This window comes from Chiloscyllium punctatum, chromosome 4 (genome assembly GCF_047496795.1).
Source record: "Chiloscyllium punctatum isolate Juve2018m chromosome 4, sChiPun1.3, whole genome shotgun sequence".
Classification (NCBI taxonomy): Eukaryota; Metazoa; Chordata; class Chondrichthyes; order Orectolobiformes; family Hemiscylliidae; genus Chiloscyllium; species Chiloscyllium punctatum.
The window spans coordinates 92,144,022-92,216,110 of record NC_092742.1 but is presented as its reverse complement, the minus strand read 5'-3'; the positions used below and the strand labels follow the sequence as shown (position 1 = coordinate 92,216,110).

Sequence of the window (72,089 nt, the reverse complement as noted above, 5' to 3'; positions counted from 1 at the left end):
AATCCGCTGGTGTGATCAATACAAGTTCTTCAGGATCCACGGATCATACTGTTCAGTGACTTTTGAATAATTGCTTGCGATTTCTTTTTTTATTCCAGAGGTGTAAACAAGCAGTAGGGGATTGCACGCCAGGAGTGAGTTACCATTAGTCACGCATCTGGCTCCTGTCAAAGGACCAAGTTGGGCAATCACCAAAATTCTGTCAGTTTAATTTATGATGACTTCCAAAAGAAGCATTGCTGCTGCTGCTGCTTTGAAATGACTTAAGTCAATAGTTTGCCATCCACACACCCCTGTACCAATGTTCTTTCCTGCAGGCAATGACTCCTTGCCTTTGGTCCTATTCCAGTGATTCTTCAACCAGTTGGTCATTAGTGCAATGTGAGTGCGCAGTACGTTCTTGAACGTTGACTCTCAGTTCAGCAGCACTTTGAGTTCGCGTTCTCATCATTCAGGGGGCATATGGTGGCTCAGTGGTTAACACTGTTACCTCATATCACCCAGGTTCGGCGGCTGTCTGTGTGGAGTTTGCCCGTTCTCCCCGTGTCAGCGTGGGATTCCTCTGGGTGCTCCAGTTTCCTCCCACAGTCCAAAGATAAGCAGGTTAGGTGGATTGGTTGTGCTAAATTGCCCATAGTGTTCAGCGATGTGCAGGCTAGGTAGATGAGCCATAGGAAATACAAAGTTACAAAGATTTTGGGGTGGTGGATCTGGGTGGGATGCTCTTAGGTAAGGTGGATTGGTCATGCTAAATTGCCAATAGTGTTTAGAGATAGGTTAAGTGCATTAGTCAGGGGTAAATGTAGAGTAATAGGGTAGAGTAGAGATGGGTCAGGGTGGGTTACTCTTCAGAGCATCAGTGTGGACTTATTGGGTCAAGTGGCCTGTTTCTGCGCTGTAGAAATTCTGTGGAGGGTCAGTTTGGACCTGATCATCTGAATGGCCTGCTTCCATGCTATAGAGATCCCATCATCCTATCTATCAGTCTTTTCAAATCTCTTCATGACCTTGCACCACAAATCCCTGCTCCCAATCCCACAGCCATCATGCCTCTCGAAATCTGTTCTTACCTTCAGGCTGATAACCCTCTGAGATTATTCCACTCCTCCTGCAATGATGGCACTTTGCGAACCCATGTTTTCCAAAAGTTCACCATGGGTGGCTGTGCCTTCAGTTCCTTGAACCCCAAGCTCTGGAACGCCCTTTCCTAAGTGTTCTGAGGAAGGGTCACTCTATCCGAAACATTTACTCTGATTTCTCTCCACAGGTGCTGCCAGACCTGCTGAGTTTTTACAGCAACTTCTGTTTTTGCTGTCTATCTCCTTGCTGTAATATCTAAAACCTCAGTTAATAAAGATAAATATCCCTCATGCTGCCTTAACCACCCTGTTACCTTCAAGGATCTAAGGACATGCACAACAAAGTCCTTCTGATCTTCAATACTTCCAAAGATCCTACCATTCATGTACTCCTTTGCCTTGTTAGTCCTCCCATAATACAACCCTCACACTTTTCAGGTTCAAATCCTACCTGCCACTGTTCTGCCCATGAAACCAGTCCGCCCATATCATCCTATAGTCTCAGGCTTTCCTTCTTCGTATTTACTGTACCACATATATTTTCTGCCATCTGCAAACTTACTGAGCAACCTCCTATACTCATGTTGAGATCATTAATCTGCATGACAAACAGCAAGGGATCCTGTCCTGACCCTGTGGTGCACCCCAGTAAACAGCCTTTCAGTTACAAAAACACTCTTTGATCATCACCCTCTGCTTCCTGCTATTAAGCAAATTTTGGATCCAATTTGTCGAATTATCCTGGATCCCTTGGGCTGTTTCTGTCTTGACCATCTCCCATGTGATACCATGTCTAAAGCCTAACTAATGTCTATGTAGACAGCTGTCCAACCGTCATCTATGCACTTCGTCACCCACCTAAAAAAAGAATTTGCCAAATTTGTGAGACATAACTTCATCTGACAAAACGATGCTAATGTTCCAGGGTGAATGCTTGTCTGTCCAAGTCGAAAGAAATTCTGTCCATCAGAACTTTCTTCCAAAAGTTGCCTTGCCATCGTTGTTAGACTCATTGGCCTATAGTTCACTGGTTTGGCCCTACCATCCTTTTTGAAAAGTGGTACCACATTAGCTGTCTTCCAGTCCTCTGGCATCTCTCCTGAGAATAGAGAGAATTAGAAAATTAGTATTAGAACCCCTGCAATCTCCTCCCTTACTTCCCCCTAGCAGCCACGGAATCATCTCATCTGGCTTGGGAAATTATTCAACTTTATGTCATCTGAAACCGCTAACATTTTTGCCCTCTCAACACTAATTTGTCCAAATATATAACGGTCCTCCTACCCAATTTCAAAGTCCACATCATTTTTCCCCACAGTGAAAACAGATGCAATGTACTCATTTAGAACGTTACCGATATCTTTTGGATTTATACACGGTCAAAATGCCACTTTTGTCCTTAATGGGCCTAATATTTCCCTGGCCATTATCTTGATTCCTGAAGAACGCATAATGCCCAAAACGTCGATTCTCCTGCTCCTCGGATGCTGTCTGGCCTGCTGTGTTTTTCCAGCACCACATTTTTCAACTCTGGTCTCCAGCATCTGCAGTCCTCAATTTCTCCTGGCCATTATCTTGCCTGGTATACTTATAAACACACTTTTGGTTTGTAAGTAGCCCCCAGCACTTTCTATACTCTATTCCTTATGTAATCCTGCACGTTCCTCATTGGAACTATTGTCCCCACCTCCACCTACATGTTATGTCATTTGCCTGACTTTGACTGCTGTCTAGGATAAAGGAAACTCATACCAGGTTCATCAATAAACAATAAAAAGCCCATTTGTTGCAAATAAATTTATCCTTTAACAAATAGCAAACAGATTGTTAACTGCTCCTAGAAAAACGTAAACTATATCTCCTTTAAACCGAACATGCACATGTTTACTCATAAATAGTTTGGAAAGCTGAGCAGAAATATCTTACTCGACATAAGCAAAAAGGAAGATGTTTGTGGCTCAGGAGTCCAAACCATAAGGGTGGAAAGAGCATTTTGGTGATCACATCACGTTGTTGACTACAGAGTGATAGAAGACCCTCCATTCAGTTGCTGGTCAGTTGGACCGAGGTCTTTGCTATGTTAGAAGCTCTCCTTTTCAAAGTCTTTGACTTATTTTTCACTCTGGGTTGTATGCGGGTGGCTGTTTCTGTAACTGTAGCATCCCTATTTATCCAGCAGGGTAAAGAATTCTCATTGTGTTACTATAGAGTCCCTATTTGTCCAGCGGGGTAAGGGTTACTATAGAATACCTGTTCCTCCAGCAGGGTCAGGGTCATTCAGCGTGTAATGATAGTGTCCCTGTTTCTCCAGCAGGGTAAGGGTTATTCAGTGTGTTACGATAACGCCCCTGTTTCTCCAGTAGGGTAAGGGTTATTCAGTGTGTAACGATAGTGTCCCTGTTTCTCCAGTAGGGTAAGGGTTATTCAGTGTGTAACGATAGTGTCCCTGTTTCTCCAGCAGGGTAAGGGTTATTCAGTGTGTAACGATAGTGTCCCTGTTTCTCCAGCAGGGTAGAAGTTATTCAGTGTGTAACAATAGTGTCCCTGTTTCTCCAGTAGGGTAAGGGTTATTCAGTGCGTAACGATAGAGTCCCTGTTTCTCCAGTAGGGTAAGGGTTATTCAGTGTGTAACGATAGTGTCCCTGTTTCTCCAGCAGGGTAAGGGTTATTCAGTGCGTAACGATAGTGTCCCTGTTTCTCCAGCAGAGTAAGGGTTATTCAGTGTGTAACGATAACGCCCCTGTTTTTCCAGCAGCGTAGGGTTTATTCAGCGTGTAACGATAAAGTCCCTGTTTCTCCGGCAGCGTCAGGATATTTATGTTTCTATGGAGTACCTTCTCTCTGGCAGCATAAGGGTTACTCATTGTGTAACTGTAGAGTCTTGCTGTCCAGCAGGGTAAGGGTTGCTCAGCGTATAACCTTAGAGTCCCTGCCTCTTCAGCAGACTAAGGGTTACTCACTCTGTAACTGAAGAGTTGCTGTTGTTCCAGGAGTGTAAGGGTTAGTTGTGCTCAATGTACAGGCTATCTGCTTCTGCAGCAAAGTAAGACTTAGTCACTATTAATGTACAGAGTTCCTGTTTCTTCTAACAAAGCTTAAATACCATTTGGGATTGTGTCCAAATATGAGGTCATGCTTTTAACATTGGTTGCAAACAAAATTTGAGGCTCTTATGTTAATTGACTTTTAAAGCTATGAATAGCACTCAGTAAACACTTAATTAATTCAGAGGACAGATAAGGGATATATTGAAAATTGAACATTCACATTCCTGGAGACCAGTCATTAAATAATTATGCAACATCTGCACAATGACTTATGCGCCATGTGTAACAGATTTGGCAGCTTCCAGGCCTTTGCTGAGATGTTCAGTGGAGGCTTACATTTTATCTGGTGACATGGTCATTTGCTGACCCTGGACAGTATGAGAATTTCAACAAAATGCAATGCATATGTATGAACTGGACTTCCAATCGATCACGTCAGCAGTCTGGGCTGTAGAATCAATTCCCAGACCTCACTGGTGTGCATCACCCACGCACCAAATCTCACTGGGATTCCATCATCCACACATTACACCAGTGGAATTTCATCGGAGTATTTTCAGCAATGCACCATTTGAATGTATTCTCCCAGTGCCACAGTTAATATTTATCTTATAACCGATATCTCTAGAACAGCTCACCTAGCCATTTATCGTATTGTCTGTTGGTGGAAGTGTGTGATGATTCATATGTTAGAACAACTACTCCACTTTGGTCAACATTGGTAAAGCACATTGGAATAACCTTGGGTCATGATAAGTAAATGTAAATTTTTAAAAAATCTTTCCTAAGATACAGTACAAATGGTTCTGGCCTCAATGATGAGAATTAGAGGTAGTTGCCATTCCAAATCATTAAACTTGGATCTCTGCCACCTGGTCGTCCCAGGACAGGAACCGGCTCTGCCGTGATCCCCAGTGCACAGGATTATTCTCCCAATACTTGCGATGCTATTCTGTGCCAACAGAGGGCTTTGACCAGTGAGAGTTAGCCAATAGCCCCTCTCCAGGAAGGCCTAGTATTATAGATTGATCAGGCGCTCTACAGGACACCAGTGGGCCTATCCTGCCATCAGAACCCGGGGGACCTGTGCTGGGCATAGGTCCCATCCATTGAAAGTTGATGGCTAGTTAAGAGGCCAGCATTTCTTTTGAATGTTAGAATGATTGATGGGGCAAAAGGGCATCCACCTGCACCTGAAGCCCAGGACTTAGGCTACAGATGAATATTGGGAGGAATGTTGGTGCAAAGGATGCTGTATGGGCATTAGCAGCAGAGGTGTGATACTCACCGAACCCCTTCTCATCCTGAAGCCAGGTTCCTCCTCGAACAGGCACTGAATACCTTTAAACAAATGATAACCTCCAACAATCCACCTCCCACCACCTCTTCCCCCCCCCCACACCCCACACCCCCCACCCCCCACCCCCGCCTGGTAACTAGCAATCAAACATAGAGAGAGAGAGAGAGAGAGAGAAAGCAGAAGTGCAAAGCTCAAGAGTGTCTTATTGAACTTATTGAGTGTCTGACTGACGAATGTTTGTACATCGGAAGCTTGTCAAATGCAAACTGTCACTGTGGTTTCATTGTTCATCTAACCTGCCATCAAGCTGCTTCCCTTGTCATGTGGTTTATATGATAATTATCAGTTTTGATACCTGGGCAAGCAGGATGTGGCTGCAGGAAACCGGTCACGTGTCTGTCAGCATTTTATATCGCACTTACGGGACCTGGGTGGAAGCTGTTAGAGTCTGCAGTGTCTGTTTGGATCATTCAGACAGAACTCTCTGCTTTCTCTGTCTGGGTCAGTCAGACACAACCCAGTGCCTTCGCTGTCTGTGGGTTATTCAGATGGCCCCATGTAGCACACTGCACAGTTTAATTCACCCGGCCCATCCCATTCAGATCTGTATCTCACAAATTGGGTTCCATCTCTGGGTCTAGGTAACATTTGGATTAATGTGGATGACAGGCACTTACATCACACTGTGCTGCACATAGACTGTCAATGACACACTGAATACAAGCATATCATTACTGTTCATGGGACCTCACATTGTCACATTGACTTACAAAACAATGAGTGCACTTAATGGTTTGTAAATCACACAGTGAAATTCAAGAGTTAGTTCTCAGCTACGGGATGAGGTACACTCACAATTTAAATCATGGCTTGCAGTCTGAATGTATCTTTTTTTAGATGCTCACTTTTTCAGTAACTTAGCCTGTCAGGATTTGGAAACGCTGATGTTGGACTGGGGTGGACAAAGCTAAGAATCACACAACACCAGGTTATTGTCCAACAGGTTTATTTGGAAGCACTAGCTTTCGGAGCGCTGCTCCTTCATCAGGTGGTTGTGAGCAGAGCTCCAAAAGCTAATGCTTCCAAATAAACTTGCTGGACTATAACCTGGTGTTGTGTGATTTTTAACTTAGCCTGTCAGGTTACCAATGCCCATCAACTATGCTTCATTTGATAGGACTCTCACCTCTGAATGTAAAGGTCAGAAATTTAAGGTGACACTCCAGTGCAGTGCTGGATTTGTGACAGATTGTCAGAGGCGCATTATCTTTTGTGTGAAACATTAAAATGGAAGACCATCTGACCCTTCAGTTGGATATAAAAGATCTCATCACTCTATGAAAAGAATACAATGAAACATAGAAAATAGGAGCAGGTGTAGGTCATTTGGCCCTTTGAGCCTGCTCCAATATTCAATATAATAATGGCTGATCATCCAACTCAGTTCCCTATTCTTACTTTCTCCCTATACGTTAAATCCCTTTAGTCCTAAGAACTAGATCTAACTCCTTCTTGAAAACACTCAATGATTTAGTCTCAACTACTTTCTGTGTCAGAAGATTTCACAGGCTCACCACTGAAGAAATTCCTCCTCAGCTCGGTCCTAAATGGCTTACCCTGTATCCTTCACCTGTGACTGACCCCTGGTTCTGAACTCTCCTGTTCCCAGGAACATCCTTCCTGCATTTGCCCTTTCCCATCCTGTTAGATTTCTGTGAAACTTCCTCTCATTCTTCTAAGCCCAGTTGAACGTAGGCTTAACTCATCCAGTCTCTATTCATGCGTCAGTCCTGCCAACCCAGGAATGAATCTTCGTTGGACTCCCTCCATAACCAAACCATCCTTCCTCAGATAAAAAAAGATCAAAACTACACACAATATTCTTGGTGTGGTCTTTCAATTGCAGCCCTGTTCCTGTACTCAAATCCTCTCACTATGACGGCTAGCATACCATTTGCCTTCACTGCCTTCTGTACCTCCTGTTACTTTCAGTGACTGGTGTACAAGGACAGGCAGGTCGTATTACACATTCCCATCTCCCAATCTATCGCCGTTCAGTTAATAGTGTAAAGCAGAGAGTTGCCCTCAGTGTTTACCCCACAGAACTGCAACAGGCATGGTGGCTCCATGGTTAGCCACTGGTTTTGATACCACCCTCTGGTAATTGTCTGGAGTTTGCACATACTTCTCATGTCAGCGTGGATTTCCTCTGGGTGCTCCGGTTTCCTCCTAGAATCCAAGGTTAAGTGTATTGGCTATTGTAAATTGCCCATCGTGTCCAAGGACATGCAGGCCGACTGTATTAATTGCAGGGTTACAGGGATTGGATAGGTGGGTGGGTCTGGGTGGGATGCTCTTCAGAGTGTCAGTATGGACTTGATGGGCAAATGGCCTGCTTCCACACTCTAGGGATTCTATCATTCTTAGGTACTGAGTATATCAAAGGCCAAGAGAGTAAATGGATTCCAGAGAAATCAAAGTATATGAGGATCGGGCAAGAAGGTGGAATTAAGATCAAAGATTAGCCATAATCATATGGAATAATTGGGTTGGGATATCTGGTCGGCATGGACAAGTTGGACCGAAGGGTCGTTTCTGTGCTGTACATCTCTATGACTCTAAAAAGAAATTGCTAGAGAAACTCAGCAGATCTGTCAGCATCTGTGGGAGAAAGCAGAGTTAGTGTTTGAGTCCAGTGAGTTATTTTCTTTGAAAGCACTTCTTTGGTTAGGAAATGCACTGGATACCATGAGGCTGTGAAAGGTGTAAGAATTAGAATTAGAATCCCTACAGTGTGGAAACAGGCCCTTCGGCCCAACAAGTCCACACCGACCCTCCGAACAGTAACCCACCCAGACCCATTCCTCTACCCTATTACTCTACATTTCCCCTGACTAATGCCCCTAACCTACACATCCCTGAACACTATGGGCAATTTAGCGTGGCCAATTCACTTCACCAGCACATCTTTGGACTGAGAGAAAACCGGTGCACCCGGAGGAAACCTACGCAGACACGGGGGTGATGTGCAAACTCCACACAGACAGTCACCCGAGGCTGGAATCAAACCCGGGTCCAGATTAATGAACTGCAGCGATTCAAGCAGGCACCTCACCATCACCTGCTCAGGGACAACTAGAGACAGGCAATAAATGCTGGCCCAAAGTGGGCGGCACAGTGGCACAGTGGTTAGCACTGCTGCCTCACAGCGCCAGAGACCCGGGTTCAATTCCCGCCTCAGGCGACTGACTGTGTGGAGTTTGCACATTCTCCCTGTGTCTGCGTGGGTTTCCTCCGGGTGCTCCGGTTTCCTCCCACAGTCCAAAGATGTGCAGGTCAGGTGAATTGGCCATGCTAAATTGCCCATTGTGTTAGGTAAGGGGTAGATGTAGGGGTATGGGTGGGTTGCGCTTTGGCGGGGCGGTGTGGACTTGTTGGGCCGAAGGGCCTGTTTCCACACTGTAATGTAATCTAATCTAATCTAAACAGCAACTCCCACATCCCACAGATGAAATTTTTAAAAATTAGCCCTAAACAGTTCCTCAGACACAGTTCAATCCTGACTCGCTGATTATTTTCTTTCACACTTAATTCCAAAGTGTTTGACTAAAACAGTCACTTTATCAAACGTGTTTGACTCCAGGCATCCCCTTGGGCCTTTAATCATCGTGCTTGGTCAGCTGTTGAGGTTTAGTTTGATTTACTGTGAATTAGCCAATGTCAGATTTGAACATTATTACGGATTAAAGTTGCCTCCAGGTTCTGGGATCGTGCCAGGGAGCAAATCAGTCAGGAATCCTACTTCCAAACATCAACCTCATACCATGTTGGTCAAGATGCAAGCAAACTCGTCCATGGCATTGTACGGAATGGGTTAATCAGACTGATTTCAATTACCATATTTCTCTGGCTAAAAAATGCTGTGGAGCATCAAGAGACTGTGAATACATCATATTAATGCAATGAAAACAGAAACCAGGCCTGGCCTGGCCTGGCAGCTACCACAGAGACAGAAATAAAGTTAACACCTTACATTGGTGAACAGCATCAGAACTCATTGCATCGTTTCAAGTTTATTACCAATGAAGATGATAAATTTTGATGAAATAAGCAGGGAGGAGGACCATAGAGGAAAAACTGTTGAGTTAAATGGCTTTATTCTGTGCTGTTCTAAGTAATTCTGTGGGATGCTACCAATGAATTTTCCCTCTGTCAATTTTAACTTCTAACGTTTCCTCGTTCAGTTGTTGATTCTTAAATTTATGCCATTTTAAGACAGTTAAAAATGTACTTATATTCTAAATTTGTAACCAACTGCTTAATGACAAAGGTCAATAGGTGACACCAGTAGGAAAAGGTTGTTAACTTTATATACAGGCATGGGTCAGGCCTTAACTTGTTTTCTACCAAAGCAAGAAGGAAAGATTTATTTCATTAAAGGAGAGGCCTTGAAATCTTAATTAAGATAAACACCTTGAGAAATAACACAGTTTGGAGATGGAGAGCCAGCATATCTGATTCTTGAAGTCAAGAAAGGGGAGTTAAAGACAAAGGTATCTCGAAGGTTGAATTAAAACAGAAAAATTGCTGGGAAACTTCACCAGGGCAAGTGGCATCTGCACACAGAGAGAATGCTTCAGGTCTGTGACTTTTTCATCCTACCATCTACATCCATAAGCATCCACTCCCTCCACCACAAATGCTCAATCACAGAGCAGTGTGTGCTATCTATAAGAATCACTACAGAAATTCACCCAAGATCCTCAGCCAGTGTCTTCCAAACCCACGATCGCTTCCTCCTCGGGCAGCTGATACATGGGATCACCACCACCTTCGAATTGCCCTCCAGGTCACTCAGCATCCTGACTTGGAAATCTATCGCCGTTCCTTCACTGTCGTTGGGTCAAAATCCTGAAATTCCCTCCTGGAGAACATTGTGGATTAACCTACAGCACATGGACTGCAGCGGTTGAAGAAGTCACCTTCTCAAGAGGCACCTAGGGACAGACAATAAATGCTGGCCCAGCCAGCGATGCTCACATCCCACAAATGAATTTTTTTTTAAATGGTTTGATGAACATTATTTTCACCCATGTACCATAAATTTGGAGTTGCAAGAGCAGAATCTTGTTAAATCAGTGTGGAATTAATTAAAAGAGTATGGGGTGGATGGAATAAACAATTTCCTCTGGTGTGGATTCCAGAACGTAGGGGCACAATCTTAAAATTAGGCCCAGACCAATCAAGGTTGATGTCAGCAGACACTTCTTCACACAAAGGGGAGTGAAAATCTGGAACTTCCTCTCCTAAAAAAACTGGGGGAACAAAAACAAAACATGCTTGTACAGTTATTTGAGATGGGAGCAATCAAGATAAACCAGGAAAATCCAGGCCAGTCATTCTAATCTCAGTGGCAAGGAAAGCATTGGAAGGAATTCTGAGGGACAGAATTAATCTGTCTGGGTTTATTCAAGATCAGTCAGCATGGTTTTTTTTTTAAGGGTAGGTCGAATCTGACCAATTTGCTTGAATTTTTCAAAGAGAAAACAAGTTGTGTAGATGAGGGCGATGTATTCGGCATAGATTACTTGGACATCACCGAGGCTTTTGATAAGGTCCCGCATGGGAGACCAATAGAGAAGCTAAGAGCTCATGGCATCCAAGAAAACTTGGCAAATTGGATGCAGAATTGGCTAAGTGGCAGGAAGCAGAAGATAATGGTTGAGGGTTTTTTTAATGTCTGGAATCCTGTGCCCAGTGGGATTCCACGCGGGTTAGTGCTGAGCCTTTGACTGTTTGTGGTTCATGTAAATGATTTAGGCATGAATGTAGGAGGCGAGATTGTGGTGCTGGAAAAGCACAGCAGGTCAGGCAGCATCCGAGGAGCAGGAGAATCGATATTTCGGGCAAGAGCCCTTCATCAGGAGTAGGCCTAACCAGTACCCTTCCACTGATACCCTCCTTCGACTGACTGAGCTGGTCCTCACTCTGAACAACTTCTCTTTCCAATCCTCCCACTTCCTCCAAACCAAAGGAGTAGCCATGGGCACCCGCATGGGCCCCAGCTATGCCTGCCTCTTCGTAGGATATGTGGAACAGTCCATCTTCCGCAGCTACACTGGCACCACCCCCCACCTTTTCCTCCACTACATCGGTGACTATATCGGCACTGCCTCGTGCTCCCACGAGGAGGTTGAACAGTTCATCCACTTTACTAACACCTTCCACCCTGACCTCAAATTTACCTGGACCGTCTCAGACTCCTCCCTCCCCTTCCTTGACCTCTCCATTTCTATCTCGGGCGACCGAATCAACACGGACATTTACTATAAACCGAATGGCTCCCACAGCTACATAGACTACACCTCCTCCCACCCTTCCCCCTGTAAAAATGCCACCCCATCTCCCCAATTCCTTCGTCTCCGCCGCATCTGCTCCCAGGAGGACCAGTTCCAATACCTAACAACGCAGATGGCCTCCTTCTTCAAAGACCGCAATTTCCCACCAGACGTGGTCGACGATGCTCTCCACCGCATCTCCTCCACTTCCCGCTCCTCCGCCCTTGAGCCCCACCCCTCCAATCGCCACTAGGGCCAGAACCCCACTGGTCCTCACCTACCACCCCACCAACCAGCATATACATCATAGCATCCGTCGTCATTTCCGCCACCTCCAAACGGACCCCACCACCAGGGATATATTTCCCTCCCCTCCCCTATCAGCGTTCTGAAAAGACCACTCCCTCCGTGACTCCCTTGTCAGGTCCACACCCCCCACCAACCCAACCTCCACTCCCGGCACCTTCCCCTGCAACCGCAAGAAATGCAAAACTTGCGCCCACACCTCCCCCCTTACTTCCCTCCAAGGCCCCAAGGGATCCTTCCATATATGCCACAAATTTACCTGCACCTCCACACACATCATCTGTTGCATTCCCTGCACCCGATGTGACCTCCTCTATATTGGGGAGACAGGCCGCCTACTTGCGGAACGTTTCAGAGAACATCTCTGGGACACCCGGACCAACCAACCCAACCACCCCGTGGCTCAACACTTCAACTCCCCCTTCCACTCCACCAAGGACATGCAGGTCCTTGGACTCCTCCATCGCCAGACCATAGCAAAACGATGGCTGGAGGAAGAGTGCCTCATCCTCCGCCTAGGAACCCTCCAATCACAAGGGATGAACTCAGATTTCTCCAGTTTCCCCATTTTCCCTCCCCCCACCTTGTCTCAGTCCCAACCCTCGAACTCAGCACCCCCTTCCTAATCTGCAATCTTCTTCCTGACCTCTCCACGCCCACCCCCACTCCGGCCTATCACCCTCACCTTAACCTCCTTCCACCTATCACATTTCCAAAGCCCCTCCCCCAAGTCCCTCCTCCCTACCTTTTATCTTCGCCTGCTTGGCACACTTTCCTCATTCCTGAAGAAGGGCTCATGCCCGAAACGTCGATTCTCCTGCTCCTTAGATGCTGCCTGACCTGCGCTTTTCCAGCAACACATTTTCAGCTCATATAAGACTGTGGGCCAAGGGCTGGAAAACGGGATGAGAATAGTTGGGTGATTGTTTTTCATTGGTGCAGGTCTCTTTCTCTGCTTTAGCCCTCTCTGACTCTCTGAGAAACTCAGCACTTGTTGGGAGAGAGATAATGTTTCGCGTCCAAAATGACTCTTCAGAAATGTCGGATTCAACTCAAAAGCATTAATTCTGTTTCTCTCACCACACGTACAGCCTGCCCTGCTGAGTTTCTCTCGCACTTGCTGTTTCCACTTCAGATCTCCAGCATCTTCAGTTCTTCGCATTTATTTGAAGATCTCAGAATTAAGTTTATTAGATTTTCATGGACAGGACTATTCAGGGTTACACAATTGAGGTAGAAAAATGGGGGTTGAGATTCAGATTATCCATGTGCTAATTAGATAGTGGGACAGGTTCAAGGGGCTGAATGGCTTCCTTCTTAGCCCAATATCCAATGAATGACAAATGATGAAAGCCACTTCTCAATGTAGTGATGTAGGATAGAAACATGCGAATTGTCAGAATTAAAAATGTCTCATCAGATTTGGAACAGATAAGTGGGGAAAATTTGATTAAGGTGATCAGGTTGTATGCTGAACTTGGAATTGTAAATGTTTTCAATTCTTCAGCTAAATCTCACAAGGTTTTGTCACAAGCTCTTTTGTTAGTGTGTGCGATTATTGTACACTTGATGCATCTGTGACACACAATGCTAAATGTTGCAAACCCCATTGATTCGGGTTTTTGGGTCTTGGATTTGGGTCTTTGTCCCCAGATAAGGGGAGTCTGAAACTGGAGACCATAGGTTTAAGGTGAGAGGGGAAAGATTTAAAAGGGACCTAAGGACCAACTTTTTCACATAGAGGGTGGTACATGGCTATGGAATGAGCTGCCAGAGGAAATGGTGGAGTCTGGGACACTTAAAAGGCATCTGGATGGGTATATGAATAGGAAGGGTTTAGAGGGATATGGGCCAAGTGCTAGCAAATGGGGATAGATTAATTTAGGATATCTGGTCGGCATTGATGAGTTGAGGGTCTGTTTCCTTGCTGTACATCTCTATGACTCTATTTGAGGGGAAAATAATTATAAAAAAAAGCTCATGCACACACACTAACTAAGAGATTAAACCAGTCAGGAGAGTCAAAAGATCGATGCTCTTGAAGAAGGCAAAGGTGTGGGCTGGCTGAGATCTTTGAATTTATGAATGGGTTTGGTAGGGTTGGTTTACAGTAAATGCCTCCACTTATTGGAGAAATCTAAACTGAAGTCATACACATAAGACAGTCACTAATAAATCCAAGATGGAATTCAGGAGGACCTTCTGTGCGTAGCATGTGGAACTCATTACCAGAGTGGTTGAAGTGAATAGCAAGGATGCACTTAAAGGAATCTGAGGAAGTACATTAGGGGGACTGGATTGTGAGTAGAGTGGAAACTTCCAGCCAGTTTTGATACATTCTGGCCAGTCCATAACTCCCCCATAGCAAAAAAAAATGGACCATTCTTTATGGCAGTGTTTACTCTGCTTCCCACTCTGCTTCACTTTAATGCCTATCAATATTATTCCTCTTTTCTGTTCTCCCCTAATGTACTTCCCCAGATTCCATTTAAATTCATCCTTGCTCTTCACCTCAACCACTCTGGTAATGAGTCCCACATTCGGCATACAGAAGGTCCTCCTGAATTCCATATTGGATTTATTAGTGACTGTCATAAGTATATGACTTTAGTTAAGGCTTCCCCAGTAAGTGGTGTTATTTACTGTACATCAAACCCATTCATAATTTTAAAGACCTCAGTCAGTCCACTCCTTAGCTTTCTTAAAGACCCTCCACCTTTTTTTGGGGTTTTTCCCAATTGGTATAATGGTTTCACTGTGTGGTAACGTCCTTGTAAATCTTGTTGCACCCTTTCCAATGCCTCCTTACCATTATTTTTCTCATACACAATTTTGCACAATTCTCGGAGTGAGCGATCAGCTAACAGAGTACAGAATGACAATGTAATCAGTGTGGCTGATTCCTGGACTTAGATGGTTGAAAGCTTCTTCACATCTTTAAGAATATCTAGAAATAATACTATTTGGCAGCCGTACAAAGGCTTTGGTAAATTCAGTCCCTGGCTTAACACTTCTCTCTGTCTCCTATCCAGGCGAAGACCCCCGACCCGGTTCGTCCGCTGAGGGAACAGATCCCGGACTCCAGCCAATTGGAGTCCGGAGCTCGTTTGCATACTGCTCACACTGGGACCTGCCCGGCTTATCCCAGGCCAAGCCCTGACCAGTCCAGGATTGCATGTCAATCCAAAATAGAATTTATCCTATTGCTGGCCTGGATGAAGGAATGTTAATCCTCTCCTGATGATCTTGCGACTGGGACCGCCTGGTGAATGGATAAGCAGTTTGGAAAAGGAAGGTATTATGGACTTGGACATCATGACCCTTGAATTCATGGACTGATGGCATAGAGTATGGGACCTGAAAGCAGGGTAGGGGTTATTCAGTGTGTAACGATAGAGTCCCTGTTTCTTCACCAGGGTAAGGGTTATTCAGTGTAAATATGGAAATGAAGTGAATGCAGCAAGGAGACGTCACCAATGAACTGAGAAGGATTGTTGATGACCTGACTTAAGGCACACCCTTCGCCTGAGTTTTATCTGAGGTTCAGATCATTTGGAGTCAGGGTGTGCAGCTTAAACAAACCCCTAACAAGGTAGCAACCCTCAAAGCTCAAAATGCACCATGCTACGATCAGGAAGGCCCCAGGCTGGATTCCCAGACTGCACAGGGGCACCAACAGAGCTGTTAGATGTGGCTTCACAGCTTTTCAAGATCACAAAGGGCAAAATATTCAGCCAGGACTTTCACTCCAGATCACAGACCAGTAATCCCCTCGGAAACAGCAATTTAGAATGGGCCACTTCCTGAGAAACTCATGGTGAATAACCTGGGGGTAACTCTATCTGTATTCAAGTTGGTCAAATGGGTGAGGTGATGTGTGGGATAGGGAGGTTAAGGTTGAAGAGTCAGAGAGGGCGAGGCCATGTTTGTTGGGTAGCTGGGTAGTGGAGGGGACACAATTAGGGGAGCGGGGTCCGGGATGGAAGTGTTAACAGCACCCAGTGTTTGAAAGAGGAGTTGGAAATAGCATTGCCAATCTTCCTGTCTCCACAATGACGTAAGTCAAGTGACTTTGAACTAATCTTTTGAAAGTGGGTGTGGGGGGAGCACAACCAGCAGCAACCTCTCTCAGAAACACAGGGTCAGCTGGCAAAAACCAGGCAACACTGTCTGCATCTCTTACAGCGCACACTGTAGTCATAACAAGAAAAATACCCATCAGGCCCCTGGATTCAGGGGCGGGGCCAACCACTTTGATAAGCAGCTGACTTCTGAGGTGGAATGAATTGGCCTTTGCCCTTCTGAACCTGTTGAGTGCCCCCTTTACAACTGTCAAATAGCTTTCATCACATATGCTAATACAGAAATAGACCAAGGGGCTCTCCAACATGAGTTAATCCAAAAAGAGTTACTATTCGAACTGAGTCCTGATAACGGGCCTCAAGAGGAGGGGATTTTGTTTTCAACCTCTCTTTGGGCAGCTGAAGGCAACGATGAAGCTATGTTGCAGTATCTGTGGCACCATCACAGCTGGCCAGGAACAGGCCTGGCCTGTACTTCAGTGGCTGCTCCAGGAGGTTTCTTCGTCCGCAAACACAGTCTGGTCAAATTGGTCTTTTTTGCTCCATCTCCAATCTCTCATGTCCAAGAAACACATTATGGGAAGGGAAGGGGCTTTGAAGCCATCATCATTTTCCAGGATAAATATGAGGATTTCGCAACTCCAAACCAGTATTGTCCTTACTCCATGTGACTGTTCTCAGGTGTCTCGAGGGCGACTGTTCACAAACATGCCCCTGAGACCCACTTGTCGTGCCCTGGATACAGCAAAGGCTGTCTGATTGACACGATTGATCGGTGCTATCCCATGACTGCTGTTTTTGTCCAAGACATGCCAATAAAAAGTTAGTTAAAACAAGCATGTTGTACAATTTAATTGGCTGTGCATTGTAGATGGTCTTTTGAAGTTTATACCCACAACAGTTTTGTACAAAGAATTCACACAGCAGGTATTAATGTGGTGTTCACACAGAGCCAGGAGTCAGTGTTCACATTGTATGTGTATACAGAACCGGGAGTCAGTGTTCACACTGTGCATGTACACAACTGTGAGTCTGCATTTACACTATGTGAGTACACTGAAGTCAGCATTTATACTGTGCATATATACAAACCAGGAGTCAGCGTTCACACTCTGTGTACACAATCCTGGGAGTCAGCGTTCACACTGTGTGTACACACAGAACAGGAAGTCAACATTTATAGTGTATGATCACAGATGTTTACAGGGTGTGTATAGACATAGAATGTGTACACATGCTGCATGTATGGAGAGTTAGTGTTCACACTGTAAGTTTAGGCATATAGATCTGGGAATCTGTATTTACTAAGGGTGTGTGTGTGTATACAGAGCTAGGAATCAGTGAATCACTGTTGTGTGCGTGTGTGTGTGTGTATGTATCTGTGTATGTACGTGTATATATCTGTGTACATGTACGGACCAGGGAATCAGGATACTGACTCATTCCCACTTTGAACCGTGCTGTGTCTGACTTGCCATTGGATTATTGATGGGAATGTATGAGTATACTGACTCCTTGATCTATTAAGGGGATCCAGAGTCAAACCTCACATGACCTAGTGGTTTGTCATAACACAGCTGAATGCGTTACTTTAGAAGAACTTTTAAATCAGAACTCTCTCTCTCTCCTGGGGCTCAGAACCCCATCTTAGCCAATGTTCCTACTGATGTCATCAATACCCACTGCTGAATAGCCAGTCTCGAATTAAAAGGCTATGATTTGAGTCAATCTCAGATTGAGATATTGCTATTGGAGTCACTTATAGCAGAGTCTGCAGTACATACTGTCCTGAATCTGATTCAAGTTCCCTCAGCACCAAGCAATAAGAATCCTACAGCGTCTCACACCACAGTGCTTTAAACCATCCTCCCCATCAATATTGAAGGTCAGTCTCTTCATCTGTTTTATTGGTGCTCCACTGAGCAGTACAGACCAGGACGGTACCAAGTTTAAATCTTGTGCTCGGTTAGCTGGTCATCAGCTGAACACTTGAGTTATGATGCTCTCAATATCTCTGAGCTGATGTTGGAATAAGAGCAATGCAGAGTTTGTAGATAAGTGAATTAGCCAGAGTCCTACTCCCAGTCACTATGTAATAACCAATTCCATGGGTTGCTGATCCATGGGCAATGGTTAAGCACAGAGGGCTGTATTCCATGTGCAGTTATCTAGTTCACTTCTGAAAGGTGGGCAGTATGTAGCAGAGAGTTGCTCACTTTCTCCAAGTGTTACAGTCAGTTCTTGTAGGAGAATGTTGGGAAAAGATTGGCACACAGAGGCAGACCAAGGGGCCCTCCAACACTCATGAGTGTGAACGTTGACTCCCGGTTCTGTGGACACGCTCAGTGTACATTATAGACGTTGGCAGGGCAGCCCAGCAAATACTTTGCCTGTTAAATGCGCTCACTATGGGGTCTACAGCCTCACGTCCTATCCTGTGCTTTGCGTCCCAAGGCACCATCATCTAGGTCACTTTCCCCTACCATCTTCCAGCTGAGTTGTTCAGACAGGGCCCTATTTGTCTTTTCAGGTGGAAATGTGACATCTCATGAGGGAGACTTTGGCCTAGTGACATCATTGTTGGACTGCTCATCCAGACACCCATGTAATGTTCTGGAGACCTGGGTTTGAATGCCATGGCAGATAGATTTTTATTGAATTCAAATTCTAGAATTATGAGTTTAATTATGACCATAAATCCATTGTTGATGGTGACTCAGTGGTTAGCTGCCTCACAATGCCAGGGACCCGGGTTCGATTCCACCCTTGGGCAACTGTCTGTGTGGAGTTTGCGTGTTCTCACTGTGTCTGAATGGTTTTCCTCTGGGTGCTCTGGTTTCCTCCCACAGTCCAAAGATGTGCAAGTTAGGTGGATTGGCCATGTAAATTGCCCATAGTGTCCAGTGGTGTGCGGTTTAGATGGATTAGCCATGGGAAATGCAGGCTGCCAGGGATGGGAGGGGCAATGGTGAGTCTGGCTAGGATGTTCTTCAGGTTGGTGTGGACTCAATGGGCTGAATAGTCTGCTTCCACACTGTAGGGATTCTAATAATATTTAAAGAAGACAACAGACATTTTCCTGGAGTCCTAGCCAATACTTATCCCTCAAACAACGTCATTGAAACAGGTCACTGAATAAAGATTTGTGCACTTTGTGTCTTTTCACTGTGTCTCACATCTACACACACACAAAGAAGAAAAAAAAAAAATATATATATATAACCAGGAGAAGGAGCACGCGGTGTCCACCAACACCCTGGAGTTGTGACTGGCCACTTGAAAAAAAAAATTGAAACAGGTCACCTGTCTGGACTTTGCTGTGGGCAAAATGGCTCCCATGTTAAAATGCATTAAAGTGTTTCACAGGCTAAAACGTTTGGAATCCACAATGCCAACATATAAATGCAAACTTTTTTTTCCTTCTGCAGAACAGATGCCTTAGGACTAGCTATGTACAGTACTCCTCCCTCGTTCCACCATCGACCCCATTCTGGAATGTCACCCCCATCTCGTGCCTCATAATTCTCTCTGTACCACAGTGGACTGTTCACCTCCAATCTCCCTGTCCTCTTCCACACCATTGAAGATCCCTCATCTCTCAAAGCTCCTCCAGGGGAACGCTGTGTTTGAATCCCTACAAACAGCTTTTCTGCCCGTCACCAAAATGACTTCTACCAGAGTCACAAGTAACATGCTGTGTAACTGTGACAAAATCTAACTATTCCTCCTCATCCTTCTCGAGCTGTTTGCAGGCTTTGATGCAGTTGAGCACAGTCTTTCTGCTTCCTTTCTTGACCCTTCCCCTGTCCCCAGGCTGTGTTCATCAGTGTCCAGTTCTGAGTGAGTGGAGATTTGCTCCAAGTAAGGCCTCAGTCTTCAGCCCTCATCGCAAACTCTGCTCCCCAACCACTCACTCTATCCTTCTCACTGGCAGAGTCTGAACCAGAATGGTTGCGTATTTAATGTCATGTCACCAAAGGCCACCAGTTTTCATCTTTGTAACAGTGTTGAACTCCATGCCTGCTTCATTCAGTTCATCCGCTGCTGAAACGTTCACCCGTGCCTTTGCTAACTCGGCCACTCTAATCCTGGCTGACTTCCCACATTCTACCCTGCACTAACTTGAGGCCTGCTGCTTGTATCCCATCTCAACTGTAAGTCCTGTTGACCCCTCATCCTCTTCTCACTGCCCTTCTCAAGCTCCCGGTCAAGCACCTCCTAGATTTTATCCAGTCCTCATCCTCGCTTTCAAATCCCGCCGTGGTTTCACACCTCTTTATCTCTGCAATTTCCTCCAGCCCTGCGAATCTCCAAAGATGCCCACACCCCTTCGATTCTGGTGGTCTTTGCAACCCCAATTTTAATTGACCTGGTGTCACGTTTTGGGCAGTAACATTCCCGTGAAGTGTCTTAAGGTGTGTTAGAATGTCAGAAAGGTGAAATGTAAATGTAGTGGTTGCAAAATGTTGCCTCACCTGCGCAGCAAAGGAAGCATGGCCGATTTGTTCCCATCTGATGCTGCCAGAGGATGTGGTGGAGGCTGGTACAATTACCGCATTTAAAAGGCATCTGGATGGGTATATGAATAGGAAGGGTTCAGAGGTATATGGGCCAAGTGCTGGCAAGTGGGACTAGGTTAATTTAGGATATCTGAGTTGGACTAAAGGGTCTGTTTTCTGGAGGGTGCTGTACATCTCTTGACTCTTTGCATCCATTAATTGGTGAGCCGACATCAAATAATGTTGCCTTTAGGTTGGGCGGGAATCCAAGAGCTCCCATCCATTGAATTCCTACAGTGTGCAAGCAGACCATTCAGCCCATCAAGTCCACACCAACCCTCCAAAGGCCATCCCACACACAGGCTTACCACCCCTCCCAGTATTTCCCATCGCCAATCCACCTGACCTGTATACCTTTGGACTGTGTGAGGGAACCAGAGCACCCAGAGGGGACCCTCCACTGACACAGGGAGAATGTGCAAACTCCACACAGTTGCCTGAGCATGGAATCAAACCCTGGTCCCTGGTGCTGTCAGGTAGTAGTGCTGACAACTGAGCCACATGCTACCATACAAACTAAGTACAAGTTAGCTGCTGTAGCTTCCCTACTGTGTCGGTCATGCAGCAAGGTCATAAAGAGGTGGGCATTTGGATAAAACACCTGCACAGAGTAAAAATAAAGTTATAAGGTGTATTGCTTTCAAGTCCACTCTCAAAGGCTGGATCAGAATGGACCGATTGACAGAATGACTTTACATTATTTAAAGTCCTGTGTCAGCCAGCATTTCAGTCAACATGCTACTGACCAGCAGAGGGAGCTCACTGGTCAGCTATGCATCAGGTCAGGACACTGAAGGTCTGGAAAAGGGACCAGGGGGAAGGGGAGATGATGCTTGATGCTTTTCGAGTCATTTACCTTCCAGCTCCTCCATCCAGAGGGGTACATTCTCCTTTGTCGGATGCTACAACTATCCTCAGGGCTTCTCTGTCTAGTAGCCTGGATTTAACCTTGCTTGTGTGTTATTATCTGATGGAGGCATTGATGTCTCTGGTTAGCCATATTCCTGGAGGCTGACAATTCCAATTCTGTAACTCCCTCCCCGACCAAATGATCTCTATGTCCCACCCCCTGTTCCTCTCCAATTATTTTATAATTAAACTTTCTTTATCTCCATGGTTACGACCTGTATTATACAATTCCCACAGTGTGGAAACATTCCCTTCGGCCCAACAAGTCCACACTGACCCTCCGAAGAGTAACCCACCCAGACCCATTCCCTTACCCTATTACTCTACATTTGCTCCTGACTAATGCACCTAACCTACACCTCCCTGAACACTCTTGGCAATTTAGCGTGGCCAATGCACCTGACCTGCACATCTTTGGATTGTGGGAGGAAACTGGAGAACCCAGAGGAAACCCACGCAGACACAGGGAGAATGTGCAAACTCCACACAGACAGTCGCCAGAGGCTGGAATTGAACCCAGATACTTGAGCCACCATGCCACCCGTAACAATGTCATATGTTACAGTCCAAAACACGAGGTGCTTGTGACTGGTGTAAAGTACTGCCTCCTTTACATTTATTTTGTTTAATAAAACTGATTGACCAAATGAAAGTTGACAGCCCCCAATAAGGAACTGGAACAAAAGTCAAAGCACGAATTTATATTGAAGTATGATGATGCACTCCAGCGCCTCCTGCTGGTCGTGTCCTCGTGGACACTCCCACTCCTTGGGCACTTTGGTTCAGACGTGTCCTGAGAAGAGAGGCAGTAGGGTGGGCACAGTGGGCCCCTTGGTGGTCCACTACTTGGCAACGTAGGCCCGACCTGAGTAGGATCCCCCCACCAGAATCTGCTCACCACCCCCAACTCTCACCACATGCAGCCCCTTTTCAATAACCCATGAATGTCTAGCTTATTCACAGACTCCTCGAGGCCCCAGAACCCCATTGGGTGGCACGGTGGCTCAGTGGTTAGCACTACTGCCTCACACCGCCAGGGACCTGGGTTCGATTCCAGCCTCAGGCGATGGTCTACGTGGAGTTTGCACGTTCTCCCTGTGTCTGCATGGATTTCCTCTTGGTGCTCTGGTTTCCTCCCACAGTCCAAGAGATATGGATTAGCTGTGGTAAATTGCCTTGTAATGTCTAGGGGTGTTTAGACTAGGTGGGTGAGCTACGGGAGATGCAGTAGGTTAAGATCAACCAGGAGAAAGTGAGGACTGCAGGTGCTGGAGACCAGAGTTGAAAAGTGTGGCACTGAAAAAGCGCAGCAGGCCAGGCAGCATCCGAGGGGCAGGAGAACCGACGTTTCGGGCATAAGCCTTTCTTCAGGAATGCAGGTACAGGGATGGGGTTGGGGGGACTGGGAGGTCTGGGTGTAATTGTCATCGGGGGAGTGGGGTCGGGTCAGTGTGAACTTGAAGGGCCAAATGGCCTGCTTTTGCACTGTGTATTAACTCACGATTGTATGGCACTGCTGATTACAACTTCCTGCACCCCAGATCATGGTGGGAGAGAGGGAGGACTTTGTTGTAGAGAGCCGCACACCACCCAGAGTTCCATAGCAAGTGCAAGGGTGTGTATGGACAACCAATGCATGTAGGACATAAAGAATGTACCAGAAAACCCTTCTCCCAGACAGAGGAGATTCTCCCCAGAGGTTTCAGGTTGTGGGAAGGAGACCCAGAGGGGTCCGGGACCAAATATAAGCTTCTGTTGGAACCAGGGCTTGGTTTCAGATGGAAGCCCACCCACACTTGAGCCATGTCAATGCCATGAGATTGCTTTAGGACTGAGAGTTATAGTCTCCAGGCTTCCGAGTGGCACTGGCTGAGTCTTGGACACTGACCACTGAGCTGCTGTGGTGACCGTCCGACATGTCCCTGAGTCTGACTACCTGAGCCATCTCCTCCATCAGCTGCTGAAAACCGTGATGGTGGAGGTGCTACTGCGCCTGATGGAGAGCTCTGGCATCAGACAACTGTGGCCCAAAGCCGCTGTGAAAATCCTGTTTCAAAGAGCAGAGAGAGAGAGATCCACAAACAGGAGAGGATGCCATTGAGGACGTGCACCTGACAAGTGAAAGGAGTGACCGGGCCACACCACCAAGGAAGATGGTGAGCATAGAGGTATCGGTGCAGGCCCTGAGAAGAGGACAGGGCCCACCTTGGGGAGCAGAGTCAAACCAGTGCCTGGCCTCCTGAAACAGCAGATTGACTTCCAAAAGTCCCAAAAGCAACCTGTAAGCATCTTCTGTAACCTTGTGATAAAATCCGGAGAGGGGATCAAAGTGACCGGCTGGTACCACAACATGCCGGATGTCGGCTGGTTCATGACCAACGCTGATGTCCCACAGGAGACAGTGGGGGGAGCCCTGTTCTCACCCTCAAAGGTGGACGTTGGCCTCTAGTTCCTGTCTGACCGCCAGCCGGGAGTTCCTCTGACAGGGAGCCCATCGTCATTGAATAGCCACCATCTGAAACATGTTCCCCAGTTGTTCCGGAGCGTATCTTGCAGCACTGTTGTACCCTCCGCAGGTCAGCTGGGTCTGTGGACACGAGGAGCGCGTTATCTGTGTAAGACGAGAGGACCACCCTCCCCCCCCCCCCCCTCCCCCCACCTCCCCCAGCCTGGGTAGACCCAAATCTTACAGTCTCCTCAAGGAGACACAAAGGAATGGCTCCATGCGAATCGTACTCACCGGCCAGACAACAGGCAGCCATAGAGATGTACAGCATGGAAACAGACTCTTCAGTCCAACTAGTCTGTGCCAACCAGACATCTTAAACTAGTCCCATTTGCCAGCACTTGGCCCATATCCCTCTAAACCCTTCCTATTCATGTATCCATCCAGATGCTGTTTAAATGCTGTAATTGTACCAGCCTCCATCACTTCCTCTGGCAGCTCATACACACTCCACCCTCTGCGTGAAAAAGTTTCCCCTTAGGTCCCTTTCATATCTTTCCCCTCTCACCCTAAACCTATGCCCTCTAGTTCTGGACTCCCCTGTCCTGCAAAAAAAAAGACCTTGTGTATTTATCCTATCTATACCTCTCATGATTTTATAAATCTCTATAAAGTCACCCCTCAGCCTCTGATCAGCCAGGGAAAACAGTCCCAGCCTGTTGTTCAAACTCTCCAACCCCCTCAATGGCCCTGTAAATATTTCCTGAACCCTTTCAAGTTTAACAACACCTTTCCAATAAGCAGGGAGACCAGAACTGAATACAGTACATTCAAATGTGGCCGAATCAATGTCCTGTACAGCCGCAACATGACCTCCCAACTCCTATACTCAACGCACTGACCAATAAAGACAAGTGTACCAAACACCACCTTCACTATCCTGTCTACCTGCAACTTCACTTTCAAGGAACTACAAACCTCCACCCAGTCCTGTCACACTCCTCTCACACTGTGAGTGACCCGCTAACTTTAATTTGACACTCTGCAGCACTGAAAAGAGATCAAATCTGGGCGATGAGCTCCTTCCTGAACCCCAAGCATTCACAAAGTCTGCAATAAATGGTCACAACCCATTCTATCAAGCACCTTCCCCTGTCAAGGGAGGGGAAGGCAGCTGACAGAGCACTCCTCTGGGGCAGGTGGGTCATATCCCAGACCAGGTGGATGGTATCATGTCAGGCCCAGCCCAGTGGAGGTGTGGTCATGTGATGTAGGATGGTGTGGTCCATCACTGTGCCAAGGCAGGAATGATGTGGAGGTGTTGGGCTGGACTGGAAGGGAAGCAGGAAGACATCGCGCTGACAAAGGTATTGTAAACCAGCTGAGCTGGGAGACCAGATGCCACGGTGGCTCAGTGGTTAGCACTGCTGCATCACAGCACCAGGGTCCCAGGTTTGATTCCAGCCTCGGGCGACTGCCTGTGTGGAGTTTGCACATTCTCCCCGTGTCTGCGTGGGTTTCCTCCGGGTGCTCCAGTTTCCTCCCACAGTCCCAAGATGTGTGGGTCAGGTGAATTGGCCATGCTAAATTGCCCAGAGTGTTGGGTGCATTAATCAGAGGGAAAATGGGCCTGGGTGGGTTACTCTTTGGAGGGTCGGTGTGGACTTGTTGGACCAAAGGGCCTGTTTCCACACTGTAGGGAATCTAATCTAAGCTGAAGATCATCCCTTTTTGACAGCAAAGCAAGGGGTAGCTTTCCCTTTGTTACAAAATTCCTCTCAAATCGAAGAGTAGTTGTTTCCGAGGCCATCTCTGAACCCTCTGTGGATTTCCATGGTCCAACCCTGCAGGTTTACCCCTTGAGAGCTAGTAGGGTGCAGTTGTGGCTAGTCTGTACTGTGACCCTGTGACAGGTCCTTCCACAAAGCATCCAGATGGGACGGATCAAGAGAGAGCAGAGTGCATTAATAGGTGAGCGTTTGAAACCTGATACTCTGCAAAACAAAGGCAAGGGATCCTTCATCAGCCAAACCCACAGAGACCATAAGATAATAGGAGCAGAATTAGGCCATTCGGCCCATTGAGTTTGCTGTGTCCTTCAATCATGAGCTGAAATGTTTCTCAATCCCACTTTCCTGCCTTCACTCTGTAACCCTTGATCCCCTTACCAGTCAAGAATCTAACTATCATTGTCTTAAAAACAGTCAATGACTTGGCCTCTACAGCGTTCTGTAGCAGTGTGTTCCCACAGATCCACCACCCCCAGCTGTAGAAATTCCTCCTCATCTCTGTTCTAAAGGGTCGCCCCTTCACTCTCAGGCTGTGCCCTCAGGTCCTAGTCTCTCCTATTAGTCGGAGCATCTTCTCCACATCCGCTCTATCCAGGCCTCATGGTTTTCTGTAAATTTCAATCAGGACCCTCCTCATCCTTCTAAACTCCAAGTACACACACCCAGAGTCCTTAATCGCTCCTCATATTACAAGCCCTTTATCCTCAGTATCATTCCCATAAACCACCTCTGTATCCCATCCAATGTCAGCACATCCTTCCTTAGAAACGGGGCCCAAAACTACTCTCAAAACTCCAAATGTGGTCTGACCAGAGCCTTGTACATCCTCAGCAATACATTCCAGCTCTTGTATCCTAGCTCCCTCAAAACCAACGCTAAGATTGTGTTTGCTTTCATAACCACCAACTGATCCTGCATGTTAACGTTAAGAGAATCCTGAACTAGGACGACTCCCTGTTTAGAAAATAGTGTACAACTCTGTTCTTCCTACCAAAGTGCATAACCTCACACTTTCTGCCTCTTCTTTACGCACTCTCCTAACCTGTCCAAGTCCTTCTGCATCCTCCCTGCTACCTCAGCATGACCAGTCCATCCGCCTACTTTGTGTCAACTGCAAACTTAGCAACAGTTCCTTTGTCCACATTGTTAAAGTGTGATGTGAATATTTGTGTGGTCTTAGCACCCAACCCCTGTGGAATCCCATTTGTCACCAGCTGCCACGCTGAAAAAGACCCCTTTTACCCATACTCTCTGCCTTCTGCCAGTTCCCCAATCTTCTATCCATGCCCCTAACATCATGGACTCATCTTACTTAGCAGCCTCCACGTCAAATTCCTTCTGGACTTATATCACATCCACTGTGTAACCTGCTCATTACCTCCTCAAAGAATTCTAGAGAGTTGTCAGGCTTGACGTCCCCCTTGGCCAAGCCATGCTGACTCAGCCCTATTTTACAAGTCCTCCCCAATCTCATCCTTAATAATGGACACTACAATCTTGCCAACAATTGAGGTCAAGTTAACTGGCCTATAACTTTGCATCTTCTGCCTACCTCCCTTCTTAATCGGGGTGTTACATTAGCCATTTTTCAGTCGTCTGTGACTGTTCCTGGCTTCATTGATTATTGAAAGAGACCCTTTTCAAGCTGGCATCAGCAGAGTAGCAGCATTTGGGCCTGGGTCCTGGGCTTGGGGCTGGCCTGCTTCCAACTGCCTTTCTGTGTTCTCTCTCTTTCTTTTACTTCAGCTCTTTATTTTCCCCATAACTCAGCAGGAGCGGTTCCCCCTGGAGTGTGGGCAATGGCAGGAGCAGTCCTTTCCAAGGGTTCAGAGGAGGCAGGTTCCTTTGCTGAAATGGTGTCCCCAGGAGGTGGCAGTGGCAGTGGCAGCGATGTAAGCCAAAACGAGGCACTGTTTGCTTCGTGGTGTGGTGGGCCTAGTATCGGGTTTGGGCCCAGTGCGGACTCACAGTGGTGCTGATGTTGGTGAAGGCAAGATGGCGCCAAGGAGCGGTGACATGCTTCCAACAGCGCATCTTGGGACATGGCTAAGCCCAGTGGAGGCGGTGGAGTTCCGGCTGCAGTGACATATGAAGATTCGGGGCACCTGAGTGTTCACGGATTAAGGGACGGACTTGGTTGTTCTGGTAGAGGTGACTCATGGGGGTGTAATCTGGGTGTTTCCTTTTCTTTTGGCTGTTTCTTTTATTTCTGCTTCTGTTTTTCATGCTGTTTTTTGTTATGAAGATGGCTTCAGGGAATGGCAACTTTGTCCACTTTTCATTGTACTCGAGGACACCTGACAATAAATTCGAAACACAAATCTAAATCTAAATCAATGCCCATACAACCTCCTCAGTTATCGCCTTCAGAACTCTGGGTGGTTTGATTTGATTTATTACTGTCACATGTACCTAGGTACAGTGAAAGGTTTTGTTTTGCGTGCAGTACAGGCAGATGATACCATTCACAGTGCATTAGGGTAATAGAACAGAGCGAGGAATACAATGTTACAGCTGCAGAGAAGGTGCATAAAGGGTGAGATCAACATGAAACTTGAGAGGTCCATTTAGAACTCTAATAACAGCGGGGAAGAAGCTGTTCTTGAATCTGTTGGTACGGTGTTTAAGCTTCTGTATCTTCTGCCCAATGGAAGAGGTTGGAAGAGATTATAACCGGGGTGGGAGGGGCCTTTGATGATATTGCTGCCTTCCTGAGGCAGAGGGAAGTATAGATGGAGTCAGTGGCTGGAAGGTGGGTTTGTGTGATGGACTGAGCTGTATGTACAACTCTCTGTAGTTTCTCACAGGCCTGGGCAGAGCAGTTGCCGTACCAAGCAACTTATTTATCCGGATAGAATGTTTTCTATAGTGCATCTATAAAAATTGGTCAGAGTCCTTAAAGACATGCCAAATTTCCTTAGACTCTGAGGAAGTAGAGACATCGGTGCACTTTCTACACCGTTGCATCAACCTGGATGGACCAGGACAGATTGTTGGTGACCATCACTCCCAAGAATTTGACGCTTTCGACCATCTCCATCTCAGCGGCATCGGCGTGCCCTCTACTCCACTTCCTGAAGTCAATGTCCAGCTCCTTCATTTTGCTGATGTTGGTGGAGAGATTGTTAGTTTTACACTCCGCCACCAAGTGCTCTATCTCTTTCCTGGATTCTGTTCTGTCATAGTTTGAGATCCAGCCTACAACAGTGGTGTCATCAGCGAATCTGTAAATGGAGTTAGGGCAGAATTTGGCCATATAGGCATGAGTGTACAAGGAACTGAGTACGCTGCCTTGCAGGGTGCTGGTGTCGAGGACTATCATGGAAGAGGTGCTGTTGCCTATTCTCACTGATTGCAGTCTGTCGATCTAGTTGCAGAGGGTGGAGCAGAGACCTGAGAGTTTGGAGATGAGTTGGCTTGCAAATATGGTCTTGAAAGTGGAGCTGTCATCAATAAGTCGAAGCTTGATGTAGGTATCACCCAGATATTCCAGGGATGAGTGTTGGGCCAGGGAGATGGTCTCTGCTGTGGGCTGTTGCGTCGGGAAGTGAATTGGAAAGGATCAAGGCAGTTTGGGAGGCTGGAGTTAATGTGAGCCATGACTAACCTCTCGAAGCACTTCATAACTACGGAGGTCGGAGAAGAGAAATTCCACAGACTTGATTCAGCTCAGTGTTAGTAAAATAGTGGCAAAGGGCCAAATAGGGACCAAAATGAAAAGTTGCATGTGCTGTCAAGGGAAATGGTTGAGGTGTTATACAAACACTTTGCAGCTCGTTGATTGTACTTTAACATCAATGTTTAAACAAACTGTGTTTGGCTTAACATTGTGTGGTTTGACCGGTCGGATTACATCTGGAACAGAGACACTTTGCATTTATCTTCAACATTGAGAACAAGTTTGGGTCTAGCCTACCTTCTTAAAATACTTAGAGGGGGTCTGGTTTGGTCCAAAATACCTTGGATGTGCAAGTGGAGGTGGAGGTGCTTGTGGCTGAATGTTTGTCCAATGTTCCCCCAACCACCCACCCACCACCACGCACAACCACGCACTGGCACTCATAGTGGCCCTAGCCACCTTCTCCTCAGCCAGCCTGTCCTTCTGTGAAAGCTGGTGAACAATATTTCTTCCCTCTTTTGACAGCACCAGGCAGAAAGACATGCACACCCCATCCACTGCATGCAGCAATCAATGCTGCCATCCCTGCTGAGTGTGAGGGCCTGTGCAATCAGCACTAGTACAGGGCAGACCTCTGTAGAGTCTGAGCAAGTAAAGGTTCTTGTAAAGATGTACAGCCAGTTATGATAATAATCCGTTGTCATGCGATCTCACGTTACAAGAAAATTGTGCAGTAGCCACGTCATTTAAGCTAATGGGGCCGGAATCACATTATAGCCAATACAGGTAAGGAATGTTGCTGTTCTGCAAATAACTGCCTAAATTCTACAATCGCGTTAAAGCCAATTTGTGTTCAAGAAACACGCCTTATAGCAGAACCGACTGTAGTTTATTACACAACAGCAATAGGTACCAAATTATACCCACTAGTTAGGCATAATTACAGAGACTCTCGGGAACTAGCAGTGACATAAAAACCAAAAGAACAGCAGATGCTGGAAATCGGAAACAAAAGCAGAAATTGCTGGGGAAGCTCGACAGGTCTGGCGGTACCTTCGGAGAGTTAATGTTTCAGGACCAGTGACCCTTCCTCAAAACCGATGGTAGCTAGGAAAATAAGGGTTTTATGCAGATGATAGGGTGTGGGGAGGGAGTAAGGAGTAAATAATAGGTGGAGATAGAGCCCAAAGAGAGAAAAGAACTGTTGGACAGACAAAGAAGTAAGTAATGGTTGCCTAGGAGGGTGAATAGCTATTAAAGAGGACTGTTAGCGTCTAACAATGGGTTGTGTGTAATAGCAGACCATGTGATAATCAAGCCTGTTGTGTGGGGGTTAGGTAAGGACGTGGGAGAAGCTCAAACCCTGTAGCTGTTGAACTCGATATTGAGTCCAGAAGGCTATAGTGTTCCCAAGTGGAAAATGAGGTGCTGTTCTTCTAGCTTGTGCTGGAACGCTGCAGCAGGACTGAGACAGAGATGTTGGCCAGGGAACAGGGTGGGGTGTTAAAGTGGCAGGGAACTGGAAGCTCGGGGTCATTTTTTGTGGACAGAACGTAGACGTTCTGTGAAGCAGTCACCCAGTGTAGAGGAGACCACATTGTGAGTAGTGAATACAGTGAACTAGACTGAGTGAAGTAAGAGTGATGACATGTCTGTCCCCATTGTACCCTTGTGCTGGGCTCCTCTATTTCCGTCCAGGGTTATGCGATATCATTAGGATTGGGTGGAGCTTAATACAATTTCAGTATTAACTCTTTCAGAACCATTACCTCGTATAACACTGGAGGTTAATCTGACTTCATGGAGACTCCAAGGTGATCCTGGGGAGTTGGTTACACTCCCCATTGTGAAGGAAATGGGAGGTCAGCATGATCCCACTCCTGGACATGTGTTTTCGAGTGTAAACTCACATTTCAGTACTAGCTGGGAGCAGAGGTATTTAACAATAACTCCACCGTAGATTATGCCTCAGGTACTGATGGGGAAGGCAGTGAAACTACACAGAAACATTTCACCTCCACACATCCTCAACATTATTTACTGTTAGCAACGGATTCCAGCTTAGAATTGTAAAGGTCAGTAAGCATGGGAGGTTCCTGTCAAAGAAATGGCCTCCTGATCTGAAGGTGTTTTGTACTGAACTGGGAGGAAAAGGTTCATTCAATCCAACAAAGTAACTCAGCAAGTTAAAAGATCAGCCATCTGAAAACCTTTTCAAGACAGAAATTTGAATCAGATTCCATTAAGAGGACAGCTTCTGCATTAGAGACAGTAACTGGTGTGAGAAATTACTGAGTGACAGTGTAAGGGAGCTGGATTAACATCAGGAGCGATACAGTCAGTAACACGGGGTGCTGGGGGAGAGGGGTTACTGAGTGACAGTGTGAGGGAGCTGGATTAACATCAGGAGAGATACAGTCAGTAACACAGGGCACTGGGGGGGAGAGGGGTTACTGAGTGACAGTGTGAGGGAGCTGGATTAACATCAGGAGAGATACAGTCAGTAACACTGTGCTGGGGGAGAGGGGTTACTGAGTGACAGTGTGAGGGAGCTGGATTAACATCAGGAGAGATACAGTCAGTAACACTGTGCTGGGGGAGAGGGGTTACTGAGTGACAGTGTGAGGGAGCTGGATTAACATCAGGAGAGATACAGTCAGTAACACGGGGTGCTGGGGGAGAGGGGTTACTGAGTGACAGTGTGAGGGAGCTGGATTAACATCAGGAGAGATACAGTCAGTAACACGGGGTGCTGGGGGAGAGGGGTTACTGAGTGACAGTGTGAGGGAGCTGGATTAACATCAGGAGAGATACAGTCAGTAACACAGGGTGCTGGGGGAGAGGGGTTACTGAGTGACAGTGTGAGGGAGCTGGATTAACATCAGGAGAGATACAGTCAGTAGCACGGGGTGCTGGGGGAGAGGGGTTACTGAGTGACAGTGTGAGGGAGATGGATTAACATCAATCCAGATACAGTCAGTAACACAGTGTGATGGAGGAGAGGGATTACTGAGTGACAATGCAAGAGAGTTGGATTAACATGAATAGAGACACAGTGTACTGATTGGCTCTTGTACCTTGCATTGTGTGTACAACTCAAAGAATTAGGGATCGCTTGAGGATGAAACTCTTCTTCTGCAATGCAGTGCCTGAATTAGCAAAGAATTTGAACACAATAGGCATTGAGTGTAAAGAATTAATGTGAATATTTAAGTCTGATAGTTTAAATATCAGTGGGTTAAATCACCTGAGTACGTGTTGATGGTTCTCCTTAACAGCTCGTGACAGAGGTGAAGATGTATTTGTAAACAGCACTTATCTATTATGTTTAAATATTTAAAAAAGGTATTGCTCCGAACATCAAAAGACTCCTAATATATTGACTAACCTCTCTCCTGAACCCAGTCATGGTATGAGGAGGCAGCGGTCAGTGGGTAACAGGAACAGTGAAAGGTTACCGTTGAACAGCATATGGAGAGCAGCAACTAATGAAGAGAAAGTAAAGGGGAAGTCATTGCCCTTACCAGAGTGTGTTGGCCAGATTAGAGGCTCAAGTCAGGTTGAACAGTGGCTGAAGGAGCTCCATAGCCCAGCAAGGAGCAGATAGACTCATGTAGCCTGGAAACAGACCCATTGTCCAACGCATCCATGCCAACCAGATACCCGAAATTAATCTAGTCCCGTTTGCCAGTATTTGGCCCATATCCCTCTAAACCCTTCCTATTCATATACCCATTCGGATGCCTTTTAAATGTTGCAATTGTACCAGCCTCCACCACTTCCTCTGGCAGCTCATTCCATACACACACCACCCTCTGGGTGAAAAAGTTGTGCCTTCAGGTCCCTTTTTAATCTTTCCCCTCTCACCTTAAATCTGTGCCCTGTAGTTCTGAACTCCCCCCCGCCTGGCAAAAGGGCATCAGTATTCTCTTGTTTGCGATCTGAGGTGAGAATGTCATGGTAGACGTTTTAAAATCAACCTGGTCAGAATTGTCATTACACACCTCTGGAGTGAGCAGGACTTGAACCTCGGACCTCCTGGGCCACAAGTTGACACTACCACTGCACCACAAGGGTCCTCATAAAAGATGAGAATTGAATTGAATTTATTGTCACGTGTACCGAGACACAGTGAAAAACTTTGTCTTGCGAGCAGTACAGGCAGATCCCAGAGTTAAGTGGCATAGATAAGTAAATAATAGGTAAACAGCAGCAAAAACAAAAACACAGGTACAGATCAGCATGGAAGACACTGCATGTGATAAAGTCATTAAAGTACTCAGTGTGTCTCAGGAAAAATACTCTTGTTGAATGCACCCAGGGACTGGGAGTGAATGTTACTCTGCCTGTTAATGATTTATCCCAGCCCGTGGATAAGTGTGAATATGCAGATTTATAGGAAGTATTGACCTGAGACTGAATTGTTGTAGAGGTCTTCGGTGAAACGCTGTTGGATGCTTTGCAGTCCTGGGATGACTTGACGTTTTTGAATGCTGTCCGGTTGACAAAGCAAGCAGAAGTTTGAAAACAGAACCGTGCAATTACTGTGGGGTCAGGAATGCAGTTTGTTAAACTCTGTAGTGAAAACATAGCTGTACAGACACGGGGGGTGCACAAAGAGAACACAGTAGCTGCCATGATCCAATTTTATCAGAATGACAAGAAAAGGTAGGATCCACACAGCTGTCCCATCAAAACGGCAAAGGACCATTTTTGTAAAAAGATGAGTCATCTTAAAGCAGCACGTCACAGCAAGAGTATAGAAATTTTAGCCAACAGCAAGTTTTAAACTGGCTACTGGGGGTGGAGTTTTAATTCCTTCTGATGCTGAGCTGTGGTTCAAGCAAGATTCTCGTCAGCTGTCGAAAGTAAATGACCCAGGAAGCATTTAAACCCAAAGTCAGGACTGAATGGAGCGGGAGCAGGGTGAGCACGGGCTGAGCCCAGGAACCGAGTCACAGGCTAGAGCCCAGAGCCTGGAGCGGGAGCACAGTGAGCCCAGGCCGGTCGAGGGGACGGGGACTGGAGGCGGGTCCAGGATAGAGGCCAGCACGTGGAGGCAGCAAGGTCTCATGTTCTGAAGCCAGTGGGCACGGATGCAGTGAGAAGGGGACTCGAGCTTGAGCAGTTTAAAAATTCCTTTTATTCTCGTTTGGGACTTCATAAGCTCTCTAATCCCATATTAATCTTTTACCATTTCAATTCTGTAACAACACTTGAAGTATCTGTACCTAGGTACCCTGTACCTAAGATGGCGTCAAGAGGTGACATTACAAACTTGTTACTGCACTCATCAGAACGTACATGACAGTAAAGGCTGTTCTATTCTGAAGTGGGACAGATAACTGCCGTCCATCTATATACAGAGAGGAACATTATATGTATAATCCAGAATCAGAATTGCTCACTTTAAAGTGGAAGAGTTTTACAGCTAATTTTCAAAATGGAAGAATTAGGAAACCAGGGAAAACCGAAAGCTTTTAGCACTACGTTTGTGCAGTCCTTCAAAAGGCATGGGAAGCTGAAAACAGCTCATCACATGACTGTACTTCCTGAAGCAAAGTCTGTGTGTTTGTTTACACTGAAAGAAGTTCCTCATCCAGTCTGGCCGAAGGTGGATTCAAGGTGGATCGAGGTAAAATGTCTGCAGGGTTCTACCTCTGAAACAGATAGAGTCAAAGAGATGCACAGCACGGAAACAGACCCTTTGTTTCAACCTGTCCATGCCAACTCGATATCCCAAACTAATCTAGTACCAATTGCCAGCACTTGGCCCATATCCCTCCAAACCCTTCCTATTCATATACCCATCCAGATGCCTTTCAAATGTTGTAATTGTACCAGCCTCCACCACTTCCTCTGACAGCTCATTCCATACATGTATCAACATCCACGTGAAAAAGTTGCCCCTTAGGTCTCTTTTATATCTTTTCCCTCTCACCCCGAACCTATGCCCTCTAGTCTGGAATCCCCGGCCCCAGGATAAAGTCCTTGTCTATTTACCCTATCCATGCCCCTCATAATTTTATAAAACTCTATAAGGTCACCCCTCAGCCTCCGACGCTCCAGGGAAAACAGCCCCAGCCTGTTAAGCCTCTCCCTGTAGCTGAAGCCCTCCAACCCTGGCAACATCCTTGTAAATCTTTTCTGAACCCTTTCAAGTTTCACAACATCCTTGTGATAGGAAGGAGACCAGAATTGCACACAGTATTCCAAAAGTGGCCTAACCAATGTCCTGTACAGCTACAACATGACCTCCCAACTCCTGTACTCAATACTCTGACCAATAAAGAAAAGCATACCAGATGCCTTCTTCAGTATCCTATCCACCTGCGACTCTACTTCAAGGAACTATGAACCTGTACTCCAAGGTCTCTTTGTTCAGCAACACCACTCCCCAGGACCTTACCATTAAGTGGATAAATCCTGCTGTCAATCAAGTTTGCGAGACATGATTTCCCACGCACAAAGCCATGTTGTCTATCCCTAATCAATCCTTGCCTTTCCAAATACATATACATCCTGTCCCTCAGGATTCCCTCCAAATATCTGCCCATCACCAAGGTCAGGCTCACTGGTCTATAGTTTCCTGGCTTGTCCTTACCATCTTTCTTAAACAGTGGCACCACATTAGCCAACCTCCAGTCTTACGGCACCTCACCTGTGACTATCAATGATACAAATATCTCAGCAAGGGGCCCAGCAATCACTGCCCTAGCTTCTCATAGAGTTCTAGGGAATACCTGATCAGGTCCTGGGGATTTAACCACCAAGACATCCAGCACCACCACCTCTGTAATCCGGGCATTTTTCAAGATGTCACCATCTACTTCCCCACATTCTATATCTTCCATGTCATTCTCCAAAGTAAATACTGGTGCAAAATACTCATTTGGTATCTCCCCATCTCCTGTGACTCCACACATAGGCTGCGTTGCTGATCTTTGAGGGGCCCTAATTACCCTTTTGTCCTTAATGTATTTTTAAAAACCATTTGAATTCTCCTTAACACTATTTGCCAAAGCTATCTCATGTCCTCTTTTTGCCCTTCTTAAGTATACTCCTACTGCCTTCTAAGGATTCACTCGATCTATCCTTCTATACCTGACATATGCTTCCTTCTTTTTCTTAACCAAACCCTCAATTTCTTTAGTCATCCAGTATTCCCTACACCTACCAGCCTTGCCCTGCACCCTAACAGGAACATACTCTCTCTGGATTCTCATTATCTCATTTCTGAAGGCTTCCCATTTTCCAACCGTCCCTTTACCTGCAAACATCTGCCCCCAATCAGCTTTCGAAACTTCTTGCCTAATACCGTCAAAATTAGCCTTCCTCCAGTTTAGAACTTCAGATCCAGTCTATCCTATTTTAACTCTAATAGAATTATGGTCGCTGGCCCCAAAGTGCTCCCCCACTGATACCTCAGTCACCTGCCCTGCCTTATTTCCCAAGAGTAGGTCAAGTTTTGCACCTTCTCTAGTAGGTACATCCACATACTGAATCAGAAAATTATCTTGTACACACTTAACAAATTCCTCTCCATCTAAACCCTTAACACTATGGCAGTCCCAGTCTACGTTTGGAAAGTTAAAATCCCCTACCACAACTACCCTATTATTCTTACTGATAACTGAGATCTCCTTACAAGTTTGTTTCTCAATTTCCCAATGATTATTAGGGGGTCTATAATACAATCCCATTTTCATTCTGGGAAGAGATTTTCACCAAACATGAGATTTCAGTTCTTGTTATTTTGGAAAGAGGCCTGCAATTTGCCTCCCATTGTTTCAATGCGTTAATTGAATCCTACGGGTCTTTTCACATGACTAGTTCACTGAGACAGCCATACGCTATCTCTGAAGCCAAAGGACGATTGAATACAGTAAAAGTTTTTTTTTAAAAAAGCTCATGTATCACTCTCCCCTGTTTCAGGAGGTCTGGATTCATGCAGCCTTTTATGGAGAGGAACCAACATGCTCTACTTTCAATTCTTTCATATGCCATGTTTCACAGAAGCAGATTTGGAAAAGGGAAAGGGAGAAGGGCAATGTGTATCATTGCAGTCGATTCAGATTTACAGTCATTGCCACAGAACGAACTGACTATTGAACCTCTAGGCTGGAGAATCGATGTGGATTTGTGATCAATGTCATCTAGTCCAAACACTTGAGGAAACTCTACCTCCGTGATCCTATCCTGTGGAGGCAGACAGTGTTTGTTTCTGCAAGAATTTGTTTCTGCAAGGAGGTGATGTAATACAGAGTGGACCAGTTCTTCGGGATGCCTGAAGAATGGACCTGTATCATCTAACACTGACTAACAGGTTTGAAAGAATGCATGGAGAGCTCATGTTTCCCAATTCCCTCCGAGATAGCAGAGAACAGGGTTGGGTATTTGTGCCAAACCACCACAGTAGTAATCTCTGTGAATCAGAGATGAACCCAGAGACAGGGAGATATAACATAATGGGTGGTGATCAAGACTTGATGGAGGATTTAGTGTAATATGGAAATAAATTGCTCATATTCTCCTTGGAGACTAATATAAGATTACATAATTACTGGGAGATAGTTCACTCAGCAGCCTCATGGTGGTACTGAAGACTTAACAAGTATGCAGTTAGTCTTTATTAAGTTTGACAAAATTTGCAATGTTTGATCCTACATCATTACAATATGTACAAACTCAGCTCCTGAATGCAGAGACAAGATCATGGTTGATTTCACAGATCAGTGATAGAGATTCCCAATCCCTACATTGGGAGCCTTACTATAAGGTGGATGTTGCAAGAGTATGGGAGTGCATTGACCTTATGCACCACTAGGCTAATAATATCGCAATAATACCTCCCGAAACCTATTCAACTCTGTTTTGGGCATCACCCCTAATATTTCCTGTGTAACCCACGTTTTGTCTGGTAGCATTTCTGTGGGGCCATTAGGGGTGGCACCATGGCTCAGTGGTTAGCACTGCTGCCTCACACACCAGGATCCCAGGTTCGATTCCGGCCTTGGGCGACTGTCTGTGAGGAGTTTGCACATTCTCCCCGTGTCTGCGTGGGTTTCCTCCGGGTGCTCCGGTTTCCTCCCACATTCCAAAGATGTGCAGGTCAGGTGAATTGGTCATGCTAAATTGCCCGTAGTGTTAGGTGCATTAGTCAGAGGGAAATGGGTCTGGGTAGGTTGCTCTTTGGAGGGTTGATGTGGACTTGTTGGGCCAAAGGGCCTGTTTCCACACTGTAGGGAATCTAATTAGGACAGTTCACTATGTTAGAGCATTGAATGCTGTTTAGTAAGCAGTAATTTGTACAGAATTGTGATTGAATATATTTGAAAGATTTGATCTTGAGAAGTCTATTATAATATCTGGATTTTTATGAATCAGGAACATGTTTAAGAGCATTCAAAAGGAGTTCTGAAGAAGATGCATACCAGATATGAGGATTGATGAGGGCAGAGTGGTAGATGCGATCTATATGGCGTTCGACAAAGTTCCCCATGGGAGACTGATTAGTAAGGTTAGATCTCTAGCCATTTGGATACAGAACTGGCTCGAAGGTAGAACTCAGAGGGTGGTGGTGGAGGGTTGTTTTTCGGACTGGAGGCCTGTGACCAGTGGAGTGCCACAAGGATCGGTGCTGGGTCCACAAATTTTCATCATTTATATAAATGATTTGGATGCGAGCATACGAGGTACAGTTAGTAAGTTTGCACATGACACCAAAATTGGAGGTATAGTGGACAGTGAAGAGGGTTACCTCAGATTACAACAGGATCTTGACCAGATGGGCCAAGAAGTGACAAATGGAGTTTAATTCAGATAAATGCGAGGTGCTGCATTTTGGGAAACCAAATCTTAGCAGGACTTATACACTTAATGGTAAGGTTCTAGGGAGTATTGCTGAACAAAGACACCTTGGAGTGCAGGTTCATAGCTCCTTGAAAGTGGAGTCGCAGGTAGATAGGATAGTGAAGAAGGCATTTGGTATGCTTTCATTTATTGGCCAGTATTGAATACAGGAGTTGGGAGGTCATGTTGTGGCTGTACAGGATGTTGGTTTGGCTACTATTGCAATATTAGTGCAATTTTAGTCTCCCCCCTATTGGAAAGATGTTGTGAAACTTGAAAGGGTTCAGAAAGGATTTACAAGTATGTTGCCAGGGTTGGAGGATCTGAGCTATAGGAAGAGGCTGAACAGGCTGGGGCTGTTTTCCCTGGAGCATCGGAGGCTGAGGGGTGACCTTATAGAGGTTTACAAAATTATGAGGGGCATGGATAGGATAAATAGACAAAGTCTTTTCCCTGGGGTCGGGGAGTCCAGAACTAGAGGCCATAGGTTTAGGTTGAGAGGGGAAATATATGAAAGAGACCTAAGGGGCAACTTTTTCACACAGAGGGTGGGACGTGTATGAAATGAGCTACCAGAGGAAGTGGTGGAGGATGGTATAATTGCAACATTTAAGAGGCATTTGGATGGGTACAAATAGGAAGGGTTTAGAGGGATATGGGCCGGGTGCTGGCAGGTGGGACTAGATTGAGTTGGGATATTTGGTCAGCATGGACGGGTTGGACTGAAGGGTCTGTTTCCATGCTGTACATCTCTATGACTCTATGACACAAAACATTAACTCTTTCCACAAATGCTGCCAGACTTGCCGAGTTTCTCCAGCATCTTCTGTGTTTATAAAAGGAGGTTTAGATTTGGTGTGCGGACATAGTAAGTTTTAATGAAATGAGTCATATTGATAATTTCTTGGTGAAAGATCGGGGTCAGCGCTTCAATGAGTTTGTGTCCTTTCTGTCCGGGTAACTGTTTCAATTGGATCTGTGGATGTACCTATGAAATAAATTAATGACTGGTTATAAACCACCCCTCACACTGAGGGGGTGTGCTGTATGCCCAGCAGTACCATCTTACAGGTGACATATTAACCTAAGGGTTTGCCTTTACGATACCTGAACACATGCCTCCACTGTGCAGAATGCTGCCCGCTCCTCTCATCCCTACTATCATAGAATCCCTAGAGTGTAGAGGCGGGCCATTCAACCCGTCAAGTTCTCACCAACCCACTGGTGAGCATCCCACCCAGACCCACTTCCCTACCTTGTACACTGCATTTCCCATGGCCAATTCACCTAACCTGCAGGTCTTCGGACTGTGGGAGGAAACCAGAGAACCCGGAGGAAACACACACAGACACGGGGAGAATGAGCAAAGTCCACACAGACAATCACCCGAGACTGGAATCGAACCCGGGTCCCTAGTGTTATGAGCAGCAGAGTTAACCACTGAGCCACTGTGCTGCCCTATTCCTTTAGAAACTTTGAACTCTTTTGGAGAGTTTCATTCCAGCTTCTTCTCAACTTCTGGTCTGCAGTTTTAAACCTTATTATACTCCAGTGTTACTCAAAATTCACATTTTTAATTTTCCATTTCTACTCCCTGCTATCACCCTCTCTGAACCAACTGGTTACTTTTGCTTGTCAAGGCACATTAAGATATATCTTGGAGAATGAAGGATAGTGTTAAGGGTGGCACAGTGGTTAGCACTGCTGCCTCACAGCGCCAGAGACCCGGGTTCAATTCTTGCCTCAGGCGACTGACTGTGTTGAGTTTGCACGTTGTCTGCGTGGGTTTCCTCCGGGTGCTCCGGTTTCCTCCTACAGTCCAAAAATGTGCAGGTCAGGTGAATTGGCCATGCTAAATTGCCCGTAGTGTTACGTGCATGGGTAAATGTAGGGGAATGGGTCTGGGTGGGTTGTGCTTCGGTGGGTCAGTGTGGACTTGTTGGGCCGAAGGGCCTGTTTCCACACTGTATGTAATCTATAAAAAATCCTGCAGGATTAAGGATTACTCTCCTGGGTGCAACTCAGAAAGAACATAAATGGAGCCATTAGAAAGAAATATAAGTATTTCTTCCATTTCCTTTGGTAATTCATTCCGACAGTATGGAACTGGACGGGGGAGTTGTAGGGGAAAGTCATGAGGTAAAATCTTCAGAAATAGGTTTAGAGTTTGTGACCTGAAGAACGAATCCTTTCCATCTGAAGTATCTGAATTCAAACTTACATTTAAAATGTTCAGAAAATGGGACGTTGATGAGGGGAAGAGAATCTAATTCCTCTACAGCTGCCTGGAAGATAAAGCTGGTGAAATCAGTATGTGCTAAATCCACTCCTTCTTCAAAATCCAACTTTCCCCACCCACGAAGTGATCAGATGTCAGGTACACTTAGAGTTTGAAGTACAAGAAGCCCTCTGCACTTTCAGTCTCATTCCTTGTCGGAGAGGGCTGTACTCAGTGATGTTTTCTTCTGCTGGCTTTTTTTTGGAAGCTGTGGGAGTTGTTTTAGTTGGGCAGCTTTTGCTAGCTTTCGAAGTTTTATGTATTTTTATATCAGGACAAGAAGTCAGCAGACCTTCTGACTGTAAGGGTTTAATTATGTGTTTGAAAACAATATGCCATTATGAAAGGGAGCCAAGTATTGCTTTGAAATGAAAGAAGAACTTGTAATACATGCATCTTATTAACCTTTGCCTAACCTCCACCTCAGGAATGTTTCCAGAATATTCCTGGAACCTGGTCCACTCTGCCGTAGGCCAAAACATGCATTTCATGTTCCTAACAAGTTTGATGCTGGTTAAAAGCATAAGGGTGTACAGACCAAGTCGTGTATCTACAGCAGTGAAAGGCTGGCACTCTTTTGCTCTGTTCTCACTGTTTTACACTTTAACCTCAGCTTGGGATCATCAGGAAGAGGAGTTGGACATTCAGTCGACCAGGACTGCTCAGTTAGATCAGGTTTGTTCAGGTCTACATGGCTGGATCAAGCCCGTGTGGTTAGATCAGGCCTGTTCAGTTAGATCAGGTTTGCTTGGTTAGATAAGGTCTACCCAATTGGACCAGGCATATTTGATTAGATGAGGCCTACTCAGTTAGATTCAGGCCTATTCGGTTAGATAAGGCCTACTCAGTTATATCAGGTCTACTTGGTTAGATAAGGCCCACATGGTTTGATCAGGCCCACATGTTTAGATTATGCCTACACAGTTAGATCCAGCCTGCTCAGTTAGAACAGGCCTACTCAGTTAGGCTAGGCCTGCTGAGTTAGATCAGGCCTGTTGAGTTAGATCAGGCCCACCCAGATCAGACCTACATAGCTTCATCAGGCCTACTCAGTTTGATCAGGCCTACTCAGCTAAATAAGGGTTGCTTGGTTAGATCTGGTCTGATCTGCATTTCAATTCCTTATATCATTTTTGCTCCATGTCTCTTGAAACCCCTTACATACCAAAAACAAACTCGATACACTTTGTGGGTGACCAGCTTTGAATTTCAAATCAGGTGAGTAATTAAGTATATATATTTATTCCAGGTATTTAAATGCAGGTATTTCAGTGAAGAATTATTAACACTGTTATTTAAGGACAGAGGAGAATGCTGGAAGTCAGAGCTGAAAGGTGTGGCACTGGAAAAGCACAGCTTGATCTCCAGTCCTCACTTTCTCCTAGTTGATTTTAACCTTACTGTGAAACCTCTCCCAAGGATGTCCACCTTGAAGAAGTTCTCCTCCTCCCTCTACAAGGATCTCAGTGAGTTTCTCTCCCACTGCACCCCCCAGGTCATCTCCTCGGCCCGGAAGCTCTTCAGCTACATCCTGAAGCAGACCCACTCCTCATCTCCCCTCCCCCCCACCTCATCCCAAGATCCAACCCTCCAACTGCCCTCTTGAACTGTCCTACCTGTCCATCTTCCTTCCCACCTATCCGTTCCACCCTCCACTCCGACCTATTACCATCATCCCCCACTTCCATCTACCTTTAGCATTCCCAGTTTCCCCCAGCCCCATTTCCCCACCCCCCACTTCCATTGATGTCTCCACCCCCTTGGGCCTCCCCCATTCCTGATGAAGGGCTTATACTTGAAACGCCAACTCTCCTGCTCCTCGGCTGTGCTTTTCCAGCACCACACCTTTTGACTCTGTTATTTAGGTTCGATTCAGATGTTTTAATTCTGGTAATCTCATTCATGTATTTGAAATTCAGGTATTTTATTTCAGTTATTCCAGGTCAGGCTTCTGGACTGGGGGAAGATGGCAAGAGTAACACTGCTCATCAAGAGAAGAGGGAAAAGAAAACAAGGGAAGAAGGAAAGAAAACATAAGTCAACTGGAAAATACTATCAAGAAAGTTTTAACAATCCACTTTGAAATCGTACTGTGATGAAACAAAATCAGTGTAGTTTGCGAAAGGGAAATCACGTCTGACATATTTATTAGTGAGTATTGTGTTGATGTAAATGTAACGATAGGTAAAGGGGGAGTTGTAGTGCACTTGAATTCCCAAACTTGTTGATAAGGTGATCAATCAAAAGTTTAATAACAGAAGAGCTCATTGAGTTTGGGCTGGTGTTTTAACATGGTGGAGAGTTGGTGAATAGACTGGAGATATAGAGTAGGAATCAATGGGGCATCTCCAAGTTGGCAGATCGGAACCAGTAAAATACAGGTCTGGGGCCTCAGGTATTTACAATCTGTATTAGTGACATTGACAAAGACCCTGAGTGCAATACATTGATGTTTGCTGATAGTGCAAAGGTTGATGGGAATGCAAGCCAAAAGGAGTACTGTCGGTTCTGCTATGACACGGTAGTTCTGTTGTCGTGCAAGGCCGTGTTATGAGAAAATCGTGTAGTAGCAGCACCATTTAAACTAATGGGGCTGGAAACACATTACAAACAATACATGCTTTATATGTTTGTGCTTTAGAAACAGTGTCTCCAATTCGTCGATTGCATAATAGTGCATTTGGGTGTACTCTGAGAAGGAACACAGAAAATTAACTTTTTTTCTCTCCCTCATCTAGAAATGCTCGTTATTGGAAATGGTATGACTTATTGCCCATCCCTAATTGCCCTTTGAAAGGGTGTTCATAAGCTGTCTCCTTGAATAACTGCAGCCCAAGTGGTATAGATAAATCCACACTGCTGGTAAGGAGGGAGTTCTAAGGTTTTGTGACAGGAAAGAACAGCAAGGCTTGTGGCCTGGGGTATTCTGACTGGGAAAGTGACCCACAAGGAAACCATTAATGGTCAACGCAGAAGGGTCAAAGTGGCTGAAGACTGACCTGAGTTACTGATCCATCCAGATCTGGCACTCATTTATTTACTACTGTTTTCATGGGAGAAGGGAGGCCTAAGATGCCAGTGGAAGGTTAATGCCCAGCCTGGCAGTATTATCGCAGATTGAAGATGGAGTACCCAATGTGACAAGTCAGGAAAGGAGCAGGTCATCGGTCACCAGGGAGGGAATTACCCACAATGCCAAGGGCCCTCATGCCATCAATGATCAGAGCACACCGTCCAAAGTCATTTAGGTCAATGTTGCATCAAAACTATAGTTCTGCATTCATAAATGAATGAAAAACCACTACACATGTCGACTATCTGCTGTATGTGTAAGGCTGTGTTGTGCTGTTTATTACACTAGCAACTTCTGATGGTATTTGCCTATTTACAATTTAGTTCTTGATTGGGATCTCACTACCATGACACCTAACCCAATCAAACGTTCCTCGCTCCCCCCTCCCCAAGAAATTTCCGAAGAGAAATCTGACATCAGTATATGCTGCAGAGATGGGGACCAGAATCCTGGTGAAATTCATGGATTTACAAAAGGGAAATGACACTTGACAAATCTAACCATAGAGTCGATAAGGGGGAGCCAATGGATGTGGTTTACTTGAACTTTCAGAATGCTTTCAATAAGATGCTGCAGAAGAGATTAGTGTGGAAAAGTAAAGCGAAAGGGATTGGGGGAAGTGCATTGACATGGAGGGCTCCTGCCCAAAACATTGATTCTCCTGCTCTTCCGATGTTGCATGACCTGCTGTGCTTTTCCAGCACCAACCACACACTCTTGACATGGATAGAGAACTGGTCGGCAGACTGGAAACTAGGAGTAGCAATAATCACGTATGTTTTTCTGAATGACAGTGGCCAATGGGGTACTGCAGGGAGCGGCACTAGGACCCTTAGCTATTCACAATATATATTAATGATTCAGATGAGGGAACTATCTGTCATATCTCCACGTTTGTAGATGACACAAACCTGGCTGGGAGTGGGAGCTGTGAAGAGGATGCAGAGATGCCTCAGTGAGATTTGGACAAACTGAGTGAGTGGGCAAATATGTGGCAGTGTAGCATTCAGGTATATCGGAACATAATTCAGGTTCGTCAGATCAGGCACACTGATTCAGATATGTCAGATTCTGTATCCGAATTCAGATATATCACCATACTCTAATTCAAGTATGTCAGATCAGGCTTTCAGATTCAGGGACATCAGATCAGGAACTCTAATTCAGGTATATCAGATCACCCATACTCTGGTTCGTGTACTTCATGCCAGGTACTCAGATTCATGCATGTCAGACCTGGTACGCTAATTCAAGATTATAAACATTCTTATTCAGATATATCAGATCAGGGATTCAGGTATTTCCAAGCAGCTATTCAGGTATGTCAGATCAGATAATCAGATTAAGGCACATCAGATACAACACATCATCCCCCGCCATTTCTGCCACCTACAGTCAGACCCCACCACCAGAGATATATTTCCCTCCCCACCCCTATCAGCATTCCACAGAGACCATTCCTTCAGCGACTCCCTCCTTTAGTCCACGCCCCCCCCCCACCAACCCACCCTCCACTCCTGGCACCTTCCCCTGCCACTGTAAGAGGGGTAACACCTGCGCCCACATCTCCCCCCTCACCTCGATCCAAGGCCCCAAAAGATCCTTCCACATCTGGCAGAGATTTTCCTGCACCTCCAAACACCTCATCTACTGTGTCCGTTGCTCTCAATATGGTCTCCTCTACATTGGGGAGACAGGACGCCAACTCGCGGAATGTTTCAGAGAAGATCTCTGGGGCACATGCATCAAACAACCCCACCACCCCATGGTTGAACACTTCAACACCCCCCCCCCCGACCCCCCTCCACCACTCCACCAAGGACATGCAAGTCCTAGGCCTCCTCCACTGCCAAATCAAGCTCCCTGACACCTGGAAGAAGAACGCCTCATCTTTCTACTTGGGACCCTCCAACCACATGGGATCAACATTGAGTTCACCAATTCCCTCATCTCACCTCCCCCCCCACCCCCCAACTCATCCCAGATCCAACCCTCCAACTCAGCACTGCCCTCTTGAACTATCAACCTGTCCATCATCCCACCCACCTATCCGCTCTGCTCCGACCAATCACTATCAACCCCCACCTGCATCCACCTATCACCTGCCCAGCTACCTGGCACCCCCAGCCCCACCCCCTCCTATTATCTCTCAGCCCCCTTTGCTCTCCCTCCCCGTATTTCTAATGAAGTGCTTATGCCAAAACATCAGCTCTCCTGCACCTCAGATGCTACCTGACCTGCTGTGCTTTTCCAGCACCACACTTTTCAGCTGTGGATTCAGAAATGTCAGACCAGGAATTCTAACTCAGATATTTCAGTGGAGCTATTCATATCTACCTATATCAGATATGTTACTAAAATTCCCTACAGTGTGGAAACAGGCCCTTCGGCCCAACAAGTCCACACTGACCCTCTGAAGAGTAACCCACCCAGACCCATTTCCCTATGACTAATACACCTAACACAATGGGCAATTTAGCACGGCCAATTCACCTGGCCTGCACATCTTTGGACTGTGGGAGGAAACCCACGCAGACACGGGGAGAATGTGCAAACTCCACACAAACAGTCGCCTGAGGCTGGAATCGAACCTGGGTCCGTGGAGCTGTGAGGTAACAGTGCTAATCACTGAGCCACTGTGCCGCCCTTCCCACCTCTCAGATCAGATACTCTGATTCAGGTATTTAGTAGGCTACACTATAGTAGGGAAATGGGCTGGGTGATTGCTTCTCAGAACCCCTACATTCCATCGCAAAAAAAAAGACCTTGAACTTCCCATTGCCTGCTACTTCAACACACCACCCCGTTCCCAGCCAATATCTCCATCTCAGAGGCCTCCTGTTCTGCTCCAGTGAAGCTGGAAGAACAGCATCTCATTTTCTGCTTGGGAACTCGACACTTCTAGACTTAATATCGAGTTCAACAATTTTAGACCTTGAGGCACCTTCCCCAACCCCACACAACAGGCCTTGTTAACAAATGGTTTGCTATTACACACAACCCATTGTTAGACACTAATTGTCCCATTAGCAGCTATTCATTCTCCCAGGCTGACCGTTAACCACTCCTTTGTCTGTTGAACAGTTCTTCTCTTGCTTTGGGCTCTACCTCCCCTATTGCTTACTCTTAATCCCCACCCCCACCCTGTATTCTCCATAAAAACAACATTTTCCTAGCGACATCAGTTCTGAAGAAGGGTCACTGGATCTGAAACGTTAACTTGATTTCTCTCCTCAGATGCTGCCAGACCTGCTGAAACTCTCCAGCAACTTCTGTCACTAAGGAGGTGGTGCTGCTGAAGCTGAAAAGTCTGAAGGTGGATAAGTTACCCAGACCTGATGAACAACACCCCAGGTTTCTCTGAAGGAGGTAGTTGAGGAGTTTGTCGAGACATCTGTGATGATCTTTCAGGAATCATGGTATGAAGGAGGGTCCCAAAGAACTGAAAAATGGCTGACATAACAGCCCTGTTTAATAAGTGAGGGAGGCATGAGACAGGAAACTACAGGCCAGTCAACCTGACCTCAGTCATTGGTGAGATTTTCAGTCCATTATTAAGCATGAGATTATGGAGTACTTGGAAGTCTATGGTAAAATAGGGCCGGGTCAGCTCACTTTCATCAAAGGGAATTCTTTGAGGAGGTAATGAGCAAGCTGGTCAAAGGAGAGAGTGTGGACATCATCTTATTTGGATTGCAATGTGCCAAAGATAGGATGTACCTGAATAAGTTAACAGCCCATGGTGTTCGGGGCAAGGTACGGGCATGGATTGAGGGTTGGCTGACTGGCAGAAGGCAGAGAGTGGAGATAAAGAGTTTTTTTATCAGGATGGTAACTGGTGATTAGTGGAGTTCCGCAGGGGTCCGCGTTGAGACCACAACCATTCATGTTATACATTAATGATCTGGAACTGAGGGCATTGTTGCCAAGTTTGTAGATGACACAAAGCTAGATGGATGGACAGGTAGCGTTGAGGAAGCGGGGATGCTGCAGAAGGAGTTAGGCAGGCTAGGAGAATGAGAAAAGAAGTGGCAGATGCAGTACAATGTGAAAAAGTGTGAGGTTATACATTTTGGGAGGAAGAATGGAGGCATAGACTATTTTCTAAACAGGGAAAGGCTTTGGAAAACTGAAGCACAAAGGGACTTGGGAGCCCTAGTACAGGATTTTTTAAAAGGTTAACGTGCAGATTCAATTTAGATCAGATTCCCTACAGTGTGGAAACAGGCCTTTCGGCCCAACCAGTCCACACTGACCCTCTGAAGAGTAACCACCCACACCCATTTCCCTCTGACTAATGGACCTAACACTGTGGGCAATTGAGCATGGCCAATTCACCTGATCTGCTCATCTTTGGACTGTGGGAGGAAACCCACGCAGACATGGGGAGAACGTGCAAACTCCACACAGACAATCATCCGAGGCGGGAATCAAACCTGGGACCCCGGTGCTAACCACTGAGTCACCGTGCCATCCCATTGGGGGTTAAGGCAAAAGTTAGCATTCATTTCAAAAGGGTTAGAAAACAAGAGCAGAGATGCACTGCTTAGGCTATTTAATACTCTGATCAACCACATTGAGAATATTGTGTGCGGTTTTGGGCCCTGTATCTAAGGAAGGATGTGCTGGCCTTGGAGGGGAACCACAGGAGGTTTACAACAATGATCGTGGATATGAAAGACTTGTCATGTGAGGACTCTGGGTCCGTACTCGATAGACTTTAGAAGGATGTAGGAGAGGATGTGATTGGAACTTACAGGACACTGAGGGGCCTGGGTAGAGTGGATGTGGAGAAGATGTTTCCACTAATAGGAGAGACTAGGACCTGAGGGCACAGCCTCAGAGTGAAGGGATGACCCTTTAGAATTGAGATGAGAAGGAATTCAATGAAGTGAATTGTCTGATACCTGAGCTCCACCCTCCAGCTCCACTCTCCTTAGCCTTCATCCCCCCCCCCCCCCCCCCCCCCCCCCTCCACCGTTCCCCCCTCCTCTGTGGGGAAATCTCTTGAGGTGACCAACTAAGGGGAGGTCTCTCTCTCTCTCTTTCTTTCTATCGCTTTATGCATCTCTCTGTCTGTGTGTCTCACTCTCTCTGTATCTCTGTCTCTTTCTCTGTCCCTGTCTCTCCCTCTCTCTGTGTCTCTCTCTGTCTATCCCTCTCTGTATCTCTCTGTCTCTTTCTCTCTCTGTCTGTCTCTCTCGGTCCCTCTCTCTCTCTCTCTCTCTCTCTGTCTGTGTCCCTGTCTCTTTCTCTCTCTGTGTGTCTCTCTCTCTCTGTTTCTCCCTCTCTCTGTGTGTCTGTCTCTCTGTCTCTCCCTCTCTCTGTGTGTCTGTCTCTTTTCCTCTCTGTTTCTCCCTCTCTTGTGTGTCTCTCTTTCTCTCTCTATCTCTCCCTCTGTCTTTCCCTCTCTGTCTCTTCCTCTCTGTGTCTCTGTCTGTTTGTCTGTCTCTCTCTGCATTCCTATCTCTCTCTCTCTGTGTGTCTCTATCTCGTTGTGCATCTCTCTCTGTCTGTGTGTGTGTCTCTCTGTATCTCTGTCTCTCTGTATCTGTCTCTCTCTCTCTCTCTCTGTCCCTATCTCTTTCTCTCTCTGTGTCTCTCTTTGTCTCTCCCTCTCTCTGCGTCTGTCTCTCTCTGTCTTTCCCTATCTGTCTCTCCCTCTGTGTGTGTGTGTGTCTATCTGTCTGTCTGTCTCTCTCTCTGTGTTCCTGTCTCGCTCTCTCTCTATCCCTGTCTGTCTCTTCCTTTCTCTCTCTCTCTCTGTTTCCCCCTCTCTCCGCGTGTCAATCTCTATGATGTCTGTCTCTCTCTTTTCCTTTCTGCCTCTCCCTCTCTTGTATGTGTGTGTGTCTCTCTCTGTCTCTCCCTCTCTCTGTGTCTCTCTCTCTGTCTTTCGCTATGTGTCTCTTCCTCTCTGTGTCTCTGTTTGTCTGTCTGTCTCTCCCTGTCTCTCTCTCTTTGTGTATCCCCATCTCTCTTTCTCTCTCTGTCTCTCTCTGTCTTTCCCTCTGTCTCTTCCTCTCTGTGTGTGTCTCTCTCTCCCAACTGACACTTGCCCCTGCACTCTCTCTCTCTCTCTGTCTCTCTGTGTTCAGGTACGGGGAGGTGGGGAGAATTCTGAGGGGGTCGGGCTGCGTGGCCTGTCAGTTGCAGGAGGAGGAGTATCCACTGGTTCACTTCTCAGGTTGCCTTCAGACTCCTGCTCTGAAGCACGTGGGCTGAGTATGCTCGTTAAACAATTTGAGGTGGTTTACCTGTTACCATGCCTGTTTGCCTGTTTCTAGCTGTAACCTGTTGACTGAAGGACTCCATGTTTAAGTGCAGGGGCAAGTGTCAGTTGGGGACTGGAAGATTCTGCATCAGAGTGCTGTAAGCATCACCCATGTTATAATCCACAGAGTTCATGTGTTTGTTCCGTGCTAAAGTGCCTATAGTGTCTAGGGATGTGCAGGCTAGGTGGGTTAGCCATGGGAAGTGCAGGGCTACAGGGATAGGGTGCAACTGGGCAGGATGTTCTTTGGAGGGTTACTGTGGACATGATGGGCTGAATGGCCTGTTTCCACGCTGTGGGGATTCTGTTATTCTTGTTTTAGTCCAGGTATTTCTGAATAAGTACTCATTTTATTAATAATAATATGTGCCAATTAATGCATGCTGATTGATAAATTTTAGTTCTGACAACTCCGTTCAGTTATCCTCGCTCAGTGACTACCAATCAGCTGGATTACTTCAGGTGTACTGTTCATTAATATTAATATCAGTTGAACTATGGTATGAAATGCTAGCCACATGAATAATGCCCATCAAGCTACTGAATTATTGAGAACACCCATCTGGTTCATCGATGTCCTTTTTAGGAAAGGGAATCTGCCGTCCTTACCTGGTCTGACTCACTCGTGACTCCAGATGTACAGCGACATGCTTGACTCTAAACTGCCCCCTGAAATACTCTAGCATCTACACTGGCGTTTCAAATCATAACAGTGGAGTTCACTCAGAATTAAACTGATTGGACCAATTGGCTTCAACCAAGGTAACAATGCACTGTCGTCTGATGCAGGGTCCTCCTCAGGAGAGCTGTCATTGTGACCTGTGAAGTAAAAACCGCCATATTCACTAACTCACAGCTTCCAGCTGATATTACAGAGTCCCTCCATCATCATCACTCTTGGCTATGTCCTGTCCCACTGCAGAACAGACCCCTCGAGGGTGGCAGTGGTACCCTGATCTATACTGTCAAAAGCGAACACTTCTGGGAGTTCTCAACATTGGTTTTTCCAGTTCAGGCGTTGTCTTTCTTTTCATTCTTGAGATGTGAACATTGCTGGCAAGGTCAACATTTCAGACCCATCCCTCATTGCCCTTGAGATGGTGCTCATGAAGCCCTGAATCCGCAAGTTGTAGATTCACGGACGGTACTATTAATTGAAGGATTTTGAGCAAGTGATACTAAAGGATCTGCGATACATTTCCAAAAGGGGATGGTGAATGACTTGGAAAGGAACTTCCAGGTGGCGGTGTTCCCTCATGCAGCAATGTGAGGTGGTAGAGGCTATGGGTTGGAGGATTCTCCCAAAGGAGATTTGGTGACTTGTCAAAGTGTATCTTACAGGTAATAGTGGTTAGAGTGAATAACCTGCTCAGTGACGCCCAGTTTGGGTTCTGCCAGGGCCACTCAGCTCCTGACCTCATTACAGCCTTGGGTCAAACATGGACAAAAGAGGCTGAATTCCAGAGGGGAGGGGAGAGAGACAGCCCTTGACATCAAGGCTGCATTTGATCGGGCGTGGGCGCAGGAACCTGAACAAAGCTGGAATCAATGGGTATTGGGGGTAAACCCTCCACTGGTTGTCTGGCACATAGGAAGGTGTTTGTGGTTGTTGGAGGTCAGTCACCTTAGCTCCAGGACATCTCTATAGGAGCTCCTCAGGGTATTGTCCTTGGCCCAACCATCTGCAGCTGCTTCATCAATGACCTTCTCTCCATCATAAGGTCAGAAGGGGAGATGTTCGTTGATGGTTGCACAACTTTCAGCAATATTCACAACTCCTCAGACACTGAAGCTGTCCATGTTCAAATGCAACAAGATCTGGGCAATATCCAGGCTTAGGCTGACAGGTGGCAAGTAACATTCACACCACACATATCAGGAATTGACCATCTCCAAAAGAGTCAATCTAACCACTGCTTCTTGACATCAATGGCATTACCATCACTGAATCCCCCACTATCAACATCCTGGAGGTTACCATTCCCTCAACTGGACTCCCCATATAGACACTGTGGCTACAAGAGCAGGTCAGAGGCTTGGAATACTTCAGGGAGTAACTCACCTCCTGACTCCCCGAAGCCTGTCCACCACCTCCAAGGCATGAGTCTGGACTGTGATGGAATATTCCCCACTTGCCTGGTTGAGTGCAGCCCCAACAATAGGGGGTGGGGGGTACGGTGGCTCAGTGGTTAGCACTGCTGCCTCACAGCACCATGGACCCAGGTTCAATTCCCACCTCAGTCAACTGTGTGGAGTTTGCACATTCTTCCCATGTCTGTGTGGGTTTCTTCCCACGTTTCCGAAAGGTTCTAAATTGCCCGTAGTATTAGGTGCATTAATCAGAGGGGAATGGGTCTGGGTGGGCTACTCTTTGGAGGGTCGGTGTGGATTTGTTGGGCTGAAGGGCCTGTTTCCACACTGTAGGGAATCTCATCAACACTCAAGAAGCTTTACACAATCCAGGAGCCCAATTGACTGGCACCACATCCCCTCCCTTCACCACTGACGCTCAGTAGCAGCGGAGTGTACTATCTACAAGATGCCCTGCACTAAAGATCCTCAGACAGCACATTCCAAACCCATGGTCACTTCCACTTAGGTCAGCAGTCACACAACACCAGGTTGTAGCCCAACAGGTTTATTTGAAATCACAAGCTTTAGGAGTGATGCTTCACCTGATGAAGGAACAGCGCTCTGAAAGCTTGTGATTCCAAATAAACCTGTTGGGCTACAACCTGGTGTCGTGTGGCTTCTGACAGCTTGCCCACCCCAGTCCAGCAGTGGCAGCTCCATACTTCCATGTAGAAGGACAAGGGCAGCAGATGCCTGGGAACACCACCACCACCACACCACTCACCATCCTGACTTGGAAATATATCGCCATTCCCTCACTGCTACTGGGACAATATCCTGGAACTCTCTCCCTAATGGCATTGTGGGTCAACCTACAGCAGCTGGGCTGCAGCAGTTCAAGATGGCAGCTCACCACCACCTTCTCAAGGGGGCAACTAGGGACGGGCAATAAATGCCGGCCCAACCAGCAATGCCTACATTTCATGAATTTTTTTAAAAAATCATTGCCAGACTGAACTAGTCGAAGTCAAGTATCATCATTTAAATATTCCAGTACTGGTTTTCGAATTTCCCTTCTTCACAGTTGCTGTTTATCTAAATTCAAAATGCAACACATACTGGTTAGTGTGAGGGAAAAGTCGAGGAAGGAAAAACCTGACAGTTCGCATGAGAAACCTGTGCCAATCCCATGGAGAGAGACTACAGAGAGATCTGGAATAGGAGTAATTCGACTAAAATCGGGTTGGAGTTCACACCAATAACTTTCTCCATCCGCCTATCCTGTCCATTCAGCTCCTCCATACGTTTGCTGGTGACACAACACCGACAGATCACCTCATGTTTGGACGCCCTTGATGGGACTACCATTTTATCATTCACTTCCGAGGTGCCAGGGGAAGCTTAGCAACACTTCCACGGGAAACATCACATTCCACAGGCTTGAGCCTGCCGGAACATCACCGTGGAATTAAAGGCTAAAGTAGAATGATGGACTACCACAGGGATTTGGAAACTTGTTCCATCAGCTTCTTGGATTGGCAGCATTGTGTCAGTGTGGGACCCCTCTGAAAGAAGCTGGTCAGGGCAGGATGAAGAGTGACCATATTTGTAAACATCTTCCCTGACAGGATGGTGGGTTTGTTCTGTTCTGCTGTGATGGAGACCATACCCTCCAGAGCCAAAGAAATCCAGGCTATTTCTCTGTCATTGCCCTTAGTGAAAGAGAGCAATGACAATATTCACATTGGCCTTTTAAATGCTGTTAGCAACAGTGAGACAGGAGTGTCTACTGCTCTCTCATACCGAGCTGTGTTTTAATGGGTAACAATTTCGGAATAACGAAAGCTGATGGCAATGCCCAGTTCACACCACCACCAAGAAGTAAAATCCCACCCATTGGTGAGGATATAATTAATGTTATGTGTACAAGGACACAGATCATGTCTGTTGGGAACAAAGATCAGCACAGCATGTGGAATGGTGGCTCAGTGGTTAGCACTGCTGCCTCATAGCACCAGGGGCCTGGGTTCAATTCCAACCTTGGGTGATTGTCTGTGTGAGTTTGCATGTTCTTCCTGTGTCTGTGTATGTTTCCTCCCACAGTCCAAAGAGGTGCAGGTTAGGTGAATTGGCTGTGCCGAATTGCCCAGTGTCTAGGGATGTGCAGGCTAGGTGGGTTAGCGAGAGGAAATGCAGGCTTACAGGGATAGGGTAGTTGGGTGCGAAGCTCTTCGGAGGGGTCAGTATACACTTGATGGGCTGAGTGGCCTGCTTCCACATTGTAGGGATCAGGGCAGTGTATGTAGGAGCATTGGACTATGGGCACTCTGATCGTACATCAGTCCCTGTAGGTGACAGGTAGACACCACCCTCAGTGCTTGATCAACCTGACCTCTTCCCTCCACCTCATCCACAATGTCCATCCTCGGATAAATCTCTCTTGGTAAAACACCCAACACACCTTCATTGGGAACTGGGTCCTGACCTTTGCGGCGATGAGATAGTGGGCAAAGTCCTGAAAGGCTACCTCCCTGGTGACTTGCAGCAGCGGGATGAGCTCGTGCACCTCTGAATGAGAGCTGGGATGGGAGCATTACACTGTCTCTCTCTCTCTCAGTCTCTCTCTCTCTCTCTCTCTTCCCTTCTCTCTCACACACACTTTCTCTCACTCTCTCTCTCTCTTTCTCTCACTCTCTTCCCTTCTCTCTCTCACTCTTTCTCTCACTCTCTTCCCTTCTCTCTCTCTTTCTCTCTCACTCTCTCTCTCACTCTCTTCCCTTCTCTCTCTGTCCCCTTCTCTCTCTCACACACACACTCTCTCTCTCACTATTTCTCTCTCTCTCTATCTCACTCTTTCTTTCTCTCTCTCTCTCTCTCTCTCACATGCTTCATTATCCCTTTCTCCAGCCGTGGAATGTTCCTCGGTTTTGAATGCTGCGTGAGATTCCCTTTTGTCGCAGTTTCTCAAGGCCCTTTCCCCCCCTAGTCAAACAAACTGCAAACTATCAGACTGCAACATGGAGGCATCATTCATGACGGCAAACAACATCTTGCCTTGTCCATTCTAAGCAGAGTCCAGATAATGAGAATGGGTGTGTGGAAGAGCTCCTGATTAGGGCCCTCTGCCCTTCACAACTCATTATCTTTTTAATTTGCTGTCGGCCTCTGGGCCCTGCTGAAGATTAGTGATTGATTCTTTCCACAGAGAGCCTATTGAAGCCCCGATTCAAAGGCAGCTAGTAATAAGCAGTTCTGCAATGCTCACAGAGCCCAGAGACTGAGGCAGAAATGTGTGAGACTGTCCTGTTGGAATGCAGGACTGCTTTCCCGGCTTCCAGTTAGGATTGTTTCCCTGATTTTGTCTCCATTGGAATCCTGCTTTTATCTCTGAGGAGTTAAACATATAGTGTACCCATAATGAGGGAGAAGTGCTTGCAGTGTGTCAGAGAAGAGGAACTCCAGTCACCATAATTCTGGTCAACTGTGGATGCTAACAGGCCACCCCAGGGTCAGCTGGAAGCTGATAAACAAAAGCGATGTGTTGTGGGAGGGATGGTAGGGTGATGGTGTATGGGTGCAAGAATAAAGACAAGCCACAACACATCAGGAAGCCGTGGGTTACTGGTCTTATCAGTGGACTATTCACCCAAAGACCTGGGGCTCAGTGTTCCAATCCTGCCGTGGCAGATGGTGGAATTTGAATTCAACTTTTTTTTAAAAAAGGCTATAATTAAATGATGTCGATTGTTGGGGAAAAACCCATCTGGTTCACTAACGCCCTTTCGGGAAGGAAACTGCCATCCTTCCCTGGTCTGGCCTCCATGTCACTCCAGACCCATAGCAATGTGGTTGACTCTTAAACAGCCTTCTGGGCAACCCAGGATGGGCAATAAATACTGGCCCAGCCAGAAACGCCCTTATCATGTGAATGGATTTTGTTTTAGAAACGGAGAGTGAATTTTCAATGGTTTCAGGCCTTTCTCTTCTACAACCTGTAGAAGACCATTTAAGGACAGCCGTAGTTTGGTCCCTTGTGACCTGGATATGTCAATTCAAGGCTGATTTCAGCAAGTGTAAAAGTTGAGGTTCTTGTGGTGCAGTGGTAGCATCCCTCCCTTTGAGCCAGAAGGCCTGAGTTCAGCATGGTGGTTCAGTGGTTAGCACTGCTGCCTCACAGCACCAAGGTCCCAGGTTCAATTCCAGCCTCGGGCTGTGTGGAGTTTGCACGTTCTCCCCGTGTCTGTGTGGATTTCTTCCCACAGTCCAAAGATGTGCAGGGCAGGTGAATTGGCCATGCTCAATTTCCCGTAGTGTTAGGTGCATTAGTCAGAGGGAAATGGGTCTGGGTGGGTTACTCTTCAAAGGGTCGGTGTGGACTGGTTGGGCCGAAGGGCCTGTTTCCACAGTGTAGGGAATCTAATCTAAAAAGTCCCATCTTTTTCCAGAAGTGTATCATACCATCTCTGAGCAGGTTGATTGGAAGTTGTTTTTAGAAGTTGAGTTGGCATGAGAGCTCCAGCCCAGTAGTGTACTGAATTGAGAATTATGCTTCTGGTAGAGTATCTGCCCTGCTAAATTGATTCTCAGTTTTCCCATTTTACAACCATACGGCAAACGCAGTGATGCTCAAAATCTCAAGGCTAGAATCTTCTTTGGTATCACTGGACGGGTACAACTGAAAAGGTGAGATTGTCATTTCTCAGAACAGGACACCCCAGCTGTGAATCGAGGAGTTCAGATGGTTTCTATATTGAACAATGTAACACTGGGAGTGAGATACAGACTGAAATCTAATGGATGGGTTCAGATGGTTTATATAAAGAACAATGGATACACAAGAGTAAGTTACAGACTGGAATCTAATCGAGGGGTCAGATTGTTTATATATAGAATAATGGATAGCAGGGAGTGAGTTATCAGCTCGGATGTTGAAGTATTTTAAAATCTAGTCACTGCATTAAAGAACACAGCTGTCAGTCTGTGTGTGATGATGTCCCACAAAACAATAACGGCCAGATTTTCTGCGTTTCGTGATGTTGGTTAAGGGCTGTGTAGTGCCGAGCAGAACTGTTCAGTTGAGTCCAATGCGACTGAATGATGGAACAAGTTTAATAGTGTTGTACTCTGCAAGGGACTTCTTGCGCGTTCTTGTAGATTGCGCTGACTTGTTTGATTTTCTCAACTGGCCTGGGCGTGGTCTTTTACAGAACTGAACTGAACAGATTGTACACGCTTAATCGAACATTCACCGCACGTAAACAGCTGAATATCTTTTGCTGCAGTGTCACCATAACATATTACAGAGGTTTGGCTTTGTTTGCAGAGGGTGGGCCATAAACAACTTTGATGAAGATGATATACGGTGAAGCACTGTAATACAAAGCTGACTTGCGAATTGCAGAATCGAGCTTGTGTTCAGCTGCAAACACGTGCGTATGGATATTCACAAGCAGCGTTCCCTGGAAGTTTCTCAGTACCCAATAGTAGGAATGCAAGCTTACAGAACTTTAAAGAGCCCATGCACTTAAATTCTTTGTGCATTCCAAAAAAAAACAGAGATTTACCCAGACTTCTCACATGAATGCAGGTACGTGAAATAGAATCCCTACAGTGTGGGAGGAGGCATTTTGGGTCCACACTGACCATCCAAACAGCATTCCCCATGTATCCTGTCCCTGTAAACCCACATTACCCAGGGCTGATCCACGGAGCCTATGCATCCCTGGATACCATGGGCAATTTAACATGACCAATCCATCTAACCTGCACATCCCTGGATACTATGGGCAATTTAGCATGGCCAGTCCATCTAACCTGCAAATCCCTGGGTACTATGGACAATCTACTTAACCCTCAAATCTTTGGACTGTGGGAGGAAACCGGAGCACTTATAGAAAACCCACACAAACGTGGGGAGAATGTGTAAACTCCACACAGACAGTCGCCCGAGGCTGGAACCAAACCCAGATCCCTGACACTGCGAGGTGGCAGTGCTGACCACTTGGCTACTGTGCCACATGTTTTGGAGAATTCTGTACAGCACTATATGTCCAGGAAGGCACTGCTAGACCTGATTCTTGGGACTGAGGTGGGCCAAGTCAATCAAATGACAGTGGGGAAATCTTTTGGGGGTGTGAGGGGCTTGCGGTGGGTGGCAGTAATCTTTGTATCATAAAGTTTACAATGATGCAGGTACAGGACATTGACCAATTCAGAGTAAGAAAGTTCAACTGGTCCAGCGGACTTCAATGGGGCAAAGATGGAGCTGCCACAGCTCATTAGCTTCTCCTGCAATCTTCAGTTCCAATGGGCTACCTTCACAAAGGAGATGCTCGAAACACGGTCAACGTATAGTTCCTCAAAACGGAAAGGTAGAGCAAAAACAAATCCAGAGCTCCCTGGGTGGTAAAGGAGATTGAAAATGAATGATTTAAAGAAGGAAAGTGTCTGATTGGGACAGGTACTAAATAAAATGGAGGTGAATGAAAAAGGTTCACAAGGGAAGGGAAAAAGCAAGTCAGTGAAGTGAAGAGGGATCATAAAGAAGGACTGGCAGCTAAGATAAAGGGAAATCTCTTCTTTAAGCTTTACATCAGCAGTAAAGGGGAGGTAAAAGGGCCAATTATGGACCATGAAGATGTTTTATACAAAGAGCCAAGAGACGTGGCTGAGGTCTTAACTAGGACCTTTGCTTTGTATTTTCCTGGAAAAGGAAGGTGCTGTCCAGACCATGGTGACAAAAGAGAAACTCAGCGACGGGAAGAGCTGAGAGTTGATAAATGATAGAATCCCTACAGTGTGGAAGCAGGCCGGTGAGTCCACACTGATCCTCCAAAGAGCATCCCTCCCACATGGTCAACAATGCCCTTCAACACATCTCCTCCACTTCCTGCCAACCACAACAAGGATTGAATCCCATCCCAGTTCTCGCCTTCCATCCCACTAATCTACATCCTACAAAGCATCATCCCCCACCATTTCTGACACCTACAGTCAGACCCCACCACCAGAGATACATTTCCCTCCCCACCCCCCATCTGTGTTCTGCAGAGACCATTCCCCCTGCGACTCCCTCGTTAGGTCCCCACCCCACACCCACCAACCCACCCACCACTCCCAGCACCTTCCCTTGCCACCGCAAGTGGTGTATATCCAGTGCACAGATCTCCCCCCTCACCTCCATCCAAGGCCCCAAAAGGATCCTTCCACATCTGACAGAGATTTTCCTGCACCTCCACACACCTCATGTACAGTGTCCGTTGCTCTCGATGTGGTCTCCTCTACATTGGGGAGACAGGACGCCAACTTACGGGACATTTCAGGGCACAACTCTGGGACACACGCACAAAACAATCCCACTGCCCTGTGGTCGAACACTTCAACTCCTTCTCCCAGCCTGCCAAGGACATGCAAGTCCTGGGCCTCCTTCACTGCCAGACTCTAGCCACCCAACGCATGGAGGAAGAACACCTCATCTTTCGCCTTGGGACACTCCAATCACAAGGAATCAATGTCGATTTCACCAGTTTCCACATCTCCCCTCCCCACCACCTTATCCCAATCCAACCCTCCAGCTCAGCACCACCCTCTTGAACTATCCTACCTGTTCATCTTCCTTCCCACCTATCCGCTCCACCCTCAGCTCTGACCTATCAGCATCACCCCCACCTACATCCATCCTTTGCGTTCCCACCCAGCCACACCCCCCCCCCCCCACCTATTTATCTCTCAGCCTCCTTCCCCCCCCCACCCTCCAAACATTCCTGGTAAAGGGCTTGTGCCTGAAACGTCAACTCTCCTGCTTCTCAGATGCTGCCTGACCTGCTGTGCTTTTCCAGCGCCACACTCTCGACTCTGATCTCCATCATCTGCAGTCCTCACTTTCTCCTGTTGATGAGAATAGCAGAGAGGTTATGCTGAATCTATATTGGACACATTAGATCTCAGCTGGAGTATTGTGCACAGTTCTATACAGCACACTGCAAGGAAGACGTGAACATACTGGAGAGAATACAGAAGTGTGGCATGGTGAATGAATGGTTAGCACTGCTGCCTCATACTAGCAGGGACCCGGTTTCGATCCCACCTTCGGGCAACTGTCTGTGTGGAGTTTGCACATTCTCCCTGTGTCTGCGTGGGTTTCCTCCGGGTGCTCCAATTTCCTCCCACAGTCCCAAGATGTGCAAGTTTAGGTGGATTCGTCATGCTGACACGTGCAGGCCAAGTGGGCTAGCCATGGGAAATGCAGGCATCAGGTGGTGGGGTGGGTCTGGATGGGATGCTCTTCGGTGGATCAGTGTGGATTTGATGGGCTGAATTGCCTGCTTCCACACCTTCGGGATTCAGAGAGGTTTATGATTGTGGTTCCAGAGATGAGAAGCTGGTATTGTTTTCCATGGAGAGGAGGAGGCAGAGGGGAGACCCTGATAGAAGTTTTCCAATTCCGGAGACATCTGAAGAGAAGGGATAGGGAGAAATTGTTCCAGGTTTTAAAAAAAAGGATTGCAAATCAGAAGACAAGATTTTAAAACGATTTGCAAAAAAAAGCGGGAATTTTTTTTGACACGGTTCCAGGGTTCGGGCATGTAGTGGAGGCAGGTTTAATTGAATCATTCAACAGGAAGTTGTATGATAATCTAAATAAATAGGATATGCAGGGTTATGGCACTGAATTAAAAGACTCCAAATGCTGTTGCAATTCTAAGATACACAGGCCTGCACAGGTACAGACACATTAACATGATACACACACCAGCTCACACATATACACACATACATGGACATAGACTGTTCAACATGTATATGCGCAGACATAATCAAATACAGACATAAGTTCCCACATGCTCCATAGACACAAACAAACAATTGCACTTGTACAGTGCTTTCAACACAATAAAACATTCTGAGGCACTTTACAGTTACTGAACAAAATTGGCCATAACCACACAAGGCAGCTGACCAAAAGTATGGGCAGTGGACTCGGTTTCAGGGAGTGACGGAAAGGTGTGGGTCGGGGAGGGAATTTCAGAGCTTGGCGCATGACAGCTGAAGGCGTGGTCATTGATGTGGGATGAAGGAAGTGGGCAAGAGGCCAGAAGTGCAGAATAGCACCAACATAGGCATACCATCGTGCATACACACATAAAAGGGGATTTCTAAAACTGGTCAGAACAGCAGTTAAATTCCAACCAGGGACCTACCATTCTTTTCCACTATAGTCTGGCTAGTTCCAAGGTCAGTAGCTTAAGGCCAAGTCCTGTCTACATCTGATGACAGAAAAACTAAATAGAGATTCATATAACACAGGATGTAAAAATTCCCTTCTTAGTTCCATATCTTTAGATCCGTAACAGTGACTTTGTTAAGATGACATCCCAGTGGAAGGCTTCTAATAGGATGCAGCAATATAGGGTTTACAAATTTCACACATCATACTAATCTGTTCTACTGGTCTTAAAGACACTTCATCGAACATAGCTACACCCTTTAACAGCATTTTTAAGCTTTCGCATGTACGATAACTTTAGGACAATTTTCTTTTTTTCTTCTTTCTCATTCTTATCAAACAATGTCATTAATACATGTCTAACGCTGAGGAAAATGTGCAGAAAAGATTTACGAGGATGTTGCCAGGGTTGGAGGGAGAGGACTGTTTTCTCTAGAGCATTGGAGGCTGAGGGGGTGACCTTAAAGAGGTTTATGAAATTATGGGGGGCATAAATAGGATGAACAGCCAAGGTCTTTTTCCCCAGGAGGGTCCAAAACTAGAGGGTGTATGTTTACGGTGAGAGGGTAAAGATATAAAAGGGACCTAAGGGGCAACTTTTTCACACAGAGGGTGGTGTGTGTTTGAAATGGGCTGCCAGAGGAAGTGGTGGAGTCTGGGACAATTACAACATTTAAAAGGGATCTGGTTGGGTATATGAATAGGAAGGGTTTAGAGGGATATGGGCCAAGTGCTGGCAAATGGGACTAAATTAGTTTAGGATATCTGGTCGGCATGGATGAGATGGACCGAAGGGTCTGTTTCCGTGCTGTACATCTCTATGGCTGGGAAATGTTAAGGCTGTAAGACAGCACAGGACAAGGGGGGACGGAAGGTCAGTGATAGTGTGGAAGATAGGAGAGATTGAATGACAAAGGGTGAGTCTTACAGGACTAACGGGAGTGGAAATGGGGTAAGAAAAGAAACAAAGCATCAAAAGCTGAGTCTGCAGAAGGTGCGCTGTTGGCTGAAAGTGAAAATAAGAAAATCCAAGACAGGCAAAGAAATTGAAACAAAATAGGGAACTGAGTTTACAGTTTGGAATAGTTGAAGACAATCTTGAGTTTGGATTTCTGTAAAGCCCCTGATCCAGAGATCCTCAAATTGAATTTCATTGACATTTTTATACAACTTATTAAACTCCTTGATATATTCTTCCATGGAATAATCTGTTTTCCAAGATCCATCTGCTTCTGATGACACCTCATATGCATTTAACAGATCCACGTTTTTATCCATCCAATAATTCTAATTCAAACTTGCATCAATATCCAATTGAAAGGTCTCTCAAAATATTCCGGATTTTTCTTCTTGCAGCAATGCCAAGATCATATATTTTCTCTTTGTCTCTTTTCCTTCATCATTTCCGCCACCTCCAAACGGACCCCACCACCAGGGATATTTTTCCCTCCCCTCCCCTATCAGCGTTCCGAAAAGACCACTCCCTCCGTGACTCCCTCGTCAGGTCCACACCTCCCACCAACCCAACCTCCACTCCCGGCACCTTCCCCTGCAACTGCAAGAAATGCAAAACTTGCGCCCACACCTCCCCCCTTACCTCCCTCCAAGGCCCCAAGGGATACTTCCATATCCGTCACAAATTCGCCTGTACCTCCACACACATCATTTATTGCATCTGCTGCACCCGATGTGGCCTCCTCTATATTGGGGAGACAGGCCGCCTACTTGTGGAACTTGTGCATATCTGGTACACCTGCACCAACCAACCCAACCGCCCCGTGGTTGAACACTTTAACTCCCCCTCCCACTCCGCGAAGGACATGCAGGTCCTTGGCCTCCTCCATCGCCAGACCATGGCAACACGATGCCTGGAGGAAGAGCGCTTCATCTTCCGCCTGGGAACCCTCCAACCACAGGGGATGAATGCAGATTTCTCCAGCTTCCTCATTTCCCCTCCTCCCACCTTATCTCAGTCCCAACCCTCGGTCTTAGCACCGCCTTCTTGACCTGCAATCTTCTTCCCCCTACCCCCTCCCCGGCCTATCACCCTCACCTTAACCTCCTTCCACCTATCGCATTCCCAACGCGCCTTCCCCAAGTCCCTCCTCCCTACCTTTTACCTTAGCCTGCTTGGCACACTTTCCTCATTCCTGAAGAAGGGCTTATGCCCGAAACGTCAATTCTCCTGCTCCTTGGATGCTGCCTGACCTCCTGCGCTTTTCCAGCAACACATTTTTCAGCTCTGATTTCCAGCATCTGCAGTCGCCACTTTCTCCTCTTTTCTCGTCGTTGTGTAACCCAGCCTACATATCTACTTTGTTGTTCGACTGGTCAGGCTTCAAAACCAGCGGAGGATAATCATACCATGACAATTTACACTTGTATTTCTGCCATTTTCCACCAAGGTCGTTATGATTCAAGTTTCCTTCAAATTCTTTTTCCTAAATACCTCAGTTAGACCGCGCTGAATCGTCTACACCCAGGGAATGCAGGCTTAGTCAATAGAACCTGTCCTCAGCACCTTATCCTTTCAGCACAGCAATAACAGTGAGGAATTGACACAGTTCTTGTCCAGGGCAAGTTTGATTAGTTTAGATTAGATTACTTACAGTATAGAAACAGGCCCTTCGGCCCAACAAGTCCATACCAACCCTCGGAAGAGCAACCCACTCAGACCCAGTCCCCATATGTACCGCTGAGTAATGGGCAATTTAGCAATTCACCTGAGCTGCACATCTTTGGATTGTGGGAGGAAACCAGAGCACCCGGAGGAAACCCACGCGGTCATGGGGAGAATGTGCAAACTCCACACAGACAGCCTGCCCACACTTCTCCCCCAAACTTTCCCCTTCTCTCCTTGAACCTGTCCCGTCTTGTAACTGACCTTTCCATTATAATGATTGGAACAGCTGGCTCTTGTTGACTATGAGATCCTTGACTGGGGCTGTTAAACTGGGCCCTGGCTGACCAATATGACCAAGAGAGTTAGAATCTCCTCAGTTCAGGTGACTGGCTCTGAGCTGGCTGGCCACACAGGCAGTGTACTGTGCACAAATAAATAAAGTGATTGGTGGCGGCATATCGGCCACTGTGCAATCATTTCATCCACTCTGGGAAAAACCCTCTGACTACCTACAGTAAGTATTACCTCATTAAGGGTGGTTCTTATACAGTACCTCTCCCTGACCTGTGATGAATTAACAGTATCTCTGTGTGAGGCTTTTAACCCTCTGGAGGCAGTTTCCCAGCATTGTGCTGCTAACAGGTAGCTTCCTTTGACCATCAGCACTGCTCAGTACAAATTTCAGCAGGATCTGTGTGTCTCATCATTTTTGTTTTGCCTTTATATTCTATGTTTTGGTTTGCTTTTATGTGTCTTAAGATGATGTTGGAGAGTGGTGACACTCTACAACACTTTTCACTGTAGTTTCTATCAAAATACGTGTGACAATAAAAAAAAAGACTTACAAGGATGTTGCCAGGGTTGGAGGATTTGTAGGGAGAGGCTGAACAGGCTGGGGCTGTTTTCCCTGGAGCGTCGGAGGCTGAGGGGTGGCCTTATAGAGGTTTATAAACTCATGAGGGGCGTGGATAGGGTAAATAGACAAAGTCTTTTCCCTGGGTTCGGGGAGTCCAGAACTAGAGGCCATAGGTTTAGGGTGAGAGGGGAAATATATGGAAGAGACCGAAGGGGCAACTTTTTCACGCAGAGGGTGGTACGGGTATGGAATGAGCTACTAGAGGAAGTGGTGGAGGCTGGTACAATTACAGCATTTTAAAAGGCATCTGGATGGATATATGAATAGGAAGGGTTTAGAGGGATATGGGCCAAGTGCTGGCAAATGGGACTAGATTAGGTTAGAATATTTGGTCGGCATGGATGAGTTAGACCAAATGGTCTGTTTCGGTGCTGTACATCTCTATGATTCTAAATCATCTAAAGAGTCAGGATGCACTCCACAGCCATACTGCTACTTTGTTCTCTGCTATGGGGAGTGGGAGCCCACAGTCAGAGGCACAGTGGGAAACTGCAACCTCCCTACTGCCCTTAACTCCTCCCCATACCACTACCGCAGAACCTGGACTCAAGTTTCAAACACAGAGACAGAAGAGCAAGGCCATTCAGCCTATCTTAGTTTATCTATCCAAAAAGGCTTATTTTCTTTCGATTATCTCAGCCAGTTAGATTAAATTCCCTACAGTGTGGAAACAGGCCCTTTGGCCCAACAAGTCCACACCGACCCTCCGAAGAGTACCCCACCCAGACCCATTTCCTTTCAACTGATGCATCTAAAATTATGAGCAATTTAGCATGGCCAATTCACCTAATCTGCACATTTTTAGACTGTGGGAGGAAACCGGAGCACCCGGAGGAAACCTACGCAAACACGGGGCGAATGTGCAAACTCCACACAGACAGTCGCCCGAGGCTGGAATCAAACTCGGGTCCCTGGTGCTGTGCCACTATGCTCCCCCCCCCCCCCCCCCCCCCTCCCCTCCATTTCTTCATTGGCTTCAGTTGTCTACACAGTCCTGTCCAGGAGTCTGTTCCCTGTGATGATCAGTCTTGGCTTTTGAGGAACCTCCGTCTACCAGTGATGAAGTTAACATTTAATATAATAGTTGAGCATGTTCTACCATAGCAATTCGACATGGGACAGCTTTCCAGATTTACCTTCCCCTGCCCTATCCTATATATCACTATCCGGGAAATTTCCATAAGATACACACTCAGTTGGCTCTGTCTCATTAACATAGCGTTTGCTGGGGACTTACATTTGCCCTGTGCCTCCACCATGTTTTACTTGTCTGGCCTTATTTAAAGGATTTGGTTTCCAGTTTTGGACCAGGATCTAGTATGTTAAATATTAACCTGCCTTTTCTCCTTACAAACACTCTTGGGCCTCGTTTTGCATTCCCGACAATTTCAGTTCTCATTTCCTACTTCCATGATTTGTAGGTTCCCCTTTAAACACTTCTGTTAAACTTGTGCAGTTTTCACATTGCCACTGACTTCATAGCCTTCTCATCCATAAAGCCCCGCCCCCCCCCTCCCAACCACGTTGCCTAAACCTTGATGATCTTGTGAAATGTCCAGGAAGGCACCTGATGTGTTCTTCCTGCCAAGAGATTACCTCAGTTTGCTTAAACATGGCTGTGTTCCCTTGTGTTAACACAGAGTTATAGAGGTGATACAGCACAGAAAGAGACCGTTCAGTCTATCAGGCCAGCCCTGACATCCGAATGAGCATTTGATTAGCCGGAGGCTGTTCAAGAGGAAACTCTGGAACTGTTTATCTTTCAATAAAAGTGTTTAGTGGAAATCTAAAACTCTTTACCCCGCCCTCCAAGAAAGGCTGGGGGGGATGGGTGCACCTGGAACTTTCAAACTTGAGATCGGTAGATTGTTGTCAGGTAAGAATGCCAACATGTTTGGGTGCCCTCTTGTAGCTAAATGCTTACTATATTGTAGGTGGCACGGTGTGGTCAGCACTGCTGCCTCACAGTGCCAGGACCCGAGTTCAATTTCACCCTCGGATGACTGTCTGTGTGGAATTTGCACGTTCTCACCGGGATTCCACTGAGTGCTCTGGTTTTCCTCTCACAATCCAAAGATTTGCAGGTTAGGTGGATTGGCTATGCTCAATTGCCCATTGTGTCCAGGGATGTGCAGGCTAGGTGGATTAACCATGCTAAATTGCTCATAGTGTCTAGGGCTGTGCAGGCTAGTTAGGTTGGTCATGGGAACCCCAGGGTTACAGGGATAGGGTAGAGACTCTAGGTGGAATGCTCTTCAGTGGGTTGGTGTGGAAGCAATGGGCCAAATGATCTGTTTGGCTCTGGTTTAATCACACATCAATGTCAAAGCACATATTTATCGAACACTGTTATTAATTTTAAAATTCCCTCCATAGTTCTTATTTCAGATCTAAATCCAGATTGCTTTTCACCAATTCCCAATGAGCTATTTCTTCCGATAATTTCACAATCACTTTAATGTGAAGACACATTCCTATAATTCTGAAATGATTTTGCTCGATTGCTTTAGGTTTCTTAGGTAACTTCACAAATAATGAATGTCTCAAAAGTTGTTCAGTATAGACCAATCAGTCCAAAGATGTGCAGGTTAGATGGATTGGCCATGCTAAATTGATCAGGAATTGTGAGGGGTGGAAGTGGTTGTGGGAGCGGCCATGATGGGGGCGGAAGTGACATCATCAATCAGCGTGGGGGTGGTAGCTGTATCAGCCGCATGGCTAATGGTGGAATAGGTTCCGAGGCCAGGGGAATCTTCTGGAATGTTTGAGGAGCGCTGGTTATGGAGGTGGGTGGATAAAAGTTTGTTGTACTTACAGTTTTTGATGTTTGAGATGGAGTTGAAATACTGTTTGTTGAGAGTATGAATTCTCCTGAGGATGTAGTACAGAGTGGGTCCTTTGCAATTCTGAGAGAGTGTGGCCCTCAGCTGAGGCAGGGCTGACTGTAGAGTGGTTGTGGGAGTGGCCCTTCCTGATGAAGGACTTTTGCCCGAAATGTCAATTTCGAAGCTCCTTGGATGCTGCCTGAACTGCTGTGCTCTTCCAGCACCACTAATCCAGAATCTGGTTTCCAGCATCTGCAGTCATTGTTTTTACCATGCTAAATTGAGCATAGTGTTCCGGGATGTGAAAGTTAAGTGGATTAGCCATGGGAAATGCAAGGTTATAGGGACTGGGTAAGGGGGGTGAGTCTGGGTGGGATGCTGTTCAGAGGGTTGGTGTGCTGGGCTGAATGGCCTGTTTCCACACTGTAGGGATTCTAAAATATGTTTCCCAAATTTCTGTTATTATTTCTGTTTCTCCAATTGCTTTAGAGATGTTCCATTGTTGCTCCATTTACACCTGGGATGTTTCCTGTATTTATCAATTTCATTCATTCTTTACCTCAGAGATCACCCATTGCTCACCCCTCCATCTTAAGGGCTCCCTCAATTTGTACGAAGAATAAATACTCGGAGAATTAGATGGCTGTCCAGGGGTAAAGAAATTGGATGCCTTACCATAACAAACTCGGCGTACATTGATGACACAGTGCTACGTGCAGAGTTGGAAGAGGCCCCGAGAGTTCTAAATATAGATTGGGTTGAAACATCAGAAAGACAACATGGTCATTCAGTGGAGTATATTTAGAGAAACTGGAGAAGATCGAAAGGATGGTGTGTGACGATTCTCTGGCTTTAAGGTTAATTTTGCCCTTTTTTTTTGAAGAGAGGTTTTAAGGCGGAGATGCTGAGTTTTGTCTATTGAAAGCCCACAAAATAAACAGCTTGTGAGGCCTTGTTTTTTTTAAGCTGGAACAATAGAAGCAGCCTGAATGGGTGGCGTGAAGCTCCCACAGAACCAGGCATTTTAGTTTTAGTTTTTCAGTCGCAGTTATTGCTGGGGGTTTGAAGCTGGGTTTGAAAGCTGCAGTACATCTCTCCCCGCCCCTCTCTCGCTCTCTCAGAATTTTCTCTTGATGATTTCCTCTTGAACTGGAGAATTGCATGCGAGACAATGTATTTTACTGGATTGCCTTTACCAAGATTGTGTTTATGGGCTGTTACTATACTGGAACAGTTAATCAATAGTAGTTATTAATCTATTGTTAAATTAAGTTTTCCAGTAGAGTTGTTATAACAATTTCTTTTTTCTTTAGTGAGATTTTAACTATAGTGTACAAATAAAGTGTGTTTGATTTCAAGGCTGGTAACTTGACCTATTGAATTGCATCTGGAATACAACAACTGCTATTTGCTTTTAAAATAAGAAGTTAGAGTCTAGGTTATCTTCTTCATGTATTTTGAGGAGGTTAAGGTCCGAGTCATAACAGGTGTCAGTCAATATGTCTGTTTAGGACAAATGAGAACAGAAGATGGCAGATGTGATACACGAGGAAGGATGGAGATACTTAGAGTTATTTCTGTGAAGGTGAAGGAATTCTTAACAATAGGAAGGCCCAAGATTATATCAAGGTAAGATGGTACATTCCATCCAGTTACCCATATGCCTCCGAAATCTGAGTAATAAATGAAGATCAATACAAGGGAATACAGGCCTTTGAAATGTGGATGTTAGGATGTATGCTAAAAATTCTATATATAGGCCAGGAGACAAACAAAAATGCACTTGAAACTGCAAGTAGACATCAGAAAAGCAAGTGTCAGTATTTTAACCATTTGGTTAGAACTGAAAAGCTACAGGGGTCCCATGGAGAGGCATACAGGAAGGCAGCAGGAAGAGGGCTATGTGGGGGTAGTTGGGTGAAGAATGGTCTCAGAGTGGTCGCAGATGAACCACACTAGACATGAGAGGACAGCACAAGGCAGATGGGTGTGTCAAACCGTGACAACAGATAGGAGCAGCTTTGAGCAGCAGCAAGGGATAGGGAGCAAATGAGGGCAGATCGATCAGCTGTGATCTCATAGAATGACAGAACAGGTTTGACAGACTGAATGCTCTTGCTCTATGTCTGTCATTGATGGTGCTGTGTATCCTGTATAAAGTCCTCATCCAATGTACTATTCACTATGTGCTATTTCCACTCCTTGATACATGACCATGCAAACCCATTACCTTCACATTCAGTACTTATAGTTTCCTCACTCTGGCATCCTTTTAAAATTAATTTGTGGGATATGGGTGTTGCTGGCTAGGCCAGGATTTATTGTCCTTCTCTAATTGCTCCTTGAGAAGGTGAGGGTGAGCTGCCTTCTTGAACCACTGTAGTCTATGTGCCATAGGTTGACCCAGAATGCCTTTAGGGAGGGAATTCCAGGATGTTGACACAGCAATAGTGAAAGAGCAACAAATTATTTCCAAGTCAGGAAGATGAGTGGCTTGGAGGGGAACTTAAACGTGGTATTTTTCCCTTGTATCTATTGCTGTTGTCCTTCTAGATGGAAGTGGGTTTGGAAGGTGCAGTGCATCTTGTAGATAGTACACACTGCTGCTACTGAATGTTGGTGGTGGAGGGAGTGGATACTTGTGGATGTGATGCCAATCAAACCGGCTGTTTTGTCCTTGATGGTGTCAAGCATCTTGAGTGATGTTGGAGCTGCACCCATCCAGGCAAATGGGGAGTATTACATCGCAGTGCTGACTTGGGCCTTGTAGATGATGGACCAGCTTTTGGGAGTCAGGGGGTGAGTTACTTGCCACACTTACTCCTAGACTCTGATTTGCTCTTGTGACCATTGAGTTTATGTGGTGAGTCCAGTTGAGTTTCTGGTCAATGGTAACCCAGAAATGTTTGATAGAGGGGGATTCAGTTATTGTAACACCACTGAATGTCAAGGGGTGGTGGTTAGATTGTATCTTAATCTTGATGGTCATTTGTGTGGCAAGAATGCTACTTGCCACTTGTCAACCCAAACCTGGATATTGTCCAGATCTTGTTGCATTTAGCACAGACTGCTTCGGTAACTGAGGAGTCACAAATAGTGCTGAACATTGTCAGGTCAAAATTGGGAATGTTTGCCAATGGAGCAGCTGAAGGTTGTTGGGCCTAGGACACTACTCTGAGGAACTCCTGCAGAGATGTCCTGGAGCTGAGATGAATGACCTCCAACAAACAAGACCATCTTCCTGTGTGCCAGATACGACTCCAACCAGCAGAGAATTTGCCCCCCTGGTACCCACTGATTCCAGTTTTGCTCGGGCTCCCTAATGCCTAACTGAGTTGGATGCAGCCTTGATGTCAAGGATTATCTCTCTCACCTCCCCTCTGGAATTCAGCGCTTTTGTCCATGTTTGAACCAAGGCTGTAATGAGGTCAAGGGCTGAGTGGCCCTGGCAGAACCCAAACTGGGCGTCACTGA

General features: G+C 46.2%; 1 protein-coding gene and 1 long non-coding RNA gene across 6 annotated transcripts in view; both read left to right on the top strand.

Moving 5' to 3' along the window:
* rad51b (RAD51 paralog B) overlaps positions 1 to 16,980 on the top strand; it is a 520,835-nt gene extending 503,855 nt beyond the window's left edge. For 4 of the 5 annotated variants that reach the window (XM_072569304.1, XM_072569303.1, XM_072569302.1 and 1 more), the window contains one exon: positions 15,103 to 16,980. In XM_072569304.1, coding sequence (XP_072425405.1) covers positions 15,103 to 15,230 — 128 coding nt within the window. In that variant the 3' untranslated portion in view covers positions 15,231 to 16,980. The remainder of the gene's footprint in view (positions 1 to 15,102) is intronic. The other variant, XM_072569305.1, reaches the window with a different exon arrangement.
* Positions 16,981 to 34,313: 17,333 nt separating this feature from the next.
* Positions 34,314 to 43,987, top strand: LOC140475947 (uncharacterized). Its single transcript, XR_011960372.1, has 3 exons — positions 34,314 to 35,110; positions 37,411 to 37,801; positions 43,539 to 43,987. It is a non-coding gene; the product is annotated as an uncharacterized lncRNA (long non-coding RNA).
* Positions 43,988 to 72,089: the final 28,102 nt, after the last annotated feature.